The 70,363-nt window shown below is 46.7% G+C and overlaps 5 protein-coding genes, 1 long non-coding RNA gene and 1 pseudogene across 7 annotated transcripts; 4 read left to right on the top strand and 3 right to left on the bottom strand.

Moving 5' to 3' along the window:
• Positions 1-35,557: 35,557 nt before the first annotated feature.
• On the top strand, positions 35,558-38,047 carry LOC120691527. The gene is made up of 8 exons (XM_039974603.1): positions 35,558-35,706; positions 35,828-35,995; positions 36,618-36,702; positions 36,801-36,847; positions 36,985-37,041; positions 37,347-37,517; positions 37,617-37,649; positions 37,735-38,047. Exons 2-8 carry the CDS (start codon positions 35,846-35,848, stop codon positions 37,837-37,839), a joined length of 648 nt encoding a protein of 215 aa, XP_039830537.1. The 5' UTR covers positions 35,558-35,706; positions 35,828-35,845; the 3' UTR covers positions 37,840-38,047.
• A 1,079-nt stretch (positions 38,048-39,126) lies between these two features.
• LOC120691635 lies at positions 39,127-40,214 on the bottom strand. The gene is made up of 2 exons (XR_005682335.1): positions 40,036-40,214; positions 39,127-39,921 (listed from the first exon to the last, which is right to left on the bottom strand). It is a non-coding gene; the product is annotated as an uncharacterized LOC120691635 (long non-coding RNA).
• A 3,877-nt stretch (positions 40,215-44,091) lies between these two features.
• Positions 44,092-51,386, top strand: LOC120687606 (protein GDAP2 homolog). Its single transcript, XM_039969629.1, has 14 exons — positions 44,092-44,552; positions 44,649-44,726; positions 44,840-44,895; positions 45,368-45,487; positions 45,611-45,681; positions 45,926-46,019; positions 46,097-46,306; positions 47,941-48,192; positions 48,329-48,437; positions 50,391-50,458; positions 50,551-50,620; positions 50,704-50,778; positions 50,865-50,956; positions 51,043-51,386. Exons 1-14 carry the CDS (start codon positions 44,196-44,198, stop codon positions 51,122-51,124), a joined length of 1,734 nt encoding a protein of 577 aa, XP_039825563.1. The 5' UTR covers positions 44,092-44,195; the 3' UTR covers positions 51,125-51,386.
• Positions 51,387-51,490: 104 nt separating this feature from the next.
• LOC120687608 lies at positions 51,491-54,430 on the top strand (annotated as a pseudogene).
• Positions 54,431-58,989: 4,559 nt separating this feature from the next.
• Positions 58,990-61,143, bottom strand: LOC120687607 (probable inorganic phosphate transporter 1-8). Its single transcript, XM_039969630.1, has one exon. It carries the CDS (start codon positions 60,808-60,810, stop codon positions 59,182-59,184), a length of 1,629 nt encoding a protein of 542 aa, XP_039825564.1. The 5' UTR covers positions 60,811-61,143; the 3' UTR covers positions 58,990-59,181.
• A 2,593-nt stretch (positions 61,144-63,736) lies between these two features.
• LOC120692191 lies at positions 63,737-64,812 on the bottom strand. Of its 2 annotated transcripts, none has more exons than XR_005682508.1 (2): positions 64,109-64,812; positions 63,737-64,023 (listed from the first exon to the last, which is right to left on the bottom strand). XR_005682508.1 is itself a non-coding variant. In XM_039975437.1 (2 exons), the coding sequence occupies exons 1-2, from the start codon at positions 64,506-64,508 to the stop codon at positions 63,999-64,001; spliced, it is 420 nt and encodes a 139-aa protein (XP_039831371.1). In that variant the 5' UTR covers positions 64,509-64,812; the 3' UTR covers positions 63,737-63,998. The 2 variants fall into 2 exon arrangements, 1 of the variants encoding a protein (XP_039831371.1); XM_039975437.1 differs by having other exon boundaries at positions 64,114-64,812.
• A 405-nt stretch (positions 64,813-65,217) lies between these two features.
• Positions 65,218-66,711, top strand: LOC120688903 (protein FAR1-RELATED SEQUENCE 6-like). The gene has a single exon (XM_039971255.1). The coding sequence runs from the start codon at positions 65,218-65,220 to the stop codon at positions 66,709-66,711; it is 1,494 nt and encodes a 497-aa protein (XP_039827189.1).
• The last annotated feature ends 3,652 nt before the right edge of the window (positions 66,712-70,363 follow it).

Genomic DNA, 70,363 nt, shown 5'->3' with positions numbered 1-70,363 from the left:
GAGAATATGCAACCTCCCATGAAGACACCAAGACACACGATTTAACGTGGTTCGGTTAGGACACCAAATCCCTCCCTACGTCCACGGTCACTTGTCCAACAAGAACAAGTGTGATGCCGAGTCTCTTCGCTTGATCACATCTTGTGTTCGCCACCAAGGCTTCCGACAAGCAAAGGCTAAGTGACGCCAAGTCACCAAGACAAGGTCACCGCCACCGTCTCTCTCGAAGCATCACCAACGGCACTGTCTTCACTATTGGAGCTTCTCACCAAGAGGGGTCTCCTTCCCCGCACAAAGTGTCGTTGCCGCTCCACACCAAGTCGAAGGGTCACACGACGATTACAATGATTGCTTGCCGCAGCAAGGCTTCTCTCAAGCTTGCTCTCTCAAGAGCTAAGCCTAATCAAGCACTAAGCACTCTCACAAGTGTGCTTAAGCTTATATGATGTACAATGAAGCTTTATGGTGGTTGGAGGTGTTCTTCAAGTGTAGTAGACTTCTCTATCTCTTCAGCAACTCCAGCACACACCAAATGAGGCGTGGGGTGGGATATATATAGCCCAACCCTCCAAAACTAGCCGTTAAGAAAAGCTGACAGATTTCCTTAGCACCGGTTAATCCAACACTCAGGAAAATTGTCATTGCCGGTTAAATCGGTGAGTGCATTTTCCCAGCCGACTAGCTGTTACTGCTCCAACGGCTACTTGATCAATTGCACCAACGCTTTTGAATTCATCGTCGGTTTAACTGGTGTATGTAAGCTCAGAAACCGCAAAAACGGAGTCTTTGGATAACTGCACCGATGCTTGTCTTCAGGCATCGTCGGTTCAACCGACGCAAAACCCTAGCCTCATCTTCTAGGTTTATTGCACCGACGCCTTCACTCTGCTCCTCGTCGGTTCATCCGGTGCACTCTGCTAACTGAGTCTTCTCTGATCCCATTGCACCGGTGAGTGTAATTTGCCTCACGCCGGTTTAACCGGTGAGTGCAAATTATCTCTGTCTTGGTCCTTTCGACCTGATTTCTTTGGGGTTTTGTATCTTTTCATCCCTTGGACCTATAAGCCTGATAATGATCATCTTAACACATATATTAGTCCAAGTGTTGTGTGTGTCATCAATCGCCAAAACATTATATTGAAATATGGCATGAGAGGCCATTTTCGCTACAATCTCCCCTTTTTGGTGATTGATGACAACACAACTAAAGCAAGCAAGATGAATTGCAAGAATAAGAAACTAGTACCAAATTGAAAAGTTAGAAACTACTTAGCTTGCTCGGATGACATTTCAATGCTCATTTTAAAAGCCACCGGCATTTGATTAGTCCATAGGACGAAATGCTTCCGGCTTGATAGGAATTGTGAAACAATGGCTTGTGGCCAATGTAAGACAATTGTGTGGTTTGAACCATATGAGCAATGACAATTTTTGTACCTTAGTCCATGGGATCATCAAATTGCACATGTCCCCCATATTGACTAAGTACCTCCCCCTATCACCATGCATCCTTTTGCATTGCATTTTCCATTCTTCCCCCTTGCTAATGGCATCATTTACTCCAAACTATTTTCTTGCTTTTTGGGTACATTTCTCCCCCTTTATCATCAAACACCTAAAATCTTCATAACCACTAACAGCAAGGAGCATTAGTAGCAAAAGGAATTTACTAGTGACAGAGTGTTATACCCACTAAATTTGGCATATCTCCCTTTGTTTGAACAAGCTCCCCCTTTTTCAAAGCTTGTGGCACTTCTCATCTTAACACCAATTGTGACTTGTAGGGGTAGTGTTCAAAAGAAATATGAACTCATGGAGATTGCTCTAGGCGACTACAACAAATAGCACTTGTAAAGCATATTAGTCACACAAACGTAAGTTATAGAGTTAGCTCCCCCTAAATGTGTGCATTAGTGTTTGAATCACTTTAAACAAATGTATGCACTTGTAATTCACATAATGGGGATTTAACATCATAAATTGCTAATCAAGGCATCATAAGCAAGCAATTGATATCAAAAGCATTTTTACCACGAATATGAGAGATATCAAATTGCAAGATATGCTATGAAAGACATATGCCATGTGAGAGAATCAATTAAGCTCATGTAGGTTACAACAAGATATGAATAAGGCATGGATAACCTACCATGTGAAATTTCTAGGAAGGCATATCAAATGAAAGATACCAATAGTAAAGATAAGATCATGCAATCCTAGAGAGGCATTGAGCTACAATGATGCATGAAGGATATCAAATGAATTGAGATCATCCTTTTACCTTGCTCATTACCTCATATGTAGGGGAGGGGAATTTGGGTCACTAATCTTTAATCCATAAGTTGGCTTTAATTCAACTTTGCATGATACATCCCTACTCATGCATCCCAAACCTTGCCAAGCCTCCAAATTCCCCGTGGTGCTTGTTTGGCGCCTAAGTTTTAGGGATCCAAACCTTTTGAGAGCCATCCATGGTATGAATAATATCCTTGGGCACCCAAATAGGCCGGTTCCATCCATATGTTCTCCACCCCATGACATGAGCTACCACCTTGCCATTCTTCTTCTTTTCAAGTATGTAGTGGTTGCTCTTTTGCTTATTCTTGTGGGTGGGCTTGGTGTACATGTATGACGCCTTCAAGTTTGGAGATGTGTTTTTATTGATCTCCTTAGCCTTCTTGTGTCCCTTCTTGCTCTTGTTCAAGTTCTTGGGCTTGCCGTTTTCTTTGCTCTTTGCTTCGCCCTCTTTCTCCTTGCATTGGTAGGACTTGTGGCCTTCTTTGCAACACTTGAAGCAAGTCACGATTTCTCCCTTCTCAAGCTTGTTCACGCCCGTGAGGGGGTTATCTTGAGAAGGTTGGGCTTGCTCTTGAGTGTACTTTCCTTTGAGCCGCCTCAAGTCCGCCATTAGCCTTTCTACCTCTTGTTTGATCTTATCATTTTTCCTTAGCAATGAAATCATCACATGTTTCTACAATCACATTCTCATTGCAAGGGGTTAGATCACAAGAGGTAGACGCATCTACCTTGACAATGGGAATAGCACAAGGAATATTGCAAGGAAATGATTTATCCGATGATGATTCACTTTTAGATTCAAAACTCTCATATTTTATTTTAAGCTCTTCATGCTCATTGTCTAACAAATTGTATTTGTTTAGCAAGTTCTCATATCTTGAGATAAATGAGGCATGACGTTTTTCTTTAGCCTTGAGAGCTTTGATTTCTTTATTTTATTTAGTGAGATGTTCTTGTTGATTATGGAGAAGTGTCATCATCTCACTAATTTCATCAGTTTCAATATCGGATTTATCATTGGAGAAGGAGTCATCACTTACATCGTTATTACCTTGTACCATGAGACACATGGGAGGTGGTGATGATCTCCGAGGGCGATGGGTGGTGGAGCTCTTGGAATTTTTCTTGTGACTTGAGTTTTCACCACTTTTCTTGGGCTTGTAGATGGCGGAGAGAGCTTGAGATCTTGATTTGTTCTTTTTCTTCGCCATCTTCTCCATCCCAACCGCACTCCCTCTAATGAGAGTTTTGTACCCAAACTCATAGAGCTCATGTACATGCTCGGCAATCTTGCGGTGATGGTATAGCATGGCCCTTGGATATTCTTCATCGCTTGAACTTGATTCATCATCACTCTCATCCTCTTCTTCTTCTTCACTTGAGCTTGATGAGTCTTGTCGCCTTGGTTGATATTTGCATGAATGCTTGGCGGCAAGAATTTTGCGGCTTGGAGAAGAGGTGGACTCTTGCTCCTTCTTTGTCATTCCCATACTATACTCATGAGCAATGATTTGATTGATGACTTGGTTGGGTGTAATCTTGACCAAGTCTTCCTTTTGCAAGAGTGTGTTGATGATGTCATAGTCGGGCTTGCGAAGGCTTTGGAGAATCTTGCGGTTGATTTCTTCATCTTTAAGTTGATTGAGACCTAAGGCATTGATTTTATTGACAAGAGTATTTAATCATGAATACATGTCATGAGCATTTTCATTGGGAAGTTGCTTAAAGCTACTAAGCTCCTCGCCGAGAATATGATATTTTTTATTGGCAACATCCTTTGTGCCCTCAAGATTCTCGACAATTTGCTTCCATAGCTTATGAGCATTTTCATTAGCAAAAATACGATTAAAAACACTATCACATAACGAGGACAATAGAATTGATTTAGCAATGGCATCATATTGTCTCTCGGCCTTAGTTTCATTTTTATTGCCTAATTCGGTGACACGCCAAACATCAAGCCCACGGGCTTGGAGATGTGCTTGCATAAGCACTTTCCATCGAGGAAAACCCGTGCCATCGAAAAATGGAGCCCTATCGGTACTCATCCCTTCCCCGGACATGATACTCACTCGACGGTGAAGTCGACGGGTCTCCTACGAGCTTTCTCACAAATTTACCAATGGAATTGACTAATCCTCGTAAGAGGTGTGAGACCAGCCTCTGATACCAATTGTAAGGATCACCGGGGTGTCCGACCCTAGAGGGGGAGCGGGTGAATAGGGTTGCTAATTTGCTTTCTAACCTAGGGCTCAAACTACTTGCATAAGATAAACCTAACACGTCCTACACATGATAGTTATGACTAAGGTTTATCTATACTACTCTCTACTTACCCCAAAAGACTTGCAACCTATAGCCAATCCTAATCAAACTAACTAGGAAAGTGAAGGCACGCAAGATAGGGTAAATGCGGAAACGTAATACGGTAAGTGAAGAGGTAAGGGAGAGAATATGCAAACTCCCGTGAAGACACCAAGACACACGATTTAACGTGGTTCGGTTAGGACACCAAGTCCCTCCCTACGTCCACGGTCACTTGTCCAAAAAGAACAAGTGTGATGCCGAGTCTCTTCGCTTGATCACGTCTTGCGTTCGCCAACAAGGCTTCCGACAAGCAAAGGCCAAGTGACGCCAAGTCACCAAGACAAAGTCACCGCCACCGTCTCTCTCGAAGCGTCACCAACGGCACCGTCTTCACTATTGGAGCTTCTCACCAAGAGGGGTCTCCTTCCCCGCACAAAGTGTCGTTGCCGCTCCACACCAAGTCGGAGGGTCACACGACGATTACAATGAATGCTTGCCACAGCAAGGCTTCTCTCAAGGTTGCTCTCTCAAGAGCTAAGCCTAATCAAGCACTAAGCACTCTCACAAGTGTGCTTAAGCTTATATGATGTACAATGAAGCTTTATGGTGGTTGGAGGTGTTCTTCAAGTGTAGTAGACTTATCTATCTCTTCAGCAACTCCAGCACACACCAAATGAGGCATGGGGTGGGATATATATAGCCCAACCCTCCAAAACTAGCCGTTAAGAAAAGCTGACAGATTTCCTTAGCACCGGTTAATCCGACGCTCAGGAAAATCGTCATCGCCGGTTTAACCGGTGAGTGCATTTTCCCAGCTGACTAGCCGTTACTGCTCCAACGGCTACTTGATCAATTGCACCGACGCTCTTGAATTCATCATCGGTTTAACTGGTGTATGTAAGCTCAGAAACCCCCAAAAACAGAGTCTCTGGACAACTACACCGACGCTTGTCTTCAGGCATCATCGGTTCAACCGACGCAAAACTCTAGCCTCAGCTTCTGGTTTTATTGCACCGATGCCTTCACTCTGCTCCTCGTCGGTTCATCCGGTGCACTCTGCTAACTGAGTCTTCTCTGAGCCCATTGCACCGGTGAGTGTAATTTGCCTCTCGCCGGTTTAACCAGTGAGTGCAAATTACCTCTGTCTTGGTCCTTTCGACCTGATTTCTTCTGGGTTTTATATCTTTTCATCCCTTGGACCTATAAGCCTGATAATGATCATCTTAACACATATATTAGTCCAAGTGCTGTGTGTGTCATCAATCGCCAAAACATTATATTGAAATATGGCATGAGTGGCCATTTTCGCTACAATACTGTCAGCAGATACAATCGGCTATCGAGCAGGGTAGGCTCAAGTTTGAAGCACCCAAAAAGCCGATGAAGATCGATGGGCACCCGTTTCCTACTAACATGGTAGATGTTGGGGGGAAAAGGAATGCAATGCAAACAAAGGTTCTTACATCACAATCGGCCAAGAAATATCGAACTGTTGATCCCAAAGCTCAGGTATCGGCCGATGAAGCTAAAGGAAAGAAGCCGCAGGAAGAAGCTAAAGGTTCTGTGGCACCAAAGAAGAAGGTCACGTCTCAGATGGTGCTGAACAAGTTCCAGCGTGACCAGGAAAGGCAACAATACAGATAGGAAGCTGTTGTTGGGGATTGGACCTTCGGATAGGCTCCCACCCTCGGAAATGCTCCCTAACTCATTTGCAGGGCTCCAACGAAGGAAGACCAGCATACTCGAAGGGCGACAATCGCTCCCGAGATCGCCCAAGCCAGGGAGCTCACCTCCGGGTCGCCGAAGGTGGCGAATGGTCACTCAGAAGCACAAGCTTAAAGACCAAGACCTGCGATGAGCGAAGGATATCACCTTCGGGCGGCTGAAGGTGACGAATGGTCGCTCAGAAACACAAGCTTAAAGACCAAGACCTGCGATGAATGAAGGATCTCACCTTCGGGTGGCCGAAGGTGATGAATGGTCACTCAGAAGCACAAGCTTAAAGACCAAGACCTACGATGAGCGAAGGATATCACCTTCGGGCAGCCGAAGGTGACGAATGGTCGCTCAGAAACACGAGCTTAAAGATCAGGACCTTCGAAGACATAACCTTCAGGGCCGTGACCTCCGAAGTACCTCGAAGGAAACGAAGACCTTCGTCGGGTGTAAGCGTGCGTGTAAAACGTGAATACGTGAGAAGGTCAGATTTGTACACCTCTAACCTTGTAATTTTATCCCGAAACCGGTTGTAAGTGAGCTGTAAATGAGTTGGAAGGGGGCAATTTAGGAAAACCTAGCCGAGGGCTAGGGGTATAAATAGCCCCCTCTCTCCACAGTGTAAAGGGTTGAATCTGCTGGTTATTACTGGAGAATTAAGTGCCTACTTTCATTGTCATTTTCATACAGTTCATGCTCCCTGTTTGGGCATCTAAAAAGCTAAGATCCCAACAGTGGCGCCCACCATTCCAGCTCGAAAAACAACCTTCGATGGCCCCAGTGAAGAAGAAAGCCCCCACCGGCACCACAAGCAACACCACTGAGCAGCACGAAGAAGCCAACACACAAATTGAAGACATCACCAATGAAACTGTTCTTCATGGAGATCCGGTTGATGACACCGAAAACACCGAAGCCCATCAAACCCAATCCGCGGAGTTCACAGAAACAGCACTCAAGCTCAAGGCCCTTGAAATGAAGAAAAGGAACATCGAAGCTCAGCTCGCCACCAAAAAGAGGGCACTGGACCAGGCAAACAAGCTAGCCGAGGCCAAGCGCAAACTAGCAGAAATGGAGGCAGAAGTTGAGAATTTGCAGAGGGCATACCAAGAAATGCCAGAAGGTTCTGTCCAACAAGAAAACCGCGCCTTCCACCAGACAACCTTCGCTCACAATAAAGACCGAAGGCCACCACTGGTCAACCTCCCATTTGACCCGACCTCGCCACTCTTAGTCGCTCTGCAGCGAACTTCATGGCCGCTCGGCTACAAGCCCACACAACTCCCCAAGTACAATGCAACAACTGATCCAACCCAGTTCGTCATGGCCTACGAAGCAACCATCGCTTCGGCCGGAGGTGACGACTCAACCATGGCCAAGTCCTTCGTCATGGCTTGCGAAGGTTCTGTGGCCAACTGGTACTCATACCTTCCCCAACAATCAATCAATAACTGGTACCAGCTGAAAGGAAGGCTCCTCCAGGACTTCCAGGGATTCAGAAGGCTAAATACCAACACTGTGAAAGATTTCAAGTGCCCACAGCACGACCGTGAGCCTCTCTATGACTATTTCCGGAGGTTCGTGCAGAAGAAGGCCCAAATCCCAAACTTCCTAGAGAAAGATGTGATCGAGAAATGCATCGAAGGTCTCCTGCCTGGCCAGCTTGCTTCTCATCTCACAAGATAGCCCCCGAGGACCCTGGAGGAGCTCTATACAGAAGCAGAGAAGTACGCGAAGTGAGACGCCGACCACCGCAGAAGGGTAGAGCAAAGAAGAATCATGCGTCAGGCAGAAAAATATAATCAGCAAATATGGCAGCAAGAGAAACAGCCTGCTCAGCAACTCATTTTACCTGTGGAACCCTCACAAGATGATGGTGAATAGTTAACCTTTGATCCCTTCAAGATACCACCAGAGTCGGAACCTCAACACTCTAATGACAAGCAACCTTCGTCCGGAGCACGGGTGTAAGGATCGATGGACCAAGAGGGGGGGGGTGAATTGGGCCTTTTTCAATTTCTAAAACAAAGTAAAGCAACCTTAACCTATGCAATGCTAGTAAGGCACCAATTCACCAACCGGATAACTAAGCTACCTACACAAGCTAAGAGAGATAAAAGAGAAGTAAAGTCTAGCAAGGTAGAGCTAAGTTATGATCTCTAGGTCAAGCACATGAATAAATTGCATGAAAGAAAATGCTTGAATAAAGAGAGTGGACAAGAGACAACCGGATTTTTTCCCGTGGTATCGATGTGTTGGCACACACCCCTAATCCACGTTGTGACACTCACAAAGAGTCTTGTCACCTCCCAAGTCACCGAGACGAGGGCGCTCACTAAGAGTCTCCGTTCACCATCCCGGCGTGGTGGAGATCAAGCCACGTACAATCTTCTTCTCCGGGCTCCCACAATCCTTGGCAAGCTCCGCGAGAAACACCTCGATCACCAAGATCGCCTAGGTGATGCCAATCACCAAGAGTAACAAGCTAAGGCCTTCACTTGAGCAAGAACCGATCACCAAGAACGGATGCACACAAGCTTCTCTCTACTCAAGTCCTTAATCTTGCTTCTTGATTGATTGAATGAACAAATATGTGAATGATGAAGCTCAAGGTGGCTCTTGACTATAGTATGAGTGTATGGATGTTGCCTGGTGTCAAGAGTAGCAAAATGACCCATTGGAGGGGTATATATAGGCAGCTCACACGAATAGAGCCGTTGGACAAAAGCTGCCAGAAAACTGCGTAGCGCCGGTTAATCCGACGTCCCTCCAATAGTCATCGTCGGTTTAACCGGTGAATGTAAACTGCCCCTTCTGAAAACTAGCCGTTATGACTTGGGCAGATTAACCGACGTATCATCGGTTTAACCGGTGAGTGTAGTTGTCCACTGATCAACTGAAAAACCAAGTCTCTGGACAACTGCACCGACGTTAACTCAAACCTATCGTCGGTTTAACCGGTGAGTACAACTTCTGAATTCCTTTGAAAAAACCATCTCACTGATCAATTGCACCGACGTCTTGATTTAAATATCGTCGGTTTAACCGGTGTATAGAACTTGAAATGCCCTGGAAAAACCAACTTTGGTCTAATGCACCGACGTTAATTTCAAACACGTCGGTTTAACCGGTGTATTGAATTGTCCAGACTCTGCTGACTTTGTTTAACCGACGTATAGAAAATTGAGATCGTCGGTTAAACCGGTGTATAGACTTTTTCTGATTTTGTATTTTCTGATTTGAGTCTTGAATGAAATCCAAATATTCTTGAGATATAGTTTGAGAACCACTTATTTGAACTTCTAGAAACCTGAGACCATGTCCATGCTCAAGTTACTTAGCCTTAACCCCTCTTAATAGTGCGATCACTACAAAACTATAAAACCTATACTAACCTAAGTGTCCTTCTCAACCTTATGACACTTAGGACTAGAAAGATCCTTAGTCTTGACATATAATTGAGTTGAATACCAAGATCGCCTTTTTGAATAATGAAATTGAGGGGCCTCTTTTGACATATGACCAAATGAGCGATAATGATCTATTAAGCTGCACAAACTCATTAGTCACAATAATGCTTGTCATTAATCACCGAAACATACCTTGAGGGCCTAGATGCTTACAATCTCCCCCTTTTTGGTGATTGATGACAACACAAACATAAATAACGAGAGAGCGAGAAAGATAAAGCAAGATAAACACAAGCAAACTCGAAAAGAAGGACCAAAGAGCTCAACGGCTCAAACGAAATTCATAGATATGTCTCAAAGCACGGCATACTCAAGCGACAAATGTACATATCCATGAACTAACACCAAATGTGATACAAAGAATCAAAGTCCTGATAACTACGAGCTCTCTCTAGCTCTACCCTCCCCCTAACTCTGTGGCTCCCCCTAACACCTCTCCCCCTTTGGCATCAAAGCACCAAAAGGCGAGCTACGGGTCGTGCTGTCGTGGTACGGCGAGGAAGCGGTCCGGGTCGTCGTCGTCGGAAGGAGAACCCTCACCCTCGGTGACAGACGGAAGCTGCTGGTCTGGGTCTGAGCTCACTGGGGGAGTGACTGTCGTGGAGGCTCTCGTGCTGGCACTGCCTGGTAGAGGATCCGTAGAAGTCGTAACCGGGCCAACAGAAGAAGTATCAACATCTGAAGAAGTGACCGCTGAGGCTGCCGGCTGCGTCGACTGTGGAAGCAGGGACTCCTCTACTGCTCCTCCCCCTGAAGGTGCTGCCTGAAGTGAGGTAGGGAGGGCGACCGACTGAACTGCTGACGGTGAGTCCTGAAAGAGTGTGGTCGCTAGCAGTGGTGAAAAGAGCGGACGACCGGCAGATCCAAAGAGTGCGGACATCGAGAACGTGGTCTCCGGTGTCGCTGTAGTGGCTGGAGCTGCAGTAGGGGCTGGAGGAGGAGGAGCTGGTGTGACTGCAAGCTGAGGTGCTCCAACACCCTGAAGTCCGGGCTGCTGCTGCTGTGGAGCGATTCCGGTGTGAGAGTAAAGCTGGGAGATCATCCCGAACATCGCCATCATGCCCTGCTGCATCTGCTGGAACTGAGCGTCTGTCCTCTGTGAAACTCTGTCAATGAGGCCGACAAAACGCTCCTCTATCGCTGCACGCTCTCGGGCTGCCTCTCTCTGAATAGCCGCAATCTGAGCCTCATGGGCTCTCCTGGCCTCCTCCTGAGCAAGTCGGTCCTCCCTCTGCTGAGTCACGAGCTGCTGTAGTAGTGCAGTGAGCTCGGATGGCTGAGTTACCTGGGACTCAGAGACTGTAGCAGCAGCTGAAGTCGGAGGAGCTGGCTCTCTGGACCCTCCTGCCTCGTGGTCGTGACTGGCTGGGGCAGCTGGAGGAAAGTACTCTACGTCCTCGGAGGAGTCTGACTCAAGCTCAGACCAGTGAATCTCATCATCTCCCCCGGGAAGCTGTGCCTCCGCTGCCAGGAGTGCCTCATCCTCCTCTGCCACTCATGCCTGTACCTCCGGTGACAGTCGTGCCATCGCAGCTCTATCTGCGTGTCTGCCCTTCCTCCTATCCTGTGGAGCTGTGGGTCGGTAGACAGGGAACCTGGGAGCCTCGTCGTGACGGTAAGGGGCGCTGATGGGTGACTCTGCTGGCACTATCATAGAGCATATGTAACTGATCCAGTGCCCATAAGGAAACTGTCGCACCACACCCATCCCATCAGTGATCACATCCTCGATCTCAGCCAGAATAAAGTCAACTATGTCAAATGGCTCGTGAGTGAGGATGTGTAGGAGCAAGAGCTGCTGCAAACCTGTGAACCCCTCTGGGTAGCCACTCCTCGGTAACAGAGTCCTCCGGAGTGCCATGTGAACAGCGTATGCCTCTGGAGTCAGCAAGCTCGGCACTCTGGCGTAAGAGGCTGGGAACGGCTGGCGGAAGCACTGAGAGATCGCCTCGTGAGAAGGAGCAATCCCGCCAACCATCGCCCTGCGGGGTGGATCTGAGTCCCCGTAAACCCTCTCGTGCAGCGAGACGTCAACCAGGTCAACTCCAAGTATACCAGCAATGGTCGCCCTTGACAATCCAAAGTCCTGCCCTCCAAACATGAAGTGCACGGCTCTGCGCTCGGGTGCTATCCAAGCTGTGGCGTAGAACACTCTGACCCAGTCCTCGATATAACGGTTCTGCTCCATCTCTAGCAGCCTGGGCAGTCCTCTGAAGTGAGCGAAGTGTGCTCTCACGTCTGCTCCCCCTGCGGCTGTCCTCAGTGAGACCCAGTCAAGAACCCTGTGCGGGAAGATCCGGTGGCCCCTCCGCTGGTAAGTCTCGTAGAAGCTGGCCTATAGCAGAGTCCAGAACCTCCTGTCGACTCTGCTGTCTCGGGTCACTGGGAACCAGACCTCCTCCTTAACACTCCACCTGAGCCTCTTGACCTTGGCCGCATTGGCTCGGGTCAAGTTCTGGAGCATCACACCTGGCTCCAGATGCACAACAGTGTCCATACGGAACACTGCGCGCTCGGCCTCTAGGGCCTCGGCTCTGCGAGCTGCTACTGCTGACCTGCGGGGCTCCTGTGGCTGGTGTCCTCCCCGAGTCCTCGGTCCAGTGCGATGCTCTGTCGCTGGCGGGGAACCTCCCTCAGACGACTACTGTGGAGAACTCTGCCCCTCTGACTGTGCTGCCTCTGAGTCAGAACCATCTGAATCTGTCGCTGTTGCTGCTGCTGCTATCGCGGCTCTGGTGGCCCTGGCACCTCTGACTCTGCCCATACCCCTGCCTCTGCCTCTGGGGTCCTCCCTGATCTGGAACGGACGAGCACGGCCTGATGCCTGCTCCTCGGCGGCCTTGGCCACCATCTCGGCCCTCTCGGCCTCCTTCTCTGCACGAGTCCGCTTGCGAGCGGGCTTCACGACCACAACTTCCTTTCCCTTCCTCTTCTCGCAACCCATCTCTATCAGGCAAAAACTCGAACCCCTGGCGTGCACTGAACGTCTGCGGCTGCGGCATGAACAGCGTGAAGGCGCGGCTGTGTGGGTGGCACGGCGTGTGGGAGTGGCGGCTCAGAGTGTGTGAAGGCGGCGCGTGGCGAGGACGGGCGGGCGGCGCTTGAGAACGGAGGCGCGCGCGGGCGGCGTGTTGGCGGCGCGGGCGCGGGTGAGGAGCGGCGCAGGGCGAGCGCGAGGGCGCGCGGCGGCGGCTTGGAACGGTGGCGCGTGGCAGCAGTGGTCTGGAACAGCGATGTGTAGTAGCGGCGGCGTGAAACGGCGGCGGCGGCTCGAGATGGGAGTGACGCGGGCGAAACAGAGAGGAAGAAGAAACCGACAGCCCGCACAAGACACATATATGACAGGTGAGACCCGCGATTTTCTTTAACATCGGTCGATCCGACGCATAGGGTTTGAGCGCCGGTTGATTGCGTCGGTGCAGTTTACCTGAGACTCTACCAGATCTGTTTTTGAATGCCGGTTAAACCGATGATGCCAAAAGTGAACTCGTCGGTTGATTGATCAAAATGCCGGTTGATTGCTAGGTCTGATCTGTAATAGCGTTCACCGGTTGATCCGATGCTCTGACTTTTGTATACGTCGGTTAAACGCCTGAAACTGCCTGAGCTGAGACCCAACTTTAGTAACGCCGGTTAAACCGATGGTTAAAAATCCATTGAGCGTCGGTTTAACCGGTGAAGCCGAAAACTCCTCACTCAGCTCACTCTTCTATGCTTAGTCCAATAAACTTATAAGATTCAAATAAACTCAAGTTAATGGACTTGCATAGGCGACTTTACCCCTCAAAATAAATAGGATAGCACACTTGCTTAAATAAATTTCTTTTTAAACACAAGGAAAAGCCGCAAGAGAGACAAAATGCCAAATAAAATGTATGAGCCATGTCATAGGAATATTGAAGATAGAAAGCTTCAAACTCATCATGACATTGCTCACTAGGCAATAACGCACCTAACACTTTGCTCTTTTCACTTTTCATGAATTAAGATCTTGTATATGAAACAAGTCTCATTTTCATCAAGTGATCTCCTTTGTGACCCTTACGCATGCAATGATAATGCAAGCTACAACCACATGCGAAAGTAAGGTAAACATGAAGTGCACATCTATATGACAAGTAATGCATAGCAAGAATTTAAATTCTACTTGTCAAGTTTGAACCCACGGAAAGCTTCTTCATGATGAGCCTTTCTACAAGCCTAGAGGAAAACAAGTGGACCACCACCTCTAGCTAAATCCTTGCTCATCACTATCTTACCATGGTTAGACAAGTGTCCTATATGTATGCATTTTTCTATATGACATGGCAACTTACATGACGTTTGCCGCATCTAACACATTAAGCTCATTCCTTAGCCTAATAAAGGTACTCTCGTCTAAAGGTTTTGTGAATATATCCGCCAATTGCTCCTCGGATCTCACACCTTGAAGGGAAATGTCCCCCTTGGCTTCGTGATCACGCAAGAAGTGATGGCGAATATCAATGTGCTTTGTGCGAGAGTGTTGAACCGGATTCTTGGCAATTTTTACGGCACTTTCATTGTCACAAAGGAGTGGGATCCTATCTAGTTTCACACCAAAGTCCAAAAGGGTTTGCTTCATATATAGGATTTGGGCACAATATGCACCGGCTGCTATATATTCCGCTTCCGCGGTGGACAAGGCCACGGAATTTTGCTTCTTACTTGACCAAGAAACTAGAGAATGCCCAAGCAAGTGGCAACCCCCAGAGGTACTCTTGCGATCCACATGGCTTCCGGCAAAATCCGAATCCGAGTATCCCAAGAGATCTAAGCTAGCGCCTTTGGGGTACCACAAGCCTATGCTAGGGGTGTGCTTGAGATACCGAAGGATCCTATTCACAGCCGAAAGGTGTGATTCCTTTGGGTTAGCTTGAAAGCGGGCACACAAGCACACACTAAACATTATATCGGGCCTAGATGCGGTAAGGTAAAGCAAAGACCCTATCATAGAACGATAGAGGGATTGATCAATTGGTTTACCGTCCACATCCAAGTCGAGATGCCCATTAGTTGCCATGGGTGTCTTGATTGGCTTGCACTCATCCATCTTGAACTTCTTCAAGATATCTTTAGTATATTTTTCTTGATGGATGAATGTCCCTTCCTTCATTTGTTTGACTTGAAAACCAAGGAAGAAGGTCAATTCGCCAATCATGGACATCTCGAATTCCCTAGACATCATGGTAGCAAACTCATGGCTTAGTAAATCATTAGTTGAGCCAAAGATAATATCGTCAACATAAATTTGACAAATAAAGAGATCCCCATTGACGTCTTTTGTGAACAATGTGGTGTCCACCCTCCCGATCTTGAAGCCTTGCATGATTAGGAAGTCACGAAGCCTCTCATACCAAGCCCTTGGAGCTTGTTTGAGCCCATAGAGTGCCTTGTGCAACCTATAAACATGGTTAGGATTCCTCGGATCTTCAAACCCGGGAGGTTGCTCAACATAAACAAGTTCGTTAATAACGCCATTTAAGAATGCACTTTTCACATCCATTTGATACAACTTAATGTTATGATGTGAAGAGTAAGCAAGAAGGATACGGATAGCTTCAAGTCTTGCGACCGGAGCAAAAGTTTCACCAAAATCCAAACCTTCGACTTGAGAAAACCCTTTTGCCACAAGTCTTGCTTTGTTGCGTATCACCACCCTATGTTCATCTTGCTTGTTTCGAAAGACCCACTTAGTGCCAATGATATTCTTGTCTTTCGGAGGAGCTTCGAGGACCCAAACTTCATTGCGGGTGAAGTTGTTCAATTCTTCTTGCATGGCCATCACCCAATCCGAGTCCTCAAGCGCTTCCTCTATGCTAGTGGGTTCAATACAAGAAACAAACGAGTGATATTCGCAAAATGAAGCATGCTTAGAGCGAGTTCTTACTCCCTTTGAAGGACTACCAATGATTTGACCAATTGGATGATCCTTGGAGATGCGATCATGCTTCACTAGCGGTATTTGCGTGGATGCTTGTTGGGGTGGATCATGGGTGACTTGTGCTTGTGGTGGAACACTTTGCTCTTCTTGTTCTTGGACTTGGGGTGTTGGCGTTGGCACATTTTCTTGAGGTAGTGGATCATCTTTTTCTTGATCTTCATCCACTTGGGGTGCTGTGGAGGTGCTTGGTGTAGATGAGGAAGGTCCTCCCCCTTGATCATTGCCTTCATGCACCTCTTCCGGCTTGATATCCCCAATGGACATATTTTTCAAAGCTTCATCAATCTCTTCATCACCTACATTTTCATAGCCAACAACCTCCTCTTGGGAGCCATTAGATTCATCAAACTCCACATCATATGTTTCTTCAACTAACCCGGAGGTTTGATTGAATACTCTATATGCTTTGGAGTTTGATGCATAACCAAGAAAGAAACCTTCATCACATCTACTCTCAAACTTACTGAGCCTTTTCTTCTTATAGATGAAACATTTGCAACCAAAGACTCGAAAGTATGATATATTTGGTTTCTTTCCGGTGATGAGCTCATATGGAGTTTTCTTGAGGAGTCGGTGGGGATATACTCGGTTGGATGCATGACACGCCGTGTTGATTGCTTCCACCCAAAACTTTTCGGACGTGCCATAATCATCCAACATTGCTTTTGCTAGGGTGATGAGTGTCTTGTTCTTTCTTTCCACCACTCCATTTTGTTGAGGCGTGTAGGTAGCGGAGAACTCATGCTTAATGCCCTCTTCATCGCACCATTCTTCAATCTTCATATTTTTGAACTCGGTGCCGTTGTCACTCCGGATCTTCACAATTGGGGAGTTGTACTCCCTTTGAGCTCTTCTTGCAAATGTCTTGAAAATTTCCGGAGTTTCACCCTTATCTTCTAGAAACATAACCCAAGTGTAGCGTGAAAAATCATCAACAATTACTAGGCAATAGAGGTTACCACCAATGCTCTTGTATGTAGTTGGACCAAAGAGATCCATGTGTAGAAGCTCGAGCGGCTTGGAGGTAGACAACATCGTCTTGATGGGATGATGTGTTGCAACTTGCTTCCCGGCTTGACATGCTTTACATAATTTATTCTTGTCAAATGTGACATCCTTCAAGCCGGTGATCATCCCTCTCTTGTGGGCTTTCTTGAGGTTGCTCATGCCAATATGAGCAATTCTTCTATGCCAAAGCCACCCAAGAGAAGACTTGGTGAAGAGGCATGTCATGGTGCTTGTTTGCTTTGAAGAGAAGTCCACTAAATAGATGTTGCCATGCCTAAACCCCGTGAATATCATTGACTTGTCTTCTTCAAGAGTTACTACAACACCATTCTTGTCAAAGGTACACGTTAGTCCAAGATCACACAATTGAGCAATAGAAATAAGATTAAAATTAAGTGCTTCTACAAACAAAACATTAGAAATAGATAAATCTTTAGAGATTGCTATTCTACCCAAACCTAAAACTTTTCCCCTTGAGTTATCACCATAGGTGACATGTTCATGATCACCGAGGTCTTCAAGAGAGGTGAACATGCTATCATTGCCGGTCATGTGTTGAGAGCAACCGCTATCAAGTACCCAATGTTTTCCACCGGCTTTGTAGTTCACCTACACACATGAGAATTTACTTTTGAGTTTTAGGAACCCAAACAAGCTTTGGGCCTTGCACATGTGTGACAAGAGCTTTTGGGACCCAAAGTTGCTTGGGGAGCTTCTTCATTGACTCCTTAGTGAGTTTGCCAATGAATTTGGCCTTCACCTTGCCCTTCACTTTACTCAAGAGAAAATGGTTATTTTGAAACATTGATGACTAATTCTTGGGTAAATTAGGAAGAGAACGTGATGGTAAAGTGCACTCCCTAGTGTGGTGCCCGGTGACTTGGCAATGTTGGCAATATGAACCAACTTCCTTGATGAAGCTAATCTTGATCTCCGGAGAAGGAGTAGTAGCTATGTTTGGCTCCGGAAATGAACCAAGACCTCTCTTGCCATAGTCACGGGCATTGTTGAAGAGAATCTCCTTGTGGATGTATTCTCCTCTTGAGAGCTTCTCCACACTACTCTTGAGGCTTGCCACTTGATCCATCAATTCTTTTTCCCTAGAAGGTGCAAGCTCGGACAAAGCATTAGTGGCATTTGCATTAATGAGTAGGTCATCACATGAAGTAGAAGCATTGACCTTCTCAATAGTTTCATGAGCAAAGTTCTCAAGACTTGGGTCAATTGCTTCATAGGCAAATTCATGTTCTTGGTACTTGTGAGCCAACTCCCTATGCTCTTGTTTAAGCTTTTTGTGGCTCTCTTCAACTTGCTTAGCAAGTACAAGTGACTCATTGTGCTTTTTGAGCAAGTCATTGTACTTGCCAAGCAAGTCGGAGTGGGCAAGCTCTAACTTAGCACGAGTGCTCTCAAGAACCTTGACTTTGCCCTTTTCCCTCTTGATAACGGATGTATACTCATTAATGAGGTTAGCAAACTCATTAGGGTCAAGCTCATCATCACTATCATCTTCACTCTCACATACCTTAGAGTTACCTTTGGCCATGAGGCACATTGGAGGTGGAGGTAGTGATGGTCCTTCATTTGTGAGGGCGATGGTGATGATGTCTTCTTCATCACTTGAATCTTCGCTTGATGAGACATCGGTTACCCACTCTTGTTTTTCCACCAAGAAGCTTCTCTTGGTGTGCCCTTTCTTCTTTGGGAAGAGCTTGGTCTTCTTGTCATGGCTCTTCTTCTTCCCAACCTTTTTGTTCTTGTTCTTCTTGTTTCTTTTGTCCGGCTTGGGGCAATTTGGACGGATGTGGCCTTTTTCTCCACAATTGTAGCAAATTTTGTTCTTGATATCCATTGGCCGGAACATTCCCTTTTTAGAGTCAAAGTTGAAACCCTTCTTATTGATCTTGTCATTCAAGCGAGTGAACTTTCTCATCATGAGAGCAAGTTCTCCATCTTCTTCAACATCGGATGAGCTTTCATGATGATCATCTTCTTCATTGCTTGAGCTTGAATCTTGCTTGATCATTTTGAGCTTGCGGGATTTGTTTGCCTTGGTCTTTAGAGCAATTGATTTGCTTGAAGTTGGCTCTTCGGACATACCAAGGATACTCATTTCATGAGCGCGAATTTCGCCCACAAGTTCTCCCACTTCCATTGTGTCAAGATTCTCCTTTTGAAGCATAGCATTGATGATGTTATACTTGGGCTTCGGGAGGAGCATGAGAATTTTGCGATTGATGGAGGCACTGTCAATTTTGGATATTTCAAGTGCATTAATGTCCATGCTCAAGTTACTTAGCCTTAACCCCTCTTAATAGTGCGATCACTACAAAACTATAAAACCTATACTAACCTAAGTGTCCTTCTCAACCTTATGACACTTAGGACTAGAAAGATCCTTAGTCTTGACATATAATTGAGTTGAATACCAAGATCGCCTTTTTGAATAATGAAATTGAGGGGCCTCTTTTGACATATGACCAAATGAGCGATAATGATCTATTAAGCTGCACAAACTCATTAGTCACAATAATGGTTGTCATTAATCACCGAAACATACCTTGAGGGCCTAGATGCTTACAACGGGGCAGAGGTCGTGGCAGAGGAAGGGGCCGAGGTCGTGGACCTTCGCGTGAGCCCAAAAAATTCTTCTGTTACTTCCACGGGTCTGACTCTGACCATAGAACAAACCAGTGCCCGGAGAAGAAGAAGACCCTTGAGAGAATGGAGTCCGAGAAAAAAGCCAAGCTAGTTGGGCATACTACATGGCCTCAGACTCCACAAACTCCTCAACAAATACAGTACACACAACCTTCATTCGTTCCACCCCCCCCCCATTTACCCAAGCATACCACCCACCCATGTTCAACTACAACTACAACCACAATTGGCAGCCGCAGCCAAACCCTCAAACACAACCCAATCAACCCAATACCCAAGCTCAACCAACACAAGAGCAGCTACCACCACCCCCAGTACACCCACCAAAACAAGAAAACCAAACCACAAATAGCCAACCCGCGGCACTACCAACCTTCGGGATGATCATGCCCATCTCCGGAGGTTCAACCCTGGACTTCGAAAACAAGAGACGGCGCAGAGACTACTTCAGGCAAGTCTATTGCATCATATCCGAAGGTCCAACCAAGAGAACTGTTGGCGCTCCTTAAGTACCCGTTTTATCCCTTGTTTATCCTTGATAATGGCATGAATTCAATATCAAAATCACTAACCGTCCTAACCCCGGCCTAATTATTGGTCATTTTCACGTTTGCACATATATTTTGGAGGAACTTCGTTTTTGCAGGTTTTTGGCCTATTTTAGAGCATGAAATGACGAGGCCCATGATCGAGCGCTAACATGGAGAAAGACGAAGGCCAAAGCCCAAAGGAAGGACTAAAGCCCATGTTGATTCGAAGCACATTCATGCACATCCATCCTCCAAGAGAGCCCAAAGGACCGAGCCCACGAAGATGAGATCAAGATACTTCGGGATTAAGCAAAGCAAATGAAAATTTAAGGAAGGATTCCCTATCCTATCCTTTCCTCGAAGATATCTCCAAGATAACAACGTCCAAAGGGGTGCAATCGTGAAGGACAGAAACTCTAGAAGATGCGAGGAGTCTACACGCCAAAGATGAGACCGAGGCGAGCCCGAAAAGGGGTAGGCCGGCCGGCCTAGGCCCATGGGGCCGGCCGGCCCAGCCCTTTTCTGAGGCGGTTTGCCTTCCCCTTCGACCGGTGGCTTCCTCGGCTTATAAATAGCTCGCACCTTATTCAACTCGAAGTATCCATCCAACCAGAACTCGACGAAAACCTAGGGCCAAGACCGGAGGGAGACGACGGCCGCCGCAAGTCTTCGAAGTTGTTTAGGAGATGGCTTAGGCCATCCCTAGCCGCCATGGCCTCCCTGCGTGGTTGTGTCATGGTGGAGTTCATGAGCTAGTTGGAGTCGTCAATGGTGTATACACGGTGGTGGCGATCCAAACGAATCTATTATGTGAGTAATGTCTTCATGTCATCCGATCTATTTAGCGATCATGTCTCTCCTCTTTCGATTTCGTTCTTGCTTTGGGTGCGCTTATTCCTAGATCTATTCTCGAGATAGATTGCATGGGGTGTTCTTGTAGCTATGGTGGCTAGGAGTTCATACCGGATCTACCCAAAGGGGGTTCGACTTGCTTCAGGGTATCCCATTGAAAGGGGTGGCGTCGTGACAGGCTGTTGCCACTAAGTAGGTTGGGTATCGAGGGATCGGATTGGAGGTTTTGATTTAAAGAGGCTTTGGATGAGATGCATGTTGAGCTTACTCGTTTAGCTAGAACTACAACTAGAATGCGTGTGATAGGTTTAGTCATGCCTTCGGTCATGCTTTATCCTTACCGATGTTCATGGATGAGATCAATCTTCGTACATCACTCATATTTATCAAAGGTTCACCTTTTATATGCAATTAATGCTTCATGTTAGGATAGATCCGTTAGATTAGATGGAAAACCCTAGTAAGTTCATTGTCGATCCACGGATTGATAAACCTTGGGGGAATACTCTAAGGGAAAGCTACCACGAACCGTGCGCTTGCGGTATACAAATCGGGGGCGTTAGTGAACGTCAACAAGCTTTTCTGGCGCCGTTGCCGGGGATCGGCAACTCGAACCCTAGGGCGATCTATCTAATTTTTTGGGCTAACCCTAAATTTTATTATTACATATACCCTTGTTTTCTTGTTCGTGTCCTTGAAAGCAGGTGGAAAAAGCTAGACACCAAACTTGGGCTTCGAGAAGTCCACAACCCGCTCCAACAAACTTCGACAATCGACGACAAGACGATCGAGGAGTTCTCGACATCAACATCGAAAACCCTAGATCCACTTCGACAAGATGTGAATAATATCAAGTTTCGCTCTTTAGTGGTAGGTGCTAACTTTTGTTAGTGGCCCAGCATCCGCTATCGAGTCCCCACTCCCTAAAGCAAAAGATGATAAATAAGGTACGCCGCTGTGTCAATTGATTTTAAAGACTAATATTTTTGGGAAGATTTGTTTGCTCAAGCAATAGGTATGAAGCATGTCCGAAAAGAAAATCGTGCGATTGGATCATCATCATCTATGAAGTGTCGCTGTTGTGATGACTTTTCCGTCCAAGATCAGATATGTGCCATGAGGAAATAATAGATTATTATGAAGTTCCGTCAAGTCTTCTTTCCAACGCATCAAAAATCGTTAATTTTGGAGATCGGTGTGAAGAGTTATGGAAAGATCTTTCAACGCTGCGCGTTCTGAAATCTCTCGGGACGAAGCGTAGCGCCGGAGTAAAACAAGCATAACTTTTTCATCCGAGGTCCAATTTGAGTAAATGACCACTTGTTGGAAACATGATTTGATACACCTCACAATGAGCTTGGAGTTTGGTACATGTTCTGCACTAGACAAAGGAGCAATTCAATGAAGAAAGGTGCAGCAGCAAACAACGGAGAAAGTGATGACGATGTCAAAGGATGATTGGAAGACCGAGTGCACAAAAGAAGATGATTTGAAGTTGACCAAAGCTGGAGGCAACAAGAGTAGAAGAATCATGACACCACCTATCTTCTCCAGTGGGATGCTCGATATACTTCTAGTCGAGTGATGCTATCAAGGAAGAAAACCGCTCAGATCATCAACACATAGCACGGGAGCCTCCACTAATCCTGATACCTTGGGTAAAGCAAGAATCATGGAGAAGACACATCATTGAAGCCATGCTATGTGCTGGTAAATCAATGGTGATGACCTTGAAGCCAAGGACGCACGACAAGACGCTCCAAAGACCACATGATTGAGATCATTGACATCTTCGGATGAATTCACAAGAAGATACTATTCTCATCAATATTCTGCTCGACCTCAAAAGAAAATTGCAGTATATTTTTGGATATTCAAAAGCTCCACGAAGTTCCGATTCCAACAAATCAAGAATGAAGTCAATCAAAGTTTCCCACAAGAAGTTATGGCCAAAACATCAAAAGTCGTGCACTCTGAAATTTTCTAGACAGCACGCAGCGCTAAAGTAAAACGGTCATAACTCTCTCGTTTGGACTCCGTTTAAAGCGAGTGACCACTCGTTGCAAAGGTAATTTCATAAACTTTTCAATAGATCTATATTTTGGTATATGTTCTGTTGAGGGTACAGGAGATATTCTACAAAGAAGAGGCAGGAGCAACGCGATGAGAACAAGATAGAAAAGATGACGATGACAACAATGAAGATGAGCTTGGGCGATGTTTTCATCAAGCGTACATGATAAAATTCAGAGGATTGGAGCAGTGGAAGAACCCCAATGACATTGGCAAATGAAGGCACAAGCGGTCGACCTTAGACAAATGAAGATGTTGCAAACAAACCACGACGGATTACAAGAGCGCAACATTCAACACATGGAGACGTGAGAAACAAATCACGACGGACCACGAAGAGTGCATCAAAATGACATCTCGCACAAAGCATCACGACTCCAATGAGTATGAAAAAGCTCCGAGGCTAAGGTATACAGTGAATTCTCAAGCTTCTATTGGTTTTGTTGATAATCTTTAAAAAATCTCATGCTCGAACCGATAGTCGGAATGAAAGTTTAAATTCTATGCCTTGTTCTTTTCATGATGATAGGCTAGAGTTTCTTGAGAAGGTTGATTTCATGCTTAAAGAACCTTTGCCTAATAATGAGCTCCGCGCTATGCAAGAAACACATGTTGCATTTAATTACACCATGTCTTGTTGATGAAAATTAATTGAGGATGTGATTATGTTGCATATGTTTACAAATAATTGCAAATCTCGATCTTGCTTTGCGCTTGGTCAAGCTCATGACCCTAAAAGAGCACATGTCGGGAGAAGCCCCGAATTTCACTAACCATGTAGGACATGAAACTCAAATGATGAGGAGGGAAACTGTGCCCAAAATTGTGAACACCATCATCAACATATTCAAGTTTCAAGAACGGACGTCGCTAAGCCTCATCAATTTTGTGCACAAGTCCAGAGGTTTACAATGCAAGAAAGTTGAATATTCAGGATCTCCATCAAGTCCTCGGTTCAACGCATCCATGATCGATACAATTGAAAACCCACGGGAGGAGCTATGTCTCAAACATCTTCCATGCACGTGCTGAAATCAGCACGAGGCAGATTGCAGTAACGGGGAAAAAGGGGCATAACTCCCTCAATTGGAATGCGTTTTGGGTAAATGAAGACTTGTTGGAAAGAAGATTTCGTGCACCTTGCATTGGATCAATTGGTTGGTGCAACTTCCAATCTGGACAGAGAGGAAAATCCGTGAAAAGAAAGGTAGCGATGAAGGACAACAAAGAAGGAGGTGACGATGATGTGAGAGACGATTGGGCAAGTTTTCCATTAAGCGTGATTGATCATGTCCAACATGGGAAATGGAATAAGAGCTGCATGGAACACCTTCACCTCTTGCATGAAGGACCATGGCTTCGCATCAATGAGAAGGTATGTAAGAAAGTCGAGCTCTATGACTTTAAATGAAGCGCTTTGCGGGAGGCAACCCGATCTTTTATTTTATATATTAATATGACCGTCTACATTGCACTCTTTAATCGGAATATCAAGTAACATTGTACCATTGCTCTAACAAAAACCACAACTTCATGTTGTTCATTCTAAATGTTATTGAGGGAGCACTTTGTTATTTGCTCTTGGGAAACTTGTAGACCTTTTTGTGTGCCTATTAGTGTTTAGAGTCTTTTTATTTTTGCCTTTTTAGAGAGATTTATGAAGCATTGCACCACCCTTTGATTCTAAACTTGTGGCTAGTTAACTTAGGCTAACTTTTTGTTTTGTTTTAGACCACCTCATCATGTCATATCATTTTATTCACCCACCACGTGTTGCATTGCATACCATATTGTTCGTCTCACCCTTGCATTGCATTGCATGTTGCATTTAAAAAAAACATTTTCTAAAAAAAACATTGACTAGCCTCGTTTTTTAGATCCTAAAACCCTTAGGAAAACCACTCATAGAGCAATCCCAAAACCATAGGGTATGTTTTTCATTCAAAAAAAATCTAACTCTTGTTTCTCTCTAGTTTTTTTTTTAAACCACCTTAGATAGAATTTTTATACCCAACACTCTCTCTTCAAAATTTTTGTTTTAAGACCAAAATATAGGAAACCCATAAACCTACTTCTAAAACCTTGTTAGTTCGGTTGCTTGATCCTTTTTCGATAAATAACATTTTCATTGACAAAAGCCTCACTTCTTATGAAGTGCCGCGAAGGCTTTTTGTCACTCTAAGCAATTGTTTTTGAATAAGCTAGTTGCGGAACAACATCGAAAGGTCCTTTCAACCTTGCTAACACTTGTTTTTGCTAACTTTGCATTTGCACTTTGCGTCCATTCCATTATTCATGCACTCATTTTGCTAGCTTGGTCTCAACTTTATTGATGAAAGCTTTCATATCCATGTTAATGCTTCACGTGAGCATTTTCCTTTTTGCAATCTTGTGTAAACATGGTGTTTAGACATGATTGAAGACCATCATCATTTAGTTACCAAGCTATGAGGTTGCATTTGGTTGGTTTATAAGCTTTGCAATGCGCTTTATTTTTTTTCTTGTGCTATGAAGGCCTTTTGATCTTGGGATAGACATGGTGTTTTGACCTTTGTTAAATAAGTCTTTGTGGCTATGGAGAAGTTCGGCAATCTAGTTGTAAATATGGTGTTTAGAACTAGGTGTAAACATTGTCTTTGTTTATATACCTTCCTCTCATTTGCATTTACACTAGCACACACGTACACTCACTAGTTTCGCTAAGCTAACTTTGCCACATTTTGAGATTTTAGGAATGGTAGGTTTGTTGGCATTTGTTTCTACTCCCGACCGTCACCCCGGGGGTAGTGTGTCTTTAAAATGTTTTGCAGGTGTGAAGAAGCGCTCCCATGAGTTCAAGACCAAAAGAATTTCAATCAAGATCGTCAACATCGTCGAAACCCGAGAAGGACGCAGCTGTTTTCATCAATTTGTGAACATGTTCATAGCTGTACAAGAAGCAAAAAGTTGATATTCAGAAGCTCCATCAAATTCCCATTCCAATGCATTCAAGATCAATGAATTTGAAGACCCGTACAAGGAGATATGGCAAGAACATTGGACGTTGCGCGTTCTGAAATTCGTCGGGACAGATTGCAGCGCTTGGATAAAATGAACATAACTCTCTTGTTCGGAATCAATTTAGAAATTCGAAGGTTTCCAGAGACCACATTGAAAAAGACTCAGAAGCAAGAAAATCAGAGCTCATCGAGTACCTCGATGCCGTCAGAATGATGGAGAAATATTTCAAGGGCTTCAATATCGTTCATATCCCAAGGCACATGAACGACGAAGCTGACAAGCTGGCAAAAACAGCATCAAGAAAGGAGCAATTACCTTCGGATGTATTCTACGAAGAAATCACAGAACCTTCGGTCAGGCCGAAGAAAGAAAAATAGGTTTCAGTCATAGCAGCTGAATACTGGAGAACACCCATAATGGAATACCTTCGGGGAAACAATGAACTGGAAAATGAGATAGAGGAGAAAAAAATGTTCCAAAGAGCAAGGGGCTACATAATCTCCGAAGGCGAGCTATTCAAGTCAGGCATCACCAGCCCATGGCTCAAGTGCATCTCCACAGCCGAAGGCATCGAGCTCCTAAAGGAAATACATTCCGGATTCTGTGGATCCCACATTGGCTTCAGACAACTCGTCTCCAAAGCCTTCAGGCAAGGATTTTTCTGGCCCCACGACGCTAAAGGACGCCCAGCACATAGTCAAGACATGCCAAGCTTGCCAAATGATGGGCCCGAAGTCCTCAAAACCTTCGGAGCCAACCCAGCTAATACCTCCGACATGGCCCTTGCAAAGATGGGGAATTGATCTCGTTGGACCCTTACCCACCGCTCAAGGCAATTACAAGTACGCAACAGTTGCTGTCGAGTACTTCACAAAGTGGATCGAAGCCAAGCCCCTAATCAACATCACATCAGAAACAATTAGAAAATTCTTCTGACAGAACATCATCTGCAGGTTTGGGGTCCCACGGGAAATCACCGTCGATAACGGCAAACAGTTTGATTCACAACTCTTCAGAGAGTTCTGTCACAGTGTGGGCACAAAGGCAATCTTTGCTTCGGTTTACCACCCGCAATCAAATGGGGCCGTCGAAAGAGCCAACAGCATCATCTTCGGCAGCATCAAAAAATGCCTGTTTGATCAGAAAAAGGGCAAATGGGAGAATGAACTACCGAAGGTCATCTGGTCCCACAACACTTTAGAATCAAGAACAACGAAGTTCACACCATTCAGGCTACTCTATGGTGCCGAAGCAATGACACTAGAGGAGCTTAAAAACCGAAGCCTAAGGGTTACTCACCATGTTGAGGCCATACCATCGATCGACAAGGATCTTATGGAACTAGATATCCTTCAAGCTTCGGAGAACCTTGTGAAGTATCAACAAGAAACCATGAAGTGGAGAGACAAAAAGATCATGAAAAAGAACAACACAGTCGGGGACTGGGTCCTAAAAAGAAAGCCAAACGCCAAAACCTCCATCAAGCTCCACTCAAAATTGGAAGGGCCATTCCTAGTAATCAAGAGCAACAGGCCAGGGTCATATCACCTGTCCGACGCCGAAGGCAATGAGCTGCAGCATCCTTGGAATGCGGACAACCTTAAAAAGTACTACATATAAGTATATAAAAAGGCCGCATCGCGAAACTATAAGCGATTGCAGACCTTCGCAGATATTTTCAGTTCTTTTTACATTGTAAAAGGGCCGTACTCTTTTTCTCACAGGGGGAAACTCCACACCGGAGGTGAGGTTTTTAACGAGGCGGACCCATTGTAAACTATCTCAATGCAATGAATTTCCCCCAAACAAAGTGTCACCTTCGCCTAAGCAGCCCAAATGGCAAGCTTCGGCCATCATCTACATGCTGCATAAAACAGTAAGTTAGCAAAGTATGCAGAATCCGCAAACTTTGCATACTTATCAAACAAACGCCAAGGGGCTTCGACCTTTCAAAAGGTCCGAACCAAAAAACCTTCGGCACAAAAGGCACAATAAGTGCAAAACGAACGCCAAGGGGTTTCGACCTTTCAAATGGTCCGAACCAAAAAACCTTTGGCACAAAAGGCACAATACGTGCAAAATGAACGCCAAGGGACTTCGACCTTTCAAATGGTCCGAACCAAAAAACCTTCGGCACAAAAGGCACAATACGTGCAAAACGAACGCCAAGGGACTTCGACCTTTCAAATGGTCCGAACCAAAAAACCTTCGGCACAAAAGGCACAATACGTGCAAAACGAACGCCAAGGGGCTTCGACCTTTCAAATGGTCCGAACCAAAAAACCTTCGGCACAAAAGGCAAAATACGTGCAAAACGAACACCAAGGGGCTTCGACCTTTCAAAAGGTCCGAACCAAACAACCTTCGGCACAAAAGGCACAATAAGTGCAAAACGAATGCCAAGGGGCTTCGACCTTTCAAAAGGTCCGAACCAAAAAATCTTCGGCATAAAAGGCACAATAAGTGCAAAATGAACGCCAAGGGGCTTCAACCTTTCAAAAGGTCTGAACCAAAAAACCATCGGCACAAATGAAACAAAAAGTGCAAAACGCACGCCAAGGGGCCTCGACCTTTCAAAAGGTCCGAACCAAAAATACCCTCGGAAGAATCGAAAGATGGATGCCAGAAAGGGGGGAGACGTTTTTCCATCTGGACCCTCGGCACCAATCATTCGATCTACCCGAAACAAAAAGAATAAAACCCCTCAAAGACAACAGCGCGCAAGAAAGGGGGGAGACGTTTTCCCCAAAATACAAAATTTCCGCGCGTTGCCTCGTTAGTAAACAAACTATCTATCGAGGTTCCACAAAGAAAGAAACTCCCTTTTTTATTTCATAGACTGCCTCCGGGCGACGACTCGTTAGGAAGGGGGGAGACGTTTTTCCAAGAAACACAACCCTAACGAGCGTCACCTCGGACGACAACAACTTACTTCTCGAAGGACACATCCGGCATCCAACAAAAGCCGACCAGTTTTTACCGAAGGGAATTTGCCCCTGCAAAAAGCAACCTTCGAAAAGATCCCCTGGGACAACACGCTGGCAAGAGGGGAGACGTTTTTCTCCAAAAACAAAATCCCCGCGTGTCGCCCAGTCCTACATCACCTAACAAACCTCCGAGAGGAATATACCAGAAAGGGGGGCGACATTTTTCTTGACCCCTCGCACAACCCACAACAAGGCACCTCGAAGGATGCACAAAATAGAGCACCCCGAAGGATGCACACAACAAGGCAACTCGGAGGATGCACAAAACACAGCACCTCGAAGGATGCACATAACAAGGCACCTCGACAAATGCACACATCAAAATACCCCGAAGTATGCACACGCGTAAAGCACCTCGAAGGATGCACAAAACACAGCACCTTGAAGGATGCACATAACAAGGCACCTCGACGGATGCACACATCAAAACACCTCGAAGGATGCATTCAAAAAGTCATCTCGAAGGATGCCCGCAGAAAGGCATCTCGAAGGATGCACACAGAGAGGAAGCTCGAAGGATGCGCAATAAGAAGCCCCGGGAAAGGCAATCGCAAGAATAACATACACGTCGAGAAGCGTCGCGAAGGTCACATTCAGACGAAAAAGAAAAAGAGGTTACAATGAATCACAACCGGACCAGCACAATTATTCTGCAACGCTGCATCCGGGACGAGCAAGGCTGAAAGCCTCCTAACTCATCAATACCTCAGCGTTGTTCGTGTCCTGCAGCATGGGAATATTTACAAACAAATTCTAAAGCCCCCAAAACAAATCCCTACAAGCTAATCTTTACACCTGAGCCCTCGGCGATCCATCCGCGTCGCGTCCCGAAGGAGACCTGCTGGCCTCGGGCGTACCACCGACCCCAGAAGGTTGATCAGGATTTAATTCCTACACAAATAACAAAGTTTTACCACAGGAAAGCAAAAAACCAAAAAACGCAGAGCCAGCTGAAAGAAAAGCTTACCCCTGTCGCAGCAGCCACGAGGGTCCGAACAGCGACCCTGCCCGAAGGTTCCCAGAAACGCTCGAAGTATGCAATCTTGACATCCTGTATCTTGTTAACCTCTTCGGACAAACCCTCGTAGGGGATGTACTGAAAGCCCCCTTCGAGCTTAGAGAGGTCGACGGCGCCGGCGCGGAGAAGGTTCCCTACAAGCCCCTCGAAGGAGACAGACGCCGTGTTATCATTCGCAACGCTCATCACCTCCCTGAGCCCCTCAAACTCCGACAACAACCAGTCCAGAAGCTGAAGGATAACCTGAGAACCCTCGGCTGGCTCAGGCAAAGGTAGAGGCTCTGCTCCGAGAGCAGCAAGAGCCTTCTTGTACTCTTGGTACACTACCTCGACTCGCGAAGCGACCTCAGCGAAGACTTGCTCGAGCTCACCCACTTTAGAGTGAACCTTCTCCAATTCGGTAATCCTTCCCTTAAGGGCAGCCTTCTCGTTCGTGTCCCTCTCCACAGTCTTCTGAAGACCCTCTAGATCCTTCTCATTGTCCGAAGCAGTTGCCTCTAGCTTCGAACACTTTGCCTTCATTTGCTTGTTTTCGTCCTTCAGACCGAGAACCTCCGCCTCAGCCCGCCGCAGTTTGTCCGCCAGACTCAATCTCTCAGTGGCGCTTTTGACCCGAAGGTCCGCATCCGCCTTGGCCTTCTGCATCAAAATACGGCTGGCCTGGGCAAGCTTCTTGCTCAAGCCAGCAACGATGAAGGCAGCATCGGAGGTGGATGTTTCTGCCACAGCTGCATTAAACTCTGAATCAAACACAAAATCATCTTTGGGGATACCAAAAATTGAACAAAAGCTAAACGCAATCAGGCCCCGCCTTACCCTTTTCAGGAGGGAGAATCCCGGTCGTGCCAGGCCCGTGCTTCACGGCCAAAAGCTGCTGCATCGACGCAGACACACCTGCAAAGACAACAAAAAGGGGGCCCTCATGTCTCAAAACAAACCGAGTGCCCACGCAAGACATAGTAACGAAGCTTACCGGGTTTGTCGAAGTTCAACCCCTCCAACATCTCCAGCACTTTGTCCGCAGGTGGAGCCGAGGACCCACCCGAGATATCCCCGCCCCTAAGAGAGAGCAGCGTCTCACCAACCAAAACCTCCCCCTCCTCGATGCCAGCCGAAGGGGTAGGAATGGCGACCGCCGACACCGGCGCCGGAGCCTTCGGAGCACCGGCCGCAGGCCCCGTGGGTCTCGGCTCAGCCGGCTTCGGAAGGTCCAAAGGCTTGGCGCCAGTCTTAACGAGACTCTGGATCCTCCGGCGTTTTGTTATACCTTCGGGGGGACAATAAAGGTTAATCAGTGCCCTCGCCACCTCAACCTGACGGCTGGAACCAAAAAGCATAGTCCCGTACTCATCGCTAAGATCATAACGGGATCTAAAAAGCCTCCCTTCGGAAACTACAATCTCCCCGCCCACCGTCCCCATGAGCTCTTCCATAAAGGAGGGCGTACCACTATCTCCCGAAGAAACCTTCTCGTCTCGCGCCTTCCTCTTAGTGCTCTCGGCGCTCGCAACCGAAGCCTTCGAGCTCGAAGGTTTCCTCCCCCTTCCGCGACCCCGACCACCACCCCCGTCACCTTCGCCAGAAGTCCCCACCTTCTCTTTTTTAGCCTTGCCCTTGGACTTCTTCGACGCCACCTCGGAGCCAACATTGCCCAGAGGCGTCATCCTCGGAACCGCACCCGCAGGTACAGGCCGAAGGCCGTACTCCACGCCCATCTCCGCCAAACATATGTTCAAACGAAGGTTCCTCTTGCAAATCTCGACCAAGGAAAGATATTCCTTCCTGTTCCAAGGCCCCAAGATCTCCGAGGCCTCCCGCTCCAACTCGGCAACAATCACCTCATCGCTCGAACCCTCGGGCCTCCGAAGCCCAAAAACTGGAGAGGTCAAGTCATACTCCATCCCAGCAAAACGCTTTCGCTCGAACCCTCGAGGAGCCCAACCAGCGGACAAAAGCCAAATCCCCGTGGCCAAAAACTCTTCCACCACATCTCTACCCCCGCAAACCTGGCAAACTGTCATGAAGGCTTCCACACACAGCTTAAAGCCCGGCGCACGCTTGTTGTACGCAGGTTGATAAGTGTGATCGAACGCCTCGATATCCGAAGCTAACACATACTTCTCCTCACTCGAACCCTCAGGATCCGGAAAACCGATTTTGGCATAAAACCAGTACCCCAGCCAGTTCCCCTCCCATTTGTTTCTCTGGGCTACGGCAAGCACAACCTTCGTCAAGCCTGTCTTCTTGTTGGACTTGCGAGGGATGAAGGTGCAACACCCATTCTGCAGCTCACTCTCTTCATCATCATCATCCACAAAAACCTTCCGAGGCTGACAGTGCAACTGAAACAGCCTACAAAAGGCATCAACGGACACCCCACCACCGAATGTCCTCGCAACCCACAAAAATTTTGACAACGCTGCTATCCCGTTCGGGGTGAAATGGTGAAGCTTCATGTTGAATGGCTCCAGTAGCTTCGGAACTACAGGATCCATCAGAATGCGCAACCCAGCGGTAAAAAATCCTTTAAAACAACCACCTCTCCAGTCTGAGGCACCGGGAAAACCTCCGGGCCAGGAGAGCGACACACCCCCTCGGGAAAATATCCTTTCGAAACATAGAAATCGATCGTACTCTGGGAGATGACAGATGGCTCGAAGAGCAAGGTCTTACGCTTCTCAGGACCCATCAGGTCGGAAACACTCGCTGAAACCCCCGATAGACTTCCGCTGGCCTGTTCTTGTTGGACTGCCGGACGCGAAGCCTCGGATCCTTCAGGGTGTTCAACGGGATCAGAGTCTGCGCGGAGAACCGCTGTCTTAATAAATGCCATATCTACATAAAAACAAAGAAAGGCAAATTAGAAAAAAGGGTTCAAACGAACCTTCGATCAACCTCGCTGTTTGCTTAGTGCGAGCCATGAACCGCTATTCTACTTACACCGAGAAAAACGAGCATCTTGATCACGCACGAAGCGGAACCTTCGGAAGAAGCGCTTTATAGCAGAAAGCGTCGAAGGTAAGCAAAGCTCAAGAGGGCATAGGTTTTACACCCCCCCCCCCTCCGCATATATAGGCGGGGGAAAGCAACAGTACCAACAGTAAAATCGAGGAGTCGGCCGCCCAAGCGACACAATCGGAGTCTGACACGTGCACAACCAAAACCGACCGTTGCAGCCGACGGTTCAGGAGACGTTTTTCCTCGGGAGCTTCCCGAAGGTTACACGCAATCTTCTTCTTTAACACGGGTTCGGACCGTCGGCTTGGGACCTCGCCCTTGAGGGCTACTGTTGGGGATTGGACCTTCGGATAGGCTCCCACCCTCGGAAATGCTCCCTAACTCGTTTGCAGGGCTCCAACGAAGGAAGGCGAGCATACCCGAAGGGCGACGGTCGCTCCCGAGATCACCCAGGCCAGGGAGCTCACCTCCGGGTAGCCGAAGGTGGCGAATGGTCACTCAGAAGCACAAGCTTAAAGACCAAGACCTGCGATGAGCGAAGGATATCACCTTCGGGCGGCCGAAGGTGACGAATGGTCGCTCAGAAACACAAGCTTAAAGACCAAGACCTGCGATGAATGAAGGATCTCACCTTCATGTGGCCGAAGGTGACGAATGGTCACTCAAAAGCACAAGCTTAAAGACCAAGACCTGCAATGAGTGAAGGATATCACCTTTGGGCGGCCGAAGGTGACGAATGATCGCTCAGAAACACAAGCTTAAAGATCAGGACCTTCGGGACCAAGGTGATCGCCTTCGGGAACGAAGGCAACGGCTGATCGCTCGAAGACAGAACCTTCAGGGCCGTGACCTCCAAAGTACCCCGAAGGAAACGAAGACCTTCGTCGGGTGTAAGCATGCGTGTAATACGTGAATACGTGAGAAGGTAGGATTTGTACACCTCTAACCTTGTAATTTTACCCCGAAACCGGCTGTAAGTGAGCTGTAAATGAGTTAGAAGGGGGCAATTTAGGAAAACCTGGCCGAGGGCTAGGGGTATAAATAGCCCCCTCTCTCCACAGTGTAAAGGGTTGAATCTTCTGGTTATTACTGGAGAATTAAGTGCCTACTTTCATTGCCATTTTCATACTGTTCATGCACCCTGTTTGGGCATCTAAGAAGCTAAGATCCCAACACTCGGAGTCAACCTACATCAATTTGGTGTCCTCCTTGAGCTTGAAGGTTGAGGACTTGCCCTACTGAGTGAGGGGCCACTTCCGCGGTGGTGAGCTCGATGCTCTTGAGCTCGAATGACCAGACCGCCGTCGCAGCCAGATCGCAACTCTCCTACTCATAGAGGTGGGCCTGATGAAGGCTCCCATCCCCCTCAACCGTGATGATTCCTTTTGGCCCAGGGATCTTGAGCTTGAGGTACATGTTGATAGGGATGGATATGAACTTTGCGTAGCATGGCCGATCCAAGATGGCATCGTATGTCCCCGGGAAGTCCACCACCTCGAAGGTGAGCATCTCGATGCAAAACATCGCTCTGCTCCCGAAGTCACGGGCAGGTCGATCTACCCGACTGGGATTTCCTACACGCCGAGGATGACCTCGTGGAAGGGCGCACTGTTGGTGTTTAGCCGCCAAGCCCACCTAGGGATACCCCAAGGTGGTAGGTTTGTATATAGGATTTCGCCGAGGTCTGGAAACAATGGCGAAAGGAACACAAAGCTTTAGACAAATTTAGGCCGTGAGATGTGTAATATCCTATGTCCTTGGTGCTTTGTATTGCCTTAGAGTAGGTTATGTTTTGGAGATGTCCCTGCCCATCCTTATATAGTCTGGTGGATAAGGTTATATGGAAATCCTAGTCGAATACTACATAAGGAGTCTTTTCCAAAATATATCGGGTAGTTTCCTTCTATTCGACTGGTTCTACTCTTGTACGATTAGTTACAATAGGATAAGGTACATGTCATGCGCTATCCCTTAGTCTAGAATATTCCGCGCCTATGAGTAGTCCCGCTACCCCGGGTCTGACACGCACCTTGGGCTGGATGTCCAACCTCGCCAGTCCCATACAGTTGTGGGTCTCGGTGAACAGGTTGTTCAGGTCGCTCCTACCGTTCATCGGGACCTTTGTTAGCTGTGTCTTGCCAATAATGGGGTTAACGATGAGCGACATTAGTAATATTATTTAGATCTATTATATTAACCGTAACAACGAACTAGTACTATGCTAGTATGAAATAAAATTAATAAAATATTACATCTTACAAATTTTTTTGATTTTTTTATTACTTTCCTTTTACATTAAATATATATTAAGCATACATATAATATGGTATGCTTTAGTAATATACTAAAGCATATCATATTATATGTTCACTATGTAGATCTACTCATTTGAAGTCTAACATAATTGGATTTTTCATTTTATGATTTTTTTTTATTATGATTTTTCAAAACTACTTTAGGGGGTAATTTGACCGGTTTTGAAAAGTTCAGGGAGTGGTATAAACCGTTTTATAGATTGGGGGTTATGTAGTCCACCCCTCGTAGGTGAGGGGGTGATATAGATTTTTTTCATTTAATAATAACTTGAGCTCTCACTATAAAAAATGATATGTGATAAATATCACTTTCCGGATGTCACCATTTTTCTCTCAACTATAGTATATAGTATATATAGAGTGGGAGCTGAGTCCGCCCTCCAAACCCCTTATATTAGCATGGCATGATTTCCTCGGTCCAATAGGCCACAGTAGCCTTTGCTTGCTCTCGTCTGCCTCCACATCCTCCTGCTCTGCGCCTCCCGCTCCCTCCTCTGCGCCTCTTTGCTCCTCTCGTTCCCTCACCACTGCCCTCAGCCGCTGGTAAAGTGGTAATCGTCGCACTGCTGCAAGGAGGATCGATCGATCGATCTACTGCTTTCTTGTGCTCCCTTCTTCCTCTCCGCGTTGCGACTTTTGGCAAATTTTGATTTATCCCCTGTTTCTTCACAGAGCATTCCCTGAGCGCCGATGGAGCAGCCGGAGATTAAGTTTTGTTCGCCGGAGATGGAGCAGACGGGGCTGTTTTGGGCGCCGGTGCAGGAAGAGGATCAGGGACTGGATGGCCTCCTCGGCGATCTGCAGTTCGGCCTCGCGAGCGGTACTGCCTGCGATCTCCAGGTAAGGAGGAGTCGAGGATCGCGACCGCGGTTTCAGTTTTCCGGTGCTCGGCGTGGCCACCAGCTGAATCTGGATGAAAAAAAGTCAGATTTTTTTTATGTTGTTGCTGGATAAATGCAACCATACATCTACCCTTCCTCGATTAAAGAACTCCCTTTCTGCATTCATGCTTCTTGGGTCCGTCATGGTCGGAAAGCTCGCGCTCTATTCACTGAAATGGTGGACGGGCGGTCATCACCACCATGGTATCCCGCAGCGCTTATGCGGGCGGACGGCGCGCGCGCACCGTATGGCGAACACGCGGTGAAGCCGGCACATGTGCGGCAAGGGTGGGTTCAGGGACGCGGGGAAGGCGGCGAGGGCGCGGCCGGGTTTCAGGGCGACGTGCGCCGCGGCGCGGTCTGGTGGCCGCACGCGCGGGTGCGAGCGTGGCTTGTGCGGCCAGGGCGCGACGCGGCGTTGCGGCAACCCTGTCTCCTCATATAAAGGCTTGAAATTCTACAGTTTCAATGAGCGAACTTCCTGGATGTTGTCAATTGTCATCCTCATCATTAGTAAAAGAAAAAGAAATAGATTCATGACTCTCGCATCAAAATGGCGGCATATGCTGCTTTTGTAACAGATGGAGAATTATCGAGCGCGAGATGATGATGCCCTGTTCGTTCTACAACTTCTGGAAGATGCAGACCTGGATGAATGGTTATCCGGTACGTTGTTTAGTTATTTCTGTAGATTCCCATAGTTTCTACGCATGGAAATCTATGGCTTGGAACTTGGAAGAATATTTATAGAGCCTCTATTGCAGGTGGTTTGCATCAATCTCCTGTAGGGGACACACTGAGCCATCATCAGGTATCAATATCATTATGGAATTTATCAAGTAGATGCTGAGATGTTTAAGCAGTCACTAGGTTTTGGCACAAGTAAAATTTGAACCTGATAAAAAAGTGGATTGGACAAGATATTGACAATCAGTTTTCTCATGCCAGATGTTAGGTAGGAAAAGTGGTCGAAGAGGAATGCGCAAGAGAAGGATATCTCCATGGGTACGCACAAGTTAATTTGACAACAGAGTCCAATTAATTCAACTATAAACAAAAAAGAAGAAAGAAAAAGAGATCAGAAGAAAACAACTTTGCTTCAGTGTACAGTTTCTTGAGAAAAATTTATTGTTGTTCACGATCAGAGAGAAAATAGGCTAGTATAGTTATTTCAGGTACCTAACCAAACATAGTGTTTAACAAATTGATTTTAAGGCTATCGATCCTATCCTTTGAGGTCAGATTCATGTTTTAATCTATCATCCATCAGGGCTAACAAATTTCCATGGCTATCTTTGGTTGTTTGACAGGGCACATTGGTCTTCGAAGGAAAATACATAACTAGGAAAAACAATAGTCGTTGGACTGCTAAAGAAGTGAAGTTACTAGTACAGGGTGTATCTAAATTTGGTGTTGGACGATGGAGTGAGCTGAAGAAGAAATATTTCAAAACATCAATTAGGACATCAGTAAACCTTAAGGTGCAGTAGATTAGTGATACATTGCACAATGCAGTAAATTCATTCAGATGCTATTGGCTAATATCAGACTCTTGTTTTGTTTCATCTTTCATGGTTCAGGACAAGTGGCGAAATTTGTTGAGAGCTTACCAGGTCAGGGTTTCGTCTAACAAACATGCGATATTTCATCTTAAACTTTAATGCTAACTACTAAATACATTTCTTTAACTCGATTCAGGAAAATGTACAAAAATATACGCTGCTGGATCTAGAGCCACCATTGGTCGAACAGATCAGGAAGCTGGCAGCCAAACATCCATATCCGAAACGAAGGCACAGTTAAGAACAACAACTCAGTCGTTGTATTGATTCTAGCATGGAGTTAGTGGCATCTAAAAGGCAAGGGTACATTAGAAAGTAGATTATTTACTAAATGGAGGGAGGGTTTTGTAAGTAAATAGGCTGAATCTATATACTTTTGCCAAGTCTCTGTGAAACTGTCCAGCAGTCCTAGACGAATTGCTTAATATTAGTTTTGTTTTGAGGCCTAACATCGATGTCAGCTCTTCCTTGCTCTTTTGGTGCTTAATCACAGTAGGGGCACTGATTTGTGATCCTGCTAATCTCGGAATTTGCACTTCTCTTTGAAAAACTTACGCGCTCTTTATCTGGTTGGGTTTCTGTGACTTCACATAGTCCATTACATGGTGCTGAAAAATCCAGTTGAGTTCCCAGCTCAAAATTTGGTTTGGTTAATCCTCTAGGATTGACAGAAAACAAGAAAGTTACTGCTTACAACGAACTACTTGTTGCTGAAGTAGCACTGTCCATGTCACTAATATACAGAAGTTTGCTGACCATATTTTTTCTGTGTTTCCGTTTGAATACAGAAGTATAGGAATCAATTGGTGTGTGCAAGGTTCTATTCACGAAATTTTGGAAGAATTAAGCAATATGAACACCAAATGCCTCATTTTAATTTTCACAGTTGCAGATTGGCACCTACTGAAATCAAAGCACAACAGAATCCATCTTTTCAAAAGCATCTAGAATCGGCCGTCAATTTGACAATTTGGAGAGCAATCCTTCAGCAGGACCAGGACATGAATATTGAAAGAATGATCTTTTTCCCTTCTCAGATTTTTATTTTGTTTGATGCCTTTTGGAACTTGGAATGGTTGCAACCATTTTGTATTTTATATATTAGTCCAACGCTGCCCTCAGTTTCAACAGTAATCCTTCAACAAAAGAATTTTGAATTCTGAAGTGATCTCCCTGTGCTGTATTATTTTTGCAGTTTAGGTTCACGTATGTCATGTGCACCAAAGTTATACTCCGATAGAAGGCCCGTTTAGTTACTAAAAATTTTCACCCAAAAATTTTTACCTCTCCTTTGGACACATGCATGAAATATTAAATGTAGTTAAAAAATAAAACCAATTGCACAGTTTGGATGTACACGATGAGACGAATCTTTTGAGTCTAATTAGTGCATGATGAGCCATAAGTGCTACAGTAACCCACATGTGCTAATGATGCGGTCAAAGGTCTCAAAAGATTCGTCTCGCAGTTTCCATATGAGTTCTGAAATTAGTTTTTTAATTAGTGTCCGAAAAACCCTCCCGGCATCTAGTCAAACAGTCGATTTGACATCCAAAAATTTTCATTTTGGGAACTAAACGGCGCAAGAGTATGTTCTGCTCATTGCATATCGGGCCCTCTGGCCTCTGCTCAAATGCTAATGTTTATGCCACTGTTTCACGCTCATTTTGCGTAGATGTTGTTCAGTACTTCTCTCAAGAGATTGTAATCTCAAGTTTCTCCATGAAGCATCATATATGAAACAGAAATTCTGAATGTTGAACTGTGTGACAGACAAATGATTGTAATCCCGAGTTTCTCCATTTTTTGCCCCCACAGAAGGGCCTCACCCCAGCAACGAACTCCCAGCGTTTCAGCCACAGCAATCTCAAGTTTCTTCATGAAGCAGCACATGAAACAGAAACTCTGAATGTTTGAACTGTGTGTGACAGACAAATGCAGCATTCCCCTGGTCTGTCCTGAGACACTAGAATATGAAGTATGAACACATGACACATGAGCTGCCGCTGTGCGCCGCACCGTTGATTGATCAAGTAGCAGCACTGATTTCACCAGGCTCCGACTCGGATGAAGCAATCTTGAACATTATAATCTTTAGCAGGTAGAGCTTTGGTGTCAAGACGCGAACAATCCTGATCAATCTGATGGAGGGGCAAAAGACAAATCTCGCAGACGCAAAAGGCCAATTCGACAGGCAAGTGATGCGATTCGGTGCTACGGCAACCTGAAAGACCCAAAAGCCTCAGCAGCAGGTAAGGAGTTCATCAGGGCCCCTTTGCCTCGCTCACTGCCCACACTGCCATTCGACCTGCTCTGAAATTTCCTGCACGGCAACGACAAGCGAGGATGAGTAGGGAACGGCGAGACGCCAGGAGCGCGGGCTCGCTCAATACCAGAAACCGGCGCGGCGGCGAGCCGGCGAGGAGGGTGGGTGCACCTAGCCTTAGGCCTTCCGTTGCAGCCATCTCCGGCGACCGGGTTGTACCATTGACGACACTTTGCCCCGGCCGCCTCGTCCCTCCTCGCTAGTTGAAGATGCGATCCGGGGCGGCTTGGTTGCCGCCGCCGGCGCCGCCACCGCTCAGCGCCCACCGCCGCCCAGATTTTTTTTTTTTGAGAGGAAGATTTTTTTGGACTCAAGAAAAGGGGGGGCTTCTATAGCTTGTGTAAGCCCAGTATACGCATCTAACCGGCCCATAACGGCCCACAAATTCCTCTCTTTATGTCGTTTGCTTAAAAAACAGGAGCTGAGCTGTGTGTTAGAGCATCTCCAAGAGATATTTTATATCTTCTCTAATTTATAGAAATAGAGATTTTAAAGAAAAATTAGTCTCCAACAGGCTCTTCAAATGAATATCCAAAGATAGATCTCCTCTATTTCGGATTTAATGTTGGCCAAAGATGGAGAGTAAGGATGGCTCTCTAGACTATAAATAAAATATAGAAGAGCTGGTGGAAAAGACAAAGATATGAAAAATGATTTTCACTCAAATGACTCTCCAAATGATAATTTAGAGAGTAGATTTTTGGAAAAGCTCTTGGAGATGCTCTAAATGTGAATGAAAATGGTTTGCCACGAATTGTGCATTATCACTTGAGCATGTTAGCAACGTTTTCATTTATTTTTTTTCTCTTCCCTGTTGCATTCATAAAGCTGGTATATAATCCCTCCCGAAAGAACATAAGTAAATGTGAAGCTAGTGACGTTGAAATATCTCCATGCTTTAGAGAAACTAGTTCAATACTTTCAAATATTAGAATCAACACTTTTACATAAACTAGTTCAATATTTTTCTGAAAATGTTGAAACGGTGAATTGAAAATGTTGATAATAGCAAACTTTAATGTTGGAAATTTTTTGTTTTCGAAATATATATATTATATATTATTCTATTTCTTTAATTCTAAATAACACCATGGTTAAAACGGTTTCAAAAAAGATAAACGATTTGTGAGAAAAATTCAATTGAAATTTGAAATCCAAACTAATCTTCATCCACCTTAGCAAAACACGGGTTGACAGGCTCACCTTCCCTTCCACCGGGACTTGCTTTGTCTGCACATGCATTATCCGCGTGATAGCATCGCCTCGCAAAGCATTCAGCCCATTATGACTTTAGGCCCACGTGATTGTATTTTCTACTCTTTTTTTCGAGACTCGGAGGCTGACACCGCAGCGCTGCACACCTCGCAGACGCGGAGGCTGACACCGCAGCGCTGCACGCCCGCGTCGAGCGCCTCGAGCGTGAGGCCGCTGAGCGGGACGAGCTGTTCACCGCGCTCCAGGCGGCAACCGGAGGAACACGTGCTCGGCGACGAGCGGGAGGAGGACCGGGACCAGGAGCCGGTGCCCATGCCGCTGCGGCCGCGCTAGCACGATGGCTTCGACACGACGGCCACGGATGCCTCCGTGGATGGACGCCATGGAGAGAGAGAGGAAGTCAGGAAGGAGAGAGGGGATGAAGAGAAGAGGAAAGAAATGAGGAAGAAGATGATGTGGGGCCCACATATCAGCAAGTGAAGTGAAGAGGGGCCGAGGCAGTTTGGACCATACGAAAATACAGAGATCTATTAGTGGACCCAAGAATATCAAATACGTACAAAATGGCACATTTCAAATAAAAAATAAATTGTAATATCATATCTCTAAATAGATAAATAGTAATGGTAGATCGGTGAATTTGGAAAATTGTAATGACACAAATTCAATTAACACTTAAAATACTCACTCACGCATAATCGCACCCAGGTGCTTGTGCCTCACTTGGCTTTCTATGAGCCGATTAGGGCAGCTCCAATGTGCGCAAAAAGGTAGTATTAAGCAATCAATACTGCTACGAGAATAGACCATAACTATTGCGGAGGAACACCAAGGAAGAATCTCTTAAAATGCACCTCAAGTTTAAGATGCACCACAAGTAAAATAAAATATTATTTAATCTATCACTTCTATCCCGCATGCGCCTTCTATCCTCTCCACTCACGCCACCACCCTTGCAAATTTACTATTCTTTGTAATTTGGTGGGATCTATTTTAAGATGTGTCAGTGGCGAAGCTAGCTTAGGAAATGACCTAGGGCGGACTTCTGCGATTAAGTTTTGGCTAACAACGACATCATGCATGTTTTAAGCAAGATTTGTAAAACAACCAATAAGAAGCAAGATTCATCTGCCAAATGACTAAAAATCCATCACCAAATAACTAAAAATCCCTAAATATCCAATCCAAATGAAATGACCAAATCCTCAATCGGTTCTGTCCTCAATGCTGCAGAAGCACAGGGGTTGGGGCGAGGAGCCGAGGCGGAGCGGGCTGCACACTGCAGGCGCCTGCGACGGCGGGTGGCGGCGCGGCTGGTGGATGCCGAGGGGCGAGGGCCGAGACATCGAGGCGGTGGAGGCGGGCTGCAGTCTTGCAGGTCCCCGCGGCGCGCGGTCGGCGCCGTGCCTGGCCGAGCGCGGGAGATCTGCCGGCGACCGGCGCAGCCGACTGCCGATGGCCAGAGGCGGTGGAGAGGGGCGCGGGGCTCAGCGACGCAGGGACAGGATGGCTGACGGTGGAGGGCGGACGGCGCGAGGATAGTGTCTGCGCTCGTTGGAAGAGGAAGAAGACCCGTGGCGCTGTGCCCTAAGCTGCAGGCGGCCCACGAGGCCCACGCTGAGTCGCCCCCAATCCTAGTCTGGCCGACACCGGAGTCCTTCTCACATCCGAGGTCGCTGCTACGCCGCCATTCGCCCTCGTCGGAGTTGAACGGACTGTGAATATGATGTGGAGTTCGTCCACAGGAACCTAGGGCGGCCGCCCTATCTCGCCCCAGTGGTGGCTCCACCTCTGGTGTCAGCTATGGCTCATCGACATTGCGCTTGCCCTTAGCACTATCCGAGCTGTTGCATGAATATCCGGACTCTTTACTGAGCCTCTTGTTGGACTCTAGAGACCGATGTGCAACTGGGCCAGGCCACAAGAATTCCAAGATTGGGCTTCCTTGTTACACGTATAAGTCGGCTTCTCATAGCAACCTCGCTCGTGGGCTGGATAGCAGAAGGTCGGGGAGCGTGATTGGTTGTGCCTTTTTGGGCTTCTCGGCTTGAAAGTTTGGCACGGAAAGATGTCGGCAGCCCCTCTACTGCCATTTATTTATTTTTCCCGTTGCCTCTAATCTAATAAAAATATATGTCGTTCGGTGTCTGTAGTAGTATTGTGCTTAGATAGATGGGTATGCTCATCCTCTCGGAAAACAAATGACAGTGTTTTCATATAAAAAACAAATGATAGACATGCTGCTAAGTTCTTCGGTTGTTGAGCCCATCTTATCTCTCCAACAGTCGAACTGCACGCGTACAGGCACTGGGCTGCGACTGCCCAGGCATGGTTATGGTCAAGCAACACATGCGCTGCTCCTGCATCTGCCTCGCTCAACATGTCGACCAGCTCAGAGATGAGCAGCTGATCCCATCACCAACTGTTGCCCAGATTCGATCCAGAGAATTACGGGACACGGATCTCGCGGGCGCCTAGGCCCATCCTATCTCGGACTCGCTTGCTTGTCCTCGTGACTCGTTGGCTCGACCCAGACCCGAACCGAAACTTCCCTTGGGGAGCCCACAAAGTCATGGTCCTACTCCCTAGCTCGGAGAGCTCGACTCGAAAAGAAAAAAAACAGAGAGCCGAGCTGGCCTGCACGTCACGACGGGCACGCGACGGGACCCACCTCGCGAGTCGCGAGCTTGAACCGACGACGGCAGCCAGGTGCACAAGCACGCGTGGCCGTAGCAGAGGTGCACGAAGCCAGCACGGCGGCTTCGACTCCCACACCGAACAGCATCCCGCCCGCCCAGCTACGCGCACGCGCATCGTAGCCCCCCACGGGAAGCGAACGGTCCCTGGTCGCGTGGGTCTAGCCGGACCTTGTGGGCCCGCATGCCATAAGCGCAGGCAGAATTTAATTTAATCCGTGCTCCGCCCTCCGTATACTGTGTCCATGTCTATCTCTCACACCTTGCGTCCCATACCGCTGGCTTAACGGCCTGACCTCTCCTCGCCCCCGCCGCCGCCCGTCCCGCTACTGATCGCGTCCGCCCCCGCCTCCGCCCCCCATGCTGCCGCGCTCGCCGCCGTCCGCCGCGGCAGGCGACATGGTGCCCGGCGTGGGCGGCGTCGAGCCGGCCGTGACGCTGGACCAGGTGCCGCGCTGGAGCGACCCGGACCAGCGCATCTTCCCCGCCGCCTCCACCTCCGGCGAGGCCTCCGCGGAGGGCGGCGAATCCGAGCCGCCCGCAGCGCTCGGCTTCCTCTCCTTCTCCGACCCGCTCACCGGCGACGACGCCGGCGGCGGGGGCCGCGGGGGCGCCTCGCAGTTCCCCGTCGACCAGGAGATCAACTCCAGGATCTACCTCTGGCGCGGGCACCCCTGGAACCTTGAGGTCGACGCCGTCGTCAATTCCACCAACGAGGTCGCTATTCATGCCCCCTGTCCTCTTACAAGTGCTGGGAATTGAGCTGAATTATGCTGCTAAAGTTCCTTTTTTTTGCTCTGGATTTTCGTGCAGAGCTTGGACGAGGCGCACAGTAGTCCTGGGCTGCACGGTGCAGCAGGGACAGGGCTTGCGGAGGAATGTGCCACCTTGGTACCGCCTGGAATTCTCCTTCACTGTACAAATTTAGTTGACATGTTTGCTTAATTGTGCTGCTTGTAGAGACTGTTAAGTATCATTTGTTCATTGGTCTACCTTACTTGCAGGGTGGATGCCGAACCGGTATGGCGAAGATGACCAATGCCTATGATCTGCCTGCAAGGTAACACTTGATTCTATGTTACTTATATTTGGACTTGTTGGGTCGTGTCGAATATGTACATGTATATATTCGTGTGAAGATCTCAAAATAATGTTGGACACTCAAGCTACAAAATCAAATAATTCTGTGGTTCACAATTAGAACTGTGGCCCTTTGGGTGCCTATTTTGGTCAGAAGTTCCCCACTTGATGGTTTTCTGCAAATCACAGACCGTAAGGGACAGCACAGGAATTTTTTTTCTTATGGAATCACAATAAGGACCCTTTTGACTGAATTTGGTACAAGTTTAAAAAATTGGACCTTGTTAAACCATACTTCAAACTGGCATAATAGTTTCTCTTAAATTTTCTGCTACTTGAAGCTTTAGTAAAAAGTTAGTAGTGCTGAAGTTAGTTGCTGAGTACTCAAATTCATTATGTGTAATTTTTGTATGTTCAGTATGCTAAGATGCATGTTTCAATTGACTATGCAGGAAGGTTATCCATACTGTGGGCCCCAAATATGCTGTCAAGTATCACACAGCTGCCGAGAATGCACTTAGTCACTGTTACAGGTCCTGTTTGGAACTGCTCATTGAGAATGGTCTTGAAAGGTACATGTCAAATCAGGATTCTTAGAGCTTATTGTTAATTTAGTTTAAATGATGCTAAATCTTGCTTTTCACAATGTAAACTTTCCATTTTTTACTAATAATTTCTTTTCATGGCTTATTTAGCATCGCAATGGGTTGCATATACACCGAAGCTAAAAACTACCCTCGTGAACCTGCTGCTCATGTGGCAATAAGTGAGTTCTTTTAATATTTGTTTAATCTCTCTCTACTTGTGCTATGAAATATTTCTTGCATGAATGAAAATAATTGATCTGTAAATTTGGAGGTTACATGTGGTACCAACAACTTCCAGTTAAATGGGAACCTTTCGGCATCTCTCACACTTCTTACTCCTACTTAGAGATGGAGCAGTGAGTGGTAGAAAGTGGAAAGTCTAAAAACTGTTTCATTCTTCATGAATTCATTTTTACTCTGCAGGAACTGTTAGACGTTTTCTGGAGAAGCAAAAAGGCAATATAGCTGGTGTTGTGTTTTGTACTACATCTTCATCTGACACAGAGATATACAAACGGTGCTTAAACTGAAACCCAGAAGTTGCATTATATTGTGATCATTCATATGCTGATTATAAGCAGTTATGCACTGCAGGTTGCTCCCTCTATATTTCCCTCGGGACAAGCAGGAGGAAGAGATTGCCATATCAAAACTCCCAGCTGATGTCGGGGATGAGAATGGTGAGACAGTAATTGATGAAAGGAAAATAAGAATAAGACCTTTGCCTGCTGGTGCAGTAGACAGAACAGTGACTTCAACTCCTCTAGATCTACCTCTTTCTGATCCTGGGTCGGCATTGAAGAGGTGAAATTTTAAAGTTAGACTTCAATTTATACAAATTCAAATATGTTTTGTTTTGGTGGTAGCGGTTTACCGTTTCTGTATCATACTTAGGCCCTGTTTGGATACTCCAACTCAGTTAGAGGTTAGAGTTAGTTTCTAACTTATGACTAAATCTGAACAACTCTAACAAGAGGTGTTTGGATGCAAGAGTTAGATTGGCATAAATGTAGTTTTCCAATCATTTGTCACATTTAAACCCTCTTTCCAGCCGGATCTGCTGTGACCAGCTCTTGTGTGACCTCCTCTCGCTCACAAATAACACAAACAAATCATCTCCACAAATAAAGCAAGAAAAACATGATATAAATTAATTTGTCCTTACAAATGAGATCATGTACAGTTACAGCATGATAAGCAAATATGTGGTGCTAAGCACATCCTTTCTCCTTCTCACGCGACGCACAGAAGGCAGTCAGCTGCCTCCTCCCGTAATCCTAGCAAAGGGGCGCCCCTGCCGCCTCCGTCCGGCGCCGCCGCCGGCCAGCATCTTCAGCGGCGCAGGGATCCGCGCGCGGGGCTACCCGCCCGTGGAGCCGCGCCTGGGGGCCGCGCGCCGTGGGAGGCCGCCTGCCGTGGGGGGCCGGGCTGCGCGGGGGGCCGCCTGGCGCCGCACGCGCGTGTGGCCGCGCCCCCGCGCCAGCAGCCGCGGGTGGCCGGGCCAGGCGCCGCGACGACGCCGGCAGCAGCTGCTGCGGCCCGCAGCTGTAGCAGCGCGGGAGCAGGACGTGGTAGGGGGAGCAGCACCGTGCCCACCTCCGCTTAGTCGGCGTTCAAGGTCAGGACGGTGCGGCTGTCGGTGCACAGCCGGTGGAGGACCACGCCGCCGGTCCCGATGATCACTAGGGACGGCCGCGCCACTTCGCCTCGCGTGAGGTCGACGGGCGCCAAGGCGTCCACGACAGGACCCCAAGCGCGGATCCTGGGCGGCGCGCAGGTGCCCTCCATGGGCCGGCGGCGCAAGGAGGTAGGAAGGCCGGCGGCACAACTCGGCGACGGACGGCCAGCCGGCGCGGCCGCCCTGGGCGGGCGGCGGGGGTCTGCTGGGCGGCGGTGGATGCAGAGGGGGCCGCAGGGGACGATGGCGTGCGGGAGGGAGAAGGCCTAGCGGCCACAAAGCGATCCAGGGTGAGAGAAAAAAAGGTGGGCCCCACTAATCTAACCCAAATAAGCACTCCTTGGAGGGGATAGTTTTTTAGGATGGGTTAGATGTATTTAACCCAATCTAACCCACCTATTTGGATGCTTTTGGGTTAGATGAGCCCCAATCTAACTCTAACCCATGGATCCAAACAGGACCTTAGTATAAAACTTTTTTCCCTCTTAGTAGGTTACTCCATGTAGATCAATTTGTATAAGTAACTTTTAGCCTTATTTTATGTTTTTTTTTGGGAGGGGGGAGGGGGGGGGGCAGCATCCTTATGGTGCTTGCTGAGAAGTTCATGCCTTTTCTAGTAGATCCTTTCCCCATATACGTAATTTGTTCCAGGTTCTTTGTCTCATTGTTTGCTCTACATGATTCCTTGTACCGATTAATATTGTACTTGTTGGTTTTTATGTGTGATGTTCTTCAACTCATTTTGACTGATTTGAAACAGGGTTTCTTTCAAGTTGGATTCATATTTGGATCCATCATTTATGTCAATAATTAAAGATCCAGATATGCGGCGCAAGGAGCAGTGGGAAAAATCTGCTCAAGCTCACAAGGGATTTAATTATGCTAGGTTACTTGGATATGGCGATCTTGGTTGCCCTTCATTATCTGCAGCAGAGGAATATTCACTTCATTCCCGATACCTTGCTAAAGCAAATTCTCTGAATCTTTCAGAGATTGCTGAAATGAAAATAATGTAAGTAGGTTTCCCACATTATGGTTTTATACTTCTATTTCACTTGTGCTTAATAATGATTGTATATCTGTATATTTATCGGCATACGTTCCATTGTCTTCATTGCCCTTAATCTGATGTTATCCATCAACTGCAGTTATCGTGGTGGAGTTGATATTGAAGGACGCCCAGTTATGGTTGTTGTTGGTGCACACTTTCTTCTTCGTTGCCTTGATCTTGAACGGTTTGTTCTACATGTAGTGAAGGTAATTGATATAATACAGCTCCGGCAAAGTTATGCTAGTATAGTCCGTGTTTTTGTGCCACGAACCAACGTAATGTAACTTAATGCAAATGTCCTGAAGTCTTGCATTGGAACTGTCTGTTTGACAATTGAAGAAAATTGTGATCACTTATTCACCATTGGTGTGTCAGTGACATGTGTGATCCACCTATCTCACTGACAGTGGCAATTATTCTAGAAAAGAACTGACAGTGGCAAATACGGGATTGTGCAAATTACAAATGTGTGGGGTGTGTGAGTTAGGAACAAAATCAGCTTGACATATAATTTATGGTTTTCTGTTATCACTGAGAATTATGGCATTTCTTAGTCTCCAGGTTCTTGGCATGTCTACTATACCATGCAAATGTTTCTAAGTTAAAAAGTTAAATCAGCTCTGACATAACATTGTGTAGTTTAAAGAAATATAGTTCACAGAAACTAGGTTCACACAAGTATAGTTATCTTCACTCTAGGCATGTCTCAAATACTGTGCACATTGGTGGGGACCTCCGTAACACGGATACGCCACTAAGGCAGCGTATCGCGTATCCGATATGTATCGGATACAGATACGTGTCGGATACGCCTTAGATATGTATCCTCGGAGTATCCGAATTTTTATTATTTTCGTGAATATTGGATACGCGAGCCGATACGTATCTGCTCGCCGGCCACGCGCGCCGATACGCGACGAGCCTCCGTCCCTGCTCGCCGGACGCGCGCGCCGCTCGGTCCGCCCGCGCTGCTCCGCTCCTCCCATGGCCATGCGCCCCACCTGCGCCGCTCTTCCCGCCTCCGCCGCTCCGCCCGCGCCGCTCCGCTCGCGGCCGTCCGCGCCGAGTGCAGAGGAGGGTAGGCAGCAGGGGAGGGGGAGATCCGCCGGCGGCGAACGCCGCACCGAGCGGAGAGGAGGAGGGTAGGCAGCGGGGGAGGGAGCACGGACTGAGAGTTGCCGGTGAGGGAGAGCTCCATGGCCGCCAGGGGCTGGCGGGGGGGGGGGGAGGGAGGGGGAAGGGAGGGGGAGGGGGAGGGAGGGGGGAGCGAGCGAGGGGCGAGCGAGGGGGAGAGAGAGAGAGAGAGAGAGAGAGAGAGAGAGAGAGAGAGAGAGAGAGAGAGAGAGAAGACGAGGGGCAGGCCGGGAGAAAACAGAGCAGCACGCAGCACCACTCGTCTAAGAGATAGTAAGAGATAAGGATTGGTTCTTTTTCATTTTATCCCTTATATTTTTTAATTATTATAGGACATATGAATATATGAAGTTGTGACGCATTCTGATCCCTGAAACTTCTTTTTTCTCTCAATATAGTCCCTATAACTTCAATTTTCTCACAATCTAGTACCTAAAACTTATATTCCCTCACATTTTAGTTCCTAGAATTTCTTGCAAGGTAATTTACTGCTTTTACAAACTTAATATGTGCCATTATTTATTTATTTAAAAAAATAGTAAAACGTATCCGCGTATCGGTTTTTTTAGGAAATTGTCGTATCCGCGTATCCGTATCCTTCCGATACCGATACGCGTATCCTTATCTGTGCTGCATAGGTGGGGACTGGCACACAAAATAATTACTCCTTTGGTGCTAGGACATGTAACCTTTGTTTAAACTCTAGAATTTCTGAAATGGCCTCAATCCAAGCAATACAAGCATCTATATGAGACATACTTGTATCGAAATTATATGGAGGTGAGGAATGATCTTACAGCAAAACTAAAGAAGTGGAGATTGCCTCTAAATATTTCAGTATATTTATAGGGAGTACTCTTGCAAATGTGAATCTGAAATTTTCTTCCTCTTTGTTTTTGATAATTTGACTGACTTCCACTATCTCCATTAGAGCATGCATATATTGCTTACTCTCTTGTACATCTTGTTTTGTTTTTTTTTCACTAATTTAATTATGGAAAGTTTTGTTATCTTTCGCTTCATAGGAGTTTGAACCTCTGATTCAGAAGCCTTATACAATTGTATATTTGCACTCTGCAGCGTCATTACAACCGTAAGTGTCTGATAAATATGTTACTGAAGAAATTCCTTATTATTTACTTTTAACTCAAAATGAAAAAAAGTAACATCTTGTTGAATTTCCAGGCAACCAGATTTAGGATTCATGAAGCGATTACAACAAATACTAGGACGGAAACATAAGTGCAATCTTCATGTTTGTATACTGTTCATGTTTAATTTGTATCAAATTCATCCTATAACATGTTCACTCTTCTAACAATGTTCAACTGTAAACAGGCGATTTATATCCTCCACCCATCATTGGGATTGAGAACTGCTGTTTTAGCCATGCAGATGTTTGTAGATGGAGAGGTACCTCCTAGTTCAGACGATAGTGACTTTTCTAGCCCTTCTTTTCGTTGTGCAGCATGAGATCTTAGCATCCTTTTTCCGCCCAGGTCTGGAAAAAAGTTGTATATGTGGATAGGCTCGTGCAGTTGTTCAAATACGTACCACGTGAGCAACTTACAATGCCTGATTTTGTCTTTCAGTAAGTAGCCTTGCTCAATACCTTCAGAGTCTGGCACATTCGCATACAAACTGGAAAACGATGCAGTACTTACTAAATTCCTGCAGGCATGATCTGGAGGTGAATGGTGGGAGGGGCCTAATCGTTGACCCAAGAACAAATCACATTTATCAGAGGGCGTCCAGTTGATGACTTGACGTGACAGTTCTTCGTTCTGAAGTTCATTAGTTCTTGCACTGTACCATTCTGATGTTCGCTTCTTGTAACTTTATTCCATGTTGATGTTTCTTTCTGTATCTAGTTAAGTTGGTCTATTCAATTCGTTCGTTTTTCTGCCTTTTTCTCGCCTGTATTCGTTGATTTGTGTAACTGAATAAATGTAGTCTCAGTCTAGATGTTTAATCTTCATTCATCCTGTACAAATTTTGGCCGTCTTCCTCTCCTGGTGTCACAACTGCAGACTTGAAATTGGAGTTTATTTCAAGATTTCACCATTTATATGGTAAGTACTGAATCATCATTTAAAAAAAACAAAGTGATCCGACTGGAGGGCACTCCTGTTGTGGCTAGTATGAAGATAGACTTCCTGTCGCCAGGCATTTATTAATTAATGGCCTTGTTTGAGTGCTTACAAATCCATTGAAAACTAGGAAAGTACGTGGCTTCAGTCTTTTGAGGAGCTAATGTCATGGAACTAAGCAAGCATTTGTTTCTTTTACCAGCTGAGTGCTGATAAGCAGGCAAGGCAAGTAGGCAAAAGCATATTCGAAGTCTCGAAAACAGCCGCTTCGACCCAAGTGCGACCGCACGATTATGATCGGACGGTCCACAAAGCACACAGCTGAAAGCTGGAAACAGAATCCTTCTCTGCAAGTGCACTACAATAAATGGTGCTTGATGTGTTCAAGTTCGTGCTGAGAGGTTAACTTGTTATGATACATGCAACGCGGCATTGGCATCGTTGACTAGGATTATACAAAGCCCAGATGGTGCAAGTCAGGGCATCAGGTATATTCCTAGGATAAACCTTGCCTATTTAGCCACGCGAATCCAACAACATTGCTCAATATTTTTTCATCATTGTTCAAACTGAAGTCTTATCTTCTCCAGTTTCCCTCTCGAAGGTGAGCACTGCTCGTTCTGAAAAGTGTAGGGTCGTTTTGTATTTATGTACTGATGAAATTCTGCTGAAAAATGCATAGCAAGTTGGTAAAGAATTTCTGATGCAGCAGTACTTTCCTAGGGATTCCATCCAGTTCACCTTTTGTTCTTCAGAAATATACCTTTTCGCAGTTTGTTTTGCTCAAGAAAGTGGAAGTGATCTGTGCTCCCTTTCTATGATCTTTTTATGACCAACCCTTTCTATGATCTTGACATGATGAGTTTCACCTACTGCGCAGTCACATGCAAATAACTAGCTTAAAGAGCATCTTTACCTGCTGCAATATTTGATTACTGTCTGAACATGCGTGCGAGTGCTCACTAATCCTATCCAACCATTAGACTGTCCACAGCGAGAAGAGCAAATGAAGGAGCAAATGTACTGTTTGGCACTGTAGATGTACTGTTTGGCACTGTAGACAGAGGGGGCGTGGAAATCGAGGAGGAGATGCTCCTGAGTTTGCTCGGCCCGTTGTGGACGGCCTTAGTGATGACGACTGGATCGCAAGAAAAATCCTTCGTTTTTTTTAGATTAAGGAAAGAAATATCCTTCATAAACAGCAATTTTAATTCGAGCTTTCGCTTTCGTCGACTATGAATTTCTTCAATAACTACTGTTTGTCCCTAGAACAGTCAACAACGTAAGCCTCCTAGTTTTGAAAGAAACTTCAGCTTTAGGCTCGCCGCTGACCAACTCTGAAGAGCAAGTGGGAGCTCACTCTCTGCCTCTGTATAATCGCATTGCATTGCAGATAGAGCTAGTAGCTACCCGTGTAGGCGTGTAGTACATAGACCGTGCGGCGGAGCAAGTGCCGAGGCGGCGGCGACCATGGCGGGCAAGCAGCTCAACGTTCTGACGACGCTGGACCAGGCGAAGACGCAGTGGTACCACTTCATGGCCATCGTGATCGCCGGCATGGGCTTCTTCACGGACGCCTACGACCTCTTCTGCATCTCCCTCGTCTCCAAGCTGCTGGGGCGCCTCTACTACACCGTGCCCAACAGCCCCAACCCCGGCAGCCTGCCGCCCAACGTGTCGGCGGCCGTGAACGGCGTGGCGCTGTGCGGCACGCTGGCCGGCCAGCTCTTCTTCGGCTGGCTCGGCGACAAGCTCGGCCGCAAGAGCGTCTACGGCTTCACGCTCGTCCTCAGGGCGTCGTCGCCACGCTCTGCTTCTTCCGCTTGTGGCTCGGCTTCGGCATCGGCGGCGACTACCCGCTCTCCGCCACCATCATGTCCGAGTACGCCAACAAGCGCACCCGCGGCGCCTTCATCGCCGCCGTGTTCGCCATGCAGGGCTTCGGCATCCTCTTCGGCGCCATCGTGGCGCTCGTCGTGTCCGCCGGCTTCCGGAACTCGTACCTGGCGCCGTCGTACCAGGACAACCCCGCGGCGTCGTTCGTCCCGGAGGCCGACTACGTGTGGCGCATCATCCTCATGTTCGGCACCATCCCGGCGGCGCTCACCTACTACTGGCGCATGAAGATGCCGGAGACGGCGCGCTACACCGCGCTGGTCGCGCGCAACGCCAAGCAGGCCGCGGCCGACATGTCCAAGGTGCTCAACGCGGAGATCGCCGAGGACGCGGAGCGCGACGCCGGCAGCGAGTGGGGGCTCTTCTCGGCGCAGTTCGTGCGCCGGCACGGGCTCCACCTGGTGGCCACCACCAGCACGTGGTTCCTGCTCGACATCGCCTTCTACAGCCAGAACCTGTTCCAGAAGGACATCTTCTCCAAGGTCGGGTGGATCCCGCCGGCCAAGACCATGAACGCCGTCGAGGAGGTGTTCCGCATCGCGCGCGCGCAGGCGCTCATCGCGCTCTGCGGCACCATCCCGGGCTACTGGTTCACCGTCGGCTTCATCGACGTCGTCGGCCGCTTCGCCATCCAGCTCATGGGCTTCTTCATGATGACCGTCTTCATGCTCGGCCTCGCCGTGCCGTACCACCACTGGACGACGGCCGGCCACCACACCGGCTTCGTCGTCATGTACGGCTTCACCTTCTTCTTCGCCAACTTCGGGCCCAACAGCACCACCTTCATCGTCCCCGCCGAGATCTTCCCGGCGCGGCTGCGGTCCACCTGCCACGGCATCTCGGCCGCCGCAGGGAAGGCCGGCGCCATCGTCGGCGCGTTCGGGTTCCTGTAAGCCGCGCAGGACCCGCACAAGCCGGAGGCCGGGTACAAGCCCGGCATCGGCATTCGCAACGCGCTGTTCGTGCTCGCCGGCACCAACTTCCTGGGGATGATCATGACGCTGCTGGTGCCGGAGTCCAAGGGCCTGTCGCTCGAGGAGATATCCAAGGAAGCCTTCGACGACGAGGAGGCGGCTTGATCAGCCAACAACACAACACGGTGCATGCTGCGACCTTTACTTGCTTAGTGCTTTGTAATTTTGTCGTCGGTACTTGGTGCATTGTACAAACTGTTGCACGAGTGTGTGGTAACTAGTGTGTGTTTTGCTACCCTGTTTCATGACACTTGTTAATTTGTGAGCTTGTCACATGGTAATGCTAGCTAAGGGTACGTACATTTGATCTGGCAAATTTGTTCAAAAGAAACAATAAACAACTTGTACAGGTGACGGTTTAGTTTGTAGAATTCTTGCTATTGAAATGAATTTGAGATTTGTATTTGAGTGAAACCTCTTCCATTCACTACCGGAATCCGACTCCTTGCCATGTGTCCGGTACTTTATCGAGCACACGGCAAAAAACCTATTTGTCATATGCACACATGATAAAGATATATAACATACGGCAAAGCCATGTTTTGTCATGTGCTTTATTTTGACACACGACAAAGTAGTAAATTTGTCGTGTTTTTTTACACACGGCAAAGTAATAAAAATTTTTTCCTTCTCATCTCGAAACGACGAACGTGTAGAAATTTTTTTAAAAAATAGATGTTTGCCGTGTGCCAGATCAATGCACACTGCAAAGTGAGATTTAAATTTTGTAAACGATCTTGGATGAGGAAACTATCAAAATAAAAGTTGTAGATCTCAAAAAGTTATGAAACTTTGTAGTTGATAACTTTTTAATTTGAGATTGTTTAGGGCCTCAAATAAGTAATTTACACTCGGTTTAGTATAATATATGGGAACAAAAATGGAGTATAGGCGTGAGTGAGAGTGTAGTGCAATGGTAGAGGAGGTTACATGCAAGAGGGAAGTCGCAGGTTCGAATTCCGCCGGTCGCGTGTGGCAAAATAATGCCGCAATTTGCGACTTGAGATGGGGACAGCCCGCCCATTTAAAAACTTTTTGCTATATTTTCCAGGGTTTTTTGCTGTTTATATATTGATTTTGCCGTGTGCCAAAGCACCATACGGCAAAGGCAAAATCAGCTTTGCCGACACACGTTTGTCGTGTGCCGTTTGCCGTGTGTTACATACGGTAAAGCTGTTGCCGTGAGCCAAAGGGGTTTTGCCGTGAAAGCAGCTGTGTCCCGTAGTGATCCCACGAATTCAAAAGCCAATTCAAGGATACATCTTAACTGTTGCAATCGCTTAAGATTTGTGTAGATGTGTTTTTATCAAAATGATCCAAGATAAGGTTTTGTTGAGAACACTCTATAGACCATGGAGGGCAGGACTTCTCCCTGATTTCACGGGGTGTATGGGTGACTGGTGAGAATCCGGCCGACTAGGTGGGAACAAACTTTCTCTACAAGCCAGTAGACTTCAAAGAAGAATGGCTTTATTAGTTTGTCTGGCTTGAGCTACATATATATAAGGCCCCGTTTAGTTCCCAAAAATTTTCACCCAAAAATTTTCACCTCCCCTTTAAACACATGTATGAAGCACTAAATGTAATTAAATAACAAAATTAATTACACAGTTTGGATGTACACGACGAGACGAATCTTTTGAGACTAATTAGTGCATGATTAGCCATAAGTGCTACAGCAACCCACATGTGCGAACGATGCGGTCAAAGGCTTCAAAAGATTCGTCTCGCGGTTTCCAAGTGAGTTCTGAAATTAGTTTTTTAATTAGTGTTCGAAAAACCCTCCCGACATCTGGTCAAACATTGACGTGACACCCAAAAATTTTCACCAAACCAAACTAAACGCGCCCTAAGCTGCAGTAGCTATAAGGGAGTTGCTTGTTAGGAATTTGCTGAAGCTATTGGTTTGTCTGGCCTGTGCTTTCATGTACATTTGGCTTCTTTGGCAGGTGAAACAGCAATTTGTCGGCTTCTTCAGGTTCTACGCTGGTGTCGTTGCTGCGAAATGGCCGGCCGGCAGATATAGTAGCCGCGTGCCAGCTGGGGTAGGTACTAAGAGCAGCAGCAGCGTATATCCATCTGGCTAACTAGCACCAATGACATGTCACGAAGGTAAAACTAAAGTTGTTTTGCTCCAGCGTGAAGACTCCTTAGCTTGGTGCCCAGCCAAATAAAAAAATTATCATCTAATTTTCTCTCCACTCTCCCACCAATTCCAGCTGGCCAAGTACAAGTAACTTGTCTACTTTACTTATAGCACCCGGTGCAAAGTCTAGCACCAGTGCTAGGGGAGTGCTTCATAACACCCTTGGTCTCCAGTGTGAAGCACCCTGAGAATCTTATTCTCTCTCCTTGGAGCACCCTCACAAACTCAACGCTGGAGCTGTTCTAATAAGCTACCCAATCACACATAGGCAAAATAGCCTAGAGAATTGGGATTAGCTCTAAGAGCAAATATTATAACAAGACTATAAGCTGATTGAATGCTGAGATGGAGGAGATAGGAAAAGACAGAAGTAGCCGGCTTCGATATAAGAATAAAAAAACTTTGTGAGATAGACAAGTAAGTTATATATTAATAATGATAAAAGACTAACTAATATACGAGTGGGCTGAGAGGTAGACTGCAAAGATCTTTGTAGCCAACAGCCGGCGCCTAAATTGTTAACCTTGCTCTAATCCGTAGCATGATACCTCTGTGAGGTCCGGATATGATTCTCTCTGCTTTTTTTTAACACGACAAGTTAAATGGTTTTGTTTTATTGGAGGGCAAAGATAAAGATATTATTCTTTTGATGGTCTGCATTACAGCAATGTTGATTATATTGAAACACAAATCCATCAGTTTGTACACTTTTGTATGACATTCGTGAAATAACCATATGAGATGCATGATACAGGATTCGGAGGTGACTAATGTGCAAAGATAATCCATATTTCCTTACTATATTTGTAAACGGAATTTTACACAAATATGTTCATCCAAGGAGTGTCCTCAATCCAAATATGTATGCGGCGAGTCTTTATCAAATATTGACTGTACATTTTCCTTAAACTCTAGCATTGATGGATCAGATCTTCTCTTTTTCCAAGACAAACGTGAGAATTTGTCACCTTTCATTATTTTTCTGCGAATCTTTGGTCTTTGTCTTTTCTTCTTCTGGACAATCTATCAATAAATACATCAAAACCATGTTTTGAACTAACTTTAATTTCTTCACATTTCTTTCAGCAAATGAATGTTTGATTTCGACCGTGGAACTCCAAACCCCACGGTATTATTGACCACGCTGCAAAGCGTCTACGAATAGACCCCACACCCCGGTATGCGACAGATCTAGCATGGTTTACACTCGCCCCTAAGGCCCTAAACCCTTCTGTTACAATATTAAAAAAAAGGAAAAGTCCAAATTACACTCTTGAACTATTGCAGGAGTCTGATTTTCATCCTTCAACTATAAAACCAGATAACATAGATCATCCAACTATTGAAATCGGACAAATTTGACTCTTGGGGTGGTTTCCAAGGTGGTTTTGTATTTTTTAAAAAAATAAAAAAACTTCTGGTTAGCTTTAAAAAATCAAAACTAATTTATTTTGAATAAAAAAATGAAACGTGGATTTTTTTAAAAAAGTGTAACCTATTTATTATTACTGTACTTGAATCTTAGTTATTTAAAAACAATAGACATACTTACAAGCAACTAAATATTATGGAAAAAATTGGATCTGAATAACTAAAAAGTATTGTACCAATAGATAGGTTAAATTTTCACTCAAAATAGATAGGTTAAATTTTTAGAAAAAAAAATTTATACCGATTTTGTACTTTTTATTTAAAATGAATTAGTTATGAATTTTTTAGTTTAAACTTGAATATTTTTAATTCTTACAAAATAGGAAATCACCTTCAAAACTATCTAAAGGACCAAATTTGCTCGGTTTCAACAGTTGGATGGGCTTTGTTATCCGGTTGGTTAAAAATCAAACTTTTATGATAGTTTAAGGGTGTAAAGCGGACTTTTCTCTATTAAAAACTTTATTGTACCCATGCTTATCCAATTCAACCCATTTTCATTAATTTGGGGATTGAAGCTTGGTTCAACCCACGTTGAGTTCAGTTGGCCTCACCACCCACTGCCATGACGTCTTCAATGCGAAACAAGCATTTAAAACATTATTTACAACTAGACCATGACCATGGTATAGTACTTTAGAAGAGCGTGGTATATAAATCATTCAAGAGATTATCTATTGTGCTACTATGTATTGATAGTGTTGACAACTAGCAGGCTAAATTTATTATTGAATATTTCCTGACAGTTTGCGAGTAACGACACCTTTTAATAATACAGCAGAAATGGCCTTTTAAATTAGTTGGCACTGTAAATCTAAGATGAGAAGGACCGGCACCAGGGCAGCTTTCAAATGATTTGAGGGTGAAAATTGATCGGCCGATTGATTCAAAGGTTCCAAATTAAGGATTCAATTGATCTGGGTTTCCAAATCGGCACCGAAATTTTGGAAGGGAGAGAATGAGCAGTGAAAGGCATGGCAAATTGATTGGCGTTGACAAATTATTTATGGGTTAATTAATGGGACGTTTAATTTCTTGATATGCTTGGGGTGGATGACTGGCATCATCGTCTGATCTGAGATGAGAGTTTGTGCTTGTTCACCACTGTGTTTGTGTACTTTGATATTTCCTCTTTTGTACAGTATATAGATAGATAAAAATAAGACAGATGCACATGTACCGCCACGTACCTACTCTTTGACTGACTTGCACAAGCACAACATAGGGAAACGAGAACAAGTGAACCGGCCTACACGTATCTCCACCAGTCACATTCGTTCTACACCATCTGGGTCTCGGACGGCCGCACGGCGCGGCCGCCGCCGGCCGCCTCCTCGCCGCTGTCTTCGGCCTCGCCGGACATCTCCTCGAGCGACTTCCCCTTGGACTCCGGCACGAGGAAGGTGAGGAAGAAGCCGAGCACGTTGACCCCGGCGAGCACGAAGAGCGAGTTGCGGACGCCGATGCCCGCGGGGTACCCGTGGTCGGTCTTGGTCTTGTCCTGGTTCTGCGCCGCGTACAGGAACCCGAAGGCCCCGATGATGGCGCCGGCCTTCCCCGCGGCGGCGGAGATGCCGTGGCACGTGGACCGCAGCCGCGCCGGGAAGATCTCGGCGGGGACGATGAAGGTGGTGCTGTTGGGCCCGAAGTTGGCGAAGAAGAAGGTGAGGGCGTACATGACGACGAAGCCGATGTGGTTGCCCTTGGTGGTCCAGTGGTGGTAGGGGATGGCGAGGCCGAGCATGAAGACGGTCATCATGAAGAAGCCGAGCAGCTGGATGGCGAAGCGGCCGACGACGTCGATGAGCGCGACGGTGAACCAGTAGCCCGGGACGGTGCCGCAGAGCGCGATGAGCGTCTGGGCGCGGGAGATGCGGAAGACCTCCTCCAGCGCGCTCATGGTCTTGGCCTTGGGGATCCAGTTGATGCTGGTGAAGATGTCCTTCTGGAACAGGTTCTGGCTGTAGAAGGCGATGTCGAGGAGGAACCAGGTGCTGGCCGTGCCGAGGAGGTGGAGCCCGTGGCGGCGCGCAAACTCGCGGGAGAAGAGGCCGAAGTTGTTGCCCGCGGCGCCGACCATGTCGTCGAGCTTCTCCTGCTCGTCGACGATCTCCGTGTGGAGCACCTTGGACATGTCGGCGGCGGCCTGCTTGGCGTTCTTGGCGACGAGCGCGGTGTAGCGCGCCGTCTCGGGCATCTTCATCCGCCAGTAGTAGGTGAGCACCGCGGGCGCGGCGCCGAGCATGAGGATGATGCGCCACACCAAGTCGGCCTGCGAGACGGTGGAGGCGGCGGCGTTGTCCTGGTACGCCGGGGCCGGGTACCCGGCGCGGAAGGCGGCGGAGATGATGAGCGTGACAATGCCGCCGGCGAGGATGCCGAAGCCCTGCATGGCGAAGACGGCGGCGATGAAGGCGCCGCGGGTGCGCTTGTTGGCGTACTCGGACATGATGGTGGCGGAGAGCGGGTAGTCGCCGCCGATGCCGAAGCCCAGCCAGAAGCGGAAGAAGCAGAGCGTGGCCATGACCCCCGTGGGCGTGTGGCCGAAGGAGAGCCCCGAGGCGATGGAGCAGATGACCATGAGCATGAGCGTCATCCCGTAGACGCTCTTGCGGCCGAGCTTGTCGCCGAGCCAGCCGAAGAAGAGCTGCCCGGCGAGCGTGCCGCAGAAGGCGACGCCGTTGACGGCGGCGGCGACGTTGGGCGGGAGCGAGCCCGGGTCGGGCTTGGCGGTGTCGGTGTAGTAGATGCGGCCCAGCAGCTTGGTGACGAGGGAGATGCAGAAGAGGTCGTAGGCGTCGGTGAAGAAGCCCATGCCGGCGACGATGATGGCCGTGAAGTGGTACCACTGCGTCTTGGCCGCGTCCAGCGCGCTCAGCACCTGCAGGTTGTCCCCGCCGCGAGCCATGGCTGCCGCTGCCGCTGCCGCCGGGAAGCGCGCCGGGAAAGATGACTGGATCGGCGGACTAGTATTTGGGAGGTGGGTGGTGGTGTGCGGGCGGGGAATGGTGGAGCTGCGGGCGCGTGGGTATAAGAAGGCCGCTGCTGGTCAGCCCGGTGGAGGCAGCTCAGCAGCAGCTCGGGAATCTGAGGCGAATATTACGGCAATTACCTAGCCAAAGCCAATCCTCTCCCTCCCTCCTGCCCGGCGTGTAGCGTTGCGGCTGGCGCACGGCGGCCGTCTACTCTAGTAGCAGCCGACTAGGAGGAGGTGGAGCAGGCGCCGGTCGGGACTGACCATCGATCGAACAGAAGAGAGGGCACAGCAGGCTTGACATTGACCAGGCACCTTTTCCATTTTTCTCCAACTACCCCCCAGGTCCACAACCCGCGCCGCCATTTCGGAGAAACTCGGCTGCAGACGGCGACACGGCGACCGCGACCTGCCCAGGTCTGAACGGCTGAACGGAGAGGGCGATTCGATTCATTAATCGCAGGCATCGGCGACGACTTCCGAGTCGTCGCGTACGATCGTTGATTGCAAGCAGCAGGCTCAGCGTACGCAATGGACAATTGCAACAGGGACCATGCTAGTGGCGTGTCAGCAGGGAGCTCGATCTCCTTGTTTAGTGTGAGTTTGTCACAAGAACAATTCTCACGATCTCAGTCTACTCCGGAAATCGCGCGGGAGATTTCTTTCAGATAAATAAAATAAAATTTTTGATAATAAGGAGTTCAATCGAGTTCGAGACTGAAGCTACAGGACGTACGGGTCGCTGTGAAAGGAGGAGGAGGAGGACAGGCGACGCGTGCGCCCTGGTCCCTGTCGTTTTGACCCGAAGGAACAGACTATCCGGGCGCTGGATGCATGCATTGGCGTGTGGAGCTGAAGAAGGGACTATCCGGCCCCTGGATGATTGCAGGACACTTGCCATGTTTAGATCTTTATCGGTAAACGTAAAAAAAATATCACATTAAATATTTTGATACATGTATGGAGTATTAAATGAAGTCTATTTATAAAACTTTTTGTATGGATGGGCTGTAAATCGCGAAACGAATCTAATGAGCCTACTTAATCCATGATTTGCAACAGTGATGCTACAGTACCATTCGCTAATTATGAATTAATTATAGACTAATTAGCATCATTAGATTCGTCTCGCGATTTACAACCCATCTGTGTAAAAAGTTTTGTAAATAGACTTCATTTAATATTTTAAATTAGCAAAATTCCGTCGCAAAATTTTTTTAAGTTCTATCTAAACACGGCCTTGACTTCTTGCGAGAATGGTTAATAGAGGGGGCATTTTTTTATTCCTTAAAGTGTGCAATTTATCGGTTGCCAGCAACCAGGGGTGGTGGAACTCTTTCGACACAAATTTGGCATTAAAACATGTCAAGAATCGAGAAATTTGGATTTTTGACACTGTGTTTGGGCTTCGTGACTTCGACACTTTCAACATTGACTTCACAAAATTGACACTCTCCTCATGGATACCTTAATTTCCTTGACATTTTTATTGTTTTAATGTTTTTTACTTCCTTTTCCCATTAAAAGCCTAATGAAGTGACTAATTTGCCCCTAGGATATATTGCCTTGATTGATTAGCTTGATTAGGCAAAACAATAGCAGATTACACGCCTTCGATTGCCAAGCCATCGTCACAGCAGCTCATCGTCTGCGTCGGCGATCCCGTTCGGCAGCCCGCCGTCAGCACCTTGATCTCTCCGGCAGCCCACCGACTACGTCGTCGATCCTGTCCGGCAGGCGCCGTCTGCAACGCTGCCGTCCACTACTGCCGCCGCCGCCCCTGGCAACGACGTAGCCGTCATCAGAGGCCTCCTCGGTACGTACGTACTTAATTTGCTTCACACATGTGCCTGCATCTGTTTGCTACGTCTACGTACTTCCTCTCAGTACTAGTCTCGCATTTCAAGCTGTTCCTATGGTGTACTCCCTCCATACTCATATTATTTGACTTTTAGGACATGATTGTGGTTACCAAGGAGTCATTAGTTAAGAGTTTTTTTCCATGTCTGCCTTTATTAAATCTCGCTGTGGGTGCACTCCATACAAAAATGAATCCTGTCTCCAATAGTTATTGCGGAGAGGCGTGAGCCTGCTGCTCCGGGTTACTCCGGGTTCGATACCTGGTGTCCTCATAATTTTTTGCTGGTGCTTGATTTTGCATGGCGGCATGGCGCTGTTTGGGTGGGCGCGCGCTGAGGCGCGGCATGCTGCATGGCGCGGTTTGGGTTGGCGCGTCGCTGCAGGTTGCTTTTAACGTTTGTTTTTTTGGCGCTCGAGTTTGGAGTTTGGACGCGCTGCAGCCTATTTTGCCATTTGATTTTTTGGCGCGCGCGACGGTGCGCTAGCGCTGCTTTTGCCGCTCGGCGTTTGGCCGACCCTTCGTGCTCCTCCTTGGTCTATTTAACACACGCCTCCTTGCTTGCATGCTCTCAACGTCACTTCTCTTCTCTTCTCCACGCCACTTCTTCCTCACTTGTTCTTGCACTGAGCCACTCTTCTAGCTACCACATGGCCAATTTATTGCCTGTGTTCGATCTTAACGAGCCTGCACCGGAAGATGACGACAGCGTGGATGAAGTTGATATCGACGAGCCTCCATTGGAGAATGGAAATGGTAATGCATCTGTTTTTTTATTGCACTCAATGCATCTGATTTCGATGAATTTGATTAGTTTCCCTTCTCATTTTCTTTCTCTTTTTTTGGATAGGATTTGATTTGAACTTGCCACTAGACGAGTTTGGTGCGGTAGATTTCGATTTGAACTTGCCACTAGACGAGTTTGGTGCAATTCAAGCTATTCAATACAAGAAGAATGCAAAAATAATTAATGAATTAATTCCAGCTGTGCAGTAGGTAAATAGATCACTTGTTCACTTGTTACATTGTTTCTTTAACAACTAAATGGAGTACTCATTGATTCATTGCTTGAACAAATTTTTTGTAGGCATTCCAAGAGTATTCTCCACGCAAAGCAAATAGGATCTTTGTAACACTACAGAGTGTTTTGAAGGAAGCCATGAAGATTAAAGGATGCAACAAGATAAAGATTCCTCACATGCAAAAACAGAGACTAGAAAGAGAAGACCGGCTGCCATTGCAAATGTCTTGTGAAACTTCCTTGCTAGTCGAAGCAATTGCTAGTCTCTCTGCAAATTAGAAGATGCAAGTTAGAGAGATACTCCATGGACTAGTATGTATCTTAGGTTAAATGCATGAAAGAGAATATGTAACCTTACTGATCTTGGTTTGGTTCTTCCATGGAGGCAATTTGCATCATCTTTCTTTTTTTGAACCGGTGCTTCATCTTCAATTGCTCGTCATCTTGCTTCATCTTCAATTGATCGTCCAATGTCTTCATGATATGGTCAGGCACCATGATGTTGTTACCATTCATCACAAGCTTGTCCACATCAGGAATGTAAATTTGGCAATCAAATTTGTCCAAATCATGCAAAATCCTTGCTGCCAAGTCGTAGTCTTCGTGAAGAAGACCACAACGTGCACAGGTGCGAGCGAGGCGGCGAGCTTGGAAGCAGGCTTCTCCGAAGACGCCGCCGGCATGAAACGTGCCACAGCGAGGACACATGGACTCGATGGAGTCGGACACCATCTCGACGGAGTCCGGCACCATCTCGACGGAGTCGGGCAGCACCTCGACGGAGTCCGGCAGCACGTCGACAGAGTCGGGCAGCACCTCGACGGAGTCCGGCAGCACCTCTCACGCCATATCCGAGATTGGCGTGACCTCCGAGTCCAGCGCCTCCTCCATGCCGCGGGACTCCATGCAGCTTGTGACCTTCATGTCGCCGGAATCCATGGCGTCGGACTCCATGGCACGAGCAAGCAATGAAGCTAAGCAAGCAAGGAAGCTAAGTGAGCATGCTGAGGAGGATGAAGGGAGGCGAGCGTGCTGTGGGAGTTGAAGGGAGGCGGGTGGCGAGAAAATGAGAGAAACGAGGCGACGAGACGCGAGCGGCGAGGAAACGAGAAACGAGGCGATGGAGTTATTGCAATTCTGAGTCGTTGGCGAGAGGGCAGCGGAACAGGCGGCGAGCCGGGGGCAATCGCGTCCATCTGCTACCCCTTTGGCATGGGACGTCAATTTTTGTGAAAACGGGCCTAGAGCCCACAACGACGATTAATATGAGTACGGAGGGAGTATGTAGAGTACTGTTCTGACTTATCGTTGAACCAGAATTCATACTCACGAGTAGTTCTGAATGTTTTTTATTTTGTGTGATAGTGCAGGTCCATTTATTTTTTTTATTATCTTGCTTGCACATTGAACTGCTGGCTAATTATTATTCATGTTTACATACAGCATAATCTAGGCTGGCAACATGGAACCCGATTCAGAGGTGGCATTTGGGAGCAATATTGAATCTCCAATACTGAATCAACCACCATCTCATATGCCAGAAGTCGATTGGGATAATTTGCATATTGTAGAGACACATGACGAGGAAGGACGAATTGAACTAATGAATGAGGATCAGGTATATGTGATTTTGGGCTTGAGGGATGAGGATGAGAGAGCAAAGATGGTTGAAACAAATGGTCGTACAATGGTTGAGCATGGTGATGATACTGAAGCTTATGCCATCAGTGTTAGTGATGCCATACCAAATGAAATTGAGATCACCTATGATAAGGATCACCCAAAAATCGACCTTGGCACTATGTACCTAGCAATGGATGAATTCCGGTTGGCTGTGAGACGATTTGCTATCAATGAGGAATTTGAGCTAGGCACTGAGAAGTCATGCAAGGATAGGTTTCGAGGGTTCTGCAAATCTAGTGAAGGCTGCCTTGGGAGAATTAATGGCAAATTGCAAGCTGATAAGAAAACTATAAAGGTGACAGTTTTAGTTGATCGGCATGATTGTATTTCAAGCAGCAGGGTGAAGACCATAACACCATCTCAGAAGTGGGTAGCTAGCAAGGCTGTGAGAATTATAAGGGTTTCACCCAATATTGGTGCTAAAGAATTACATAAAAAGTTGCAGGACAAATACTCTGTGACAATTTCATACGACACGGTCTGGAGGGGGAGAGAAAAAGCTCTCGCAGAGGTTTATGGTAAATGGGAAGAGAGTTTTGAGATGCTATATAGATGGAAGTCTGAGGTATTGAAAAGGTCACCTGGAAGTATTGTGGAGATAGACGTACCAGAGATAGATGGTAATGTGTATTTCCATCGATTTTTTTGTGCACTAAAACCATGCATTGATGGGTTTTTAGAAGGATGTAGGCCCTATCTAGGTATATATTCTACTGCACTAAATGGAAGGTGGAATGACCATTTAGCCTCAGCTACAGCAGTTGATGGTCACAATTGGATGTACCCGTTGGCGTATGGGTTCATAGCTTCTGAGACAGAAGACAAGTGGACTTGGTTTATGAATCAACTTAAGAAGGCAATAGGGGATCCTCCACTTCTTGCAGTGAGCACAGATGCTTGTAAAGCCTTAGAAAATGCAGTGAAGAATGTGTTTCCCAATGCTGAACAAAGGGAATGTTTTTTCCATCTTATGAAGATTTTTGTGAAAAGATACCAAGGATTTGGAAGGATGTATCCTGCAGCAAGAGCTTATAGGGAAGAGGTGTTCACACACCATATGACAGAAACTTTTAAAGAATCTAATGGGATATTTGACTGGTTAAGAGAGTACCATAATCTCAAGTGGATGAGGTGCGCTTTCAATCCAGAAATAAAATGTGACTATATCACTAATAATGTAGCAGAGGTGTTCAATAATTGGATCCGAGACATAAAGGACTTACCTGTTGCTGAATTAGCTGACAAGGTTAGGGAGATGATCATGGGTTTGTGAAGGAAGAGGAGAAGGATTGGAGAAAGACTATCAGTTGGAAGGATATTACCAGGTATTATGGTTCAACTAAAGGCAAGTACCAGAGGCTTGAGGCACTTGAGAGTTGTGGAATCTGCAAATTGGAGTGCAGAGGTTTGGGACAATAGCAAAAATTGTGAAAGGCATATTGTGAAGCTTAATCAAAAGACATGTACTTGCCTTGAATGGCAACATACTGGTAAGCCATGCCAGCATGTCTTGGCGTTTGTAACATCACAAAAGAGAGTAGACCTCGAGCAATTCGTGCATGAGTACTATTCTGTGGATAAATTCAAGGCTGCTTATGCGAGAGAGATTGAGCAAATGACAGACAAGTCACAATGGCCACAAGTGCAGCTGCCACTTGTTGTGGGTGCACCACTTGCTAAGAGAAATGTAGGTAGACAGAGGAAACTAAGGATCAAAGGTTGTCTTGAGGGTGGTCACAAGAAGAAAGGTGCCAATGATGTTGCCAATGGGGGTGCCAATGATGGCAGCACTGCTCCCAGCAATGCTAAGGGGAAGAAAATGATTAGAGGCCCAGTTACTTGCAAGAAGTGTGGTGAAAAGGGTCATAGGCAAGCTAGTTACAAGTGTGCACTCAATAAGTGTGCACCACTACTACAGAATAGGCCTTCGTTCCAGGCTATTTGTCCCGGCAGCCTTTGGGCCCGGGACAATAGGTGGCTTTTGTCCCGGGTCCAACGGCTAGCCGGGTCAGCGGGGGGGGGGGGGGGGGGGGGCAAGGCCTTTTGTCTCGGTTGGAGACACCAACCGGGACAAAAGGGTACGCGGGCATTTTGTCCCGGTTGGTGGATCCAACCGGGACAAAATGCCCCCATTTTGTCCCGGTTGGTGTCTCCAACCGGGACAAAAGGCCTTGGCCCCCTTATCCCCTTCCCTCTCCCCCTGCCCGAGCCATTCAGCTCACTTGTTTCTTGCTGTTCTCGGCTCGGGAGGGAGGAGTTCTTGCTCATTTCTTCACCACATTTGTGAAGATCTTTGATTCCCCATCCATCCATCGGCGTTAAAGGTTTGGGGCTTGTTTTTCTCTTCTTCCTTGGCTTGTATAGCTCATTTCATGCTTTAGAAATAGAGAAAATGTGTAGCTAGCTCATTTCTTGGACATTTAGCTAGATTGCATATGTAGGTGTGATTTTCTTTTAGATTTAGATGAGTATGTGGATAGTAGAAATTTTTAGAATGAGTGTAGACACTTCATGTGATGTACTTGTATACATGACCATATTGTGGATAGTTGATTTTTGTATTCATGAATGAACTAATGAAATGGGTATATTAGAATTTTTTGTAATATGAATGAATTATTCATGAATGTATTTATTCAATACTCTCGTGTACTCCTGGAACTGAAGGGTGTCAAAGTAATTAGAAGTTATAGAGAATTCTTTCAATTAATTAGAGATTTCTTGAGGATTAATGATACATTTCGTCTTTTTTATATGATTTCATTGTTATTTGCAAGAGTTATTAATCTGATCATTGTAATTGTAATAGTAAATAATTTTTGCATTGTAATGGTAAGAATTTATAATTTTGTGGAAAATAAAGGTATTTTTCAGTAAAATATGGCTTCAGCAGCTGGAGAGAGTGGCGCCGGTGGGGTGATCGTTGTCCTTCTGGAGAGAAGGGCACAACTCGAGTAGGTCGTCGGTCCAAAAAACCTAGTGCTTTTCATAGGGCAGCACTCCGTTATTTGGTAAAAGAATATAGAGAATGCATGGCAAGGGGCGAGGAACCTCCGTTTGATCTTGAGGATTTATTGCGGCGTTACGGTTCGTCACCACCAAACTCGGAGGTTTCAGCTCCGCCATCTTCTTCTGCGCCAGCAAGAAATCCGTTAGAGCATTCTGCGTTCCAACGCAAGGACGGTTGAAAACCTATGTGTTGTTGACCGAATTTTTAAATTTCATGTATAGTACTCCTTTGTTAAGTTCTGTAATGGATTAAGTACTCCTTTTAATTAATCAAGATGTATGATGGATATTGCATATCTTTTAATTATTCATGTTATGTTACATTTAGTTTAATTTAGGTTTGATATATTTTATTTATTCGATACGTGTAAAGAATTCAAATCGATTTATTTAAAATGCAGATGGACCGGCAATGGATGTACAATGCTGACCGACGTTCGAAAGAATTCATTGATGACCTGTATTATTTTTTGTCTGTGGCTGAGGCAAACAAGCAGAATGGTTTTATGTGCTGCCCGTGTGTTCATTGCAACAATAACAAGGATTACTCATCTTCAAGAATCCTACACAGCCACATTTTTGCAAATGGTTTCATGAAGAAGTATGTTTGTTGGACGAAGCACGGAGAACAGGGGGTTACCATGGAAGACAATGAAGAAGAAGATTTTGACGACCACTTTCCCGGGAATGCGGGAATCGGTGCATTCGATGACGATATTCCCATGGAAGAGCCCGAAGTAGATGTAGCAGAAAATGATCCCAGCGACGATCTGGGGCAGGCATTGCACAATGTGCAGGCAGACTGTGAGAGTGAAACGGAGAGGTTGAAGTTCCAGAAGTTGTTAGAGGACCACCATAAGTTGTTGTACCCAGATTGTCAAAATGGATTTAAGAAACTTGGCACCACCTTGGAGTTGCTGCAATGGAAGGCGACAAATGGTGTATCCGACAAGGGATTTGGTGAATTACTCAAACTTGTTAAAAAAATGCTTCCTAAAGACAATGAATTGCCTGCCACAACGTATGAAGCCAAACAACTTGTTTGCCCTTTGGGACTGGAAGTGCAAAAGATACATGCACGCCCCAACGACTGCATCCTCTACCGAGGCGAGTACGAGAATTTGGATGCATGTCCCGTATGCAGTGCATTGCGTTACAAGATTAGAAAAGATGATCCTGGAGATGTCGAGGGGGAGCCTCCCCAGAAGAGAGTTCCTGCGAAGGTCATGTGGTATTCGCCTATAATACCACGTTTGAAGCGTCTGTTTAGAAATAAAGATAATGCTAAGTTGATGCGATGGCACAAAGAGGAACGCAAGAAAGACTCGATGTTGAGACACCCCGCTGATGGGTCGCAGTGGAGAAAAATAGATAGAACGTACCCTGAATTTGATTTGGATGCGAGAAACATAAGGTTCGGTTTGAGTACGGATGGCATGAATCCTTTTGGTGAGATGAGCAGTGGTCATAGCACTTGGCCTGTGAGTCTTTGTCTGTACAATCTTCCACCATGGCTCTGCATGAAACGAAAGTTCATCATGATGCCAGTGCTTATCCCGGGTCCAAAGCAGCCCGGAAATGACATTGATGTGTATCTAAGACCATTGGTCGAAGAACTCTTATTGCTCTGGGGCGATGTAGGTGTACGGATGTGGGATGAATACAAACAGGAAAACTTCAACCTACGAGCATTGCTGTTCGTAACGATCAATGACTGGCCTGCTCTTAGTAACTTGTCAGGACATTCGAACAAGGGATACAAAGCATGCACACACTGTTTAGATAATACCGATAATATATGGTTGACTCACTGTAAGAAGGTTGTATACATGGATCATCGTCGGTTTGTTCCCATCAGGCATGCGGTACGAAAGAAGGGCAAGCATTTCAAAGGCCAAGCGGACCACCGAACAAAA

This window comes from Panicum virgatum, chromosome 9N (assembly GCF_016808335.1).
Source record: "Panicum virgatum strain AP13 chromosome 9N, P.virgatum_v5, whole genome shotgun sequence".
Classification (NCBI taxonomy): Eukaryota; Viridiplantae; Streptophyta; class Magnoliopsida; order Poales; family Poaceae; genus Panicum; species Panicum virgatum.
This window is presented reverse-complemented; position numbering and strand designations above follow the sequence as displayed.

What these genes read in the sequence shown, in the direction of transcription:
- LOC120691527 (XM_039974603.1), top strand. Translation starts at nt 35,846, where the DNA reads ATGGAGCAGCCGGAGATTAAGTTTTGTTCGCCGGAGATGGAGCAGACG. An exon ending in ACACACTGAGCCATCATCAG is followed by an intron (nt 36,848 to 36,984) that starts GTATCAATATCA and finishes TTCTCATGCCAG; the next exon opens with ATGTTAGGTAGGAAAAGTGG. An exon ending in ATTTGTTGAGAGCTTACCAG is followed by an intron (nt 37,650 to 37,734) that starts GTCAGGGTTTCG and finishes AACTCGATTCAG; the next exon opens with GAAAATGTACAAAAATATAC.
- LOC120687606 (XM_039969629.1), top strand. Translation starts at nt 44,196, where the DNA reads ATGCTGCCGCGCTCGCCGCCGTCCGCCGCGGCAGGCGACATGGTGCCC. An exon ending in ATTGAGAATGGTCTTGAAAG is followed by an intron (nt 45,488 to 45,610) that starts GTACATGTCAAA and finishes TGGCTTATTTAG; the next exon opens with CATCGCAATGGGTTGCATAT. An exon ending in TCTGCAGCGTCATTACAACC is followed by an intron (nt 50,459 to 50,550) that starts GTAAGTGTCTGA and finishes TTGAATTTCCAG; the next exon opens with GCAACCAGATTTAGGATTCA.
- LOC120687607 (XM_039969630.1), bottom strand. Translation starts at nt 60,810, where the DNA reads ATGGCTCGCGGCGGGGACAACCTGCAGGTGCTGAGCGCGCTGGACGCG.
- LOC120692191 (XM_039975437.1), bottom strand. Translation starts at nt 64,508, where the DNA reads ATGGTGCCGGACTCCGTCGAGATGGTGTCCGACTCCATCGAGTCCATG. An exon ending in GAAGAACCAAACCAAGATCA is followed by an intron (nt 64,024 to 64,113) that starts GTAAGGTTACAT and finishes TCTAATTTGCAG; the next exon opens with AGAGACTAGCAATTGCTTCG.
- LOC120688903 (XM_039971255.1), top strand. Translation starts at nt 65,218, where the DNA reads ATGGAACCCGATTCAGAGGTGGCATTTGGGAGCAATATTGAATCTCCA.